The 72089-nt window shown below is 39.3% G+C and overlaps 1 protein-coding gene and 1 long non-coding RNA gene across 2 annotated transcripts; one reads left to right on the plus strand and one right to left on the minus strand.

Annotated features, from left to right (window-relative positions):
- The first annotated feature begins 22746 nt into the window (after positions 1 to 22746).
- Positions 22747 to 39795, plus strand: LOC109179608. Its single transcript, XR_002053941.1, has 3 exons — positions 22747 to 22758; positions 27931 to 27938; positions 39728 to 39795. It is a non-coding gene; the product is annotated as an uncharacterized LOC109179608 (long non-coding RNA).
- A 5881-nt stretch (positions 39796 to 45676) lies between these two features.
- On the minus strand, positions 45677 to 48226 carry LOC109179213 (protein FAR1-RELATED SEQUENCE 5-like). The gene is made up of 7 exons (XM_019328774.1): positions 47989 to 48226; positions 47231 to 47471; positions 47054 to 47121; positions 46763 to 46954; positions 46532 to 46620; positions 46204 to 46444; positions 45677 to 46065 (listed from the first exon to the last, which is right to left on the minus strand). Exons 1-7 carry the CDS (start codon positions 48224 to 48226, stop codon positions 45677 to 45679), a joined length of 1458 nt encoding a protein of 485 aa, XP_019184319.1.
- Between the last annotated feature and the right edge of the window lie 23863 nt (positions 48227 to 72089).

Here is a 72089-nt window from a genome sequence, read left to right on the forward strand (position 1 = left end):
ATCCCGCCACGTGCGATTCGATGAGGTTGTGTTTCCTTTTGTTTCTCCTATTGCCTCACAGGTTTCTAAGTCACGTTCCGAACCGTGGGCCACTGCACCGATTGTGATGAGCCGAGGTAATGATGTCTCGGCCACCTTTGTTGATGGCGCTCGGCAGATTGACAAGCCAGTGTTGGCTTCTGGCCATGGTAACGGTAATGGTCACGAGCAGTCCGCATCGAGTGAGCGGACTGTCTCGGACCAGCAAGTTGAGCAGCGCGGCAGACCGCGCGAACATCCTTGGCGAGTCACTCCGCCTCCTCGGTCGCATGGCATGAGCACTCGTAGCTCGGGTCCGCATCAACATGTTTCCTTAACCACTATATCCACCGTGGTGCCTGAGCCTACCTGTTACTCTCAGGCGGTCAAGTTTCCTGAGTGGCGTGATGCAATGGACGCGGAGTTCAATGCCTTGGTCCATAATCATACATGGCGTCTTGTTCCATCTCAACCAAGTATGAATGTTGTTGGTTGCAAGTGGGTTTTCAAAACCAAACGGAAGGCCGATGGTTCAATAGAACATCATAAAGCTCGGTTGGTGGCCAAGGGTTTTAATCAGGTTGCTGGAGAGGACTTTTTTGAAACATTTAGTCCTGTGGTTAAGCCTACTATGGTACGTCTTCTCTTATCTTTAGCCGTATCACGTGGGTGGTCTATTCTCCAGTTGGATATTCACAACATCTTTTTAAATGGCGAGCTAGCTGAGACTGTTTACATGCGTCAGCCACCTGGTTATGAGGATCAATCATTACCTGATCATGTGTGTTTGCTTAAGAAATCTCTCTACGGTCTCAAACAAGCTCCACGTGCATGGTTCACAAGGTTACATGATTTTATAGTCTCTGTGGGCTTTGCGCCTTCAAAAACAGATGTGTCTCTTTTTATCTATTCTCGTGACAATGTTCGTATTTATTTCTTGGTGTATGTTGATGACATTTTGATCATGGGGTCTGACTCAGACCTTGTTACTGCTCTTATTGACAAATTGGCACTTGAGTTTAAAGTTCGTGATATGGGTGTGCCTTCTTTCTTTTTGGGAATTGAAACTGTCCCGTTATCTGGTGGTATGCTTTTATCTCAACAACGGTACATGAAAGATATTCTCAAATGTGCTGGCATGGTGGACTGTAAGCCAGTGGTCACGCCTGTCTCTACTGCGAAGCCCACCGACGACGTTGCCATTCCCTATGTCGATCCAACATAATACAGAAGTCTTGCTGGTGCTCTCCAATATCTTACGGTAACTCGTCTTGATCTGTCTTATGTTGTTAATCTCTTGTGTCAACATATGCATGCTCCCACTACTACGGACTGGGCCTCTCTAAAACGAGTCCTGCGATATGTCAAAGGCACCCTACATCTTGGTCTGCGTATTTCTCGGTCTGCATCGATGGATATTCACGCCTATTCTGACTCAGATTAGGCTGGCGATCCGAATGATCGCAAGTCTACTAGTGGTTTTGCTGTGTTCTTGGGCAGTAATCTTATATTTTGGGTTTGTCGGAAGCAACGGACAGTAGCACGTTCTTATACAAGGGCCTGGCTGATGTATCTGCTGAGGTTACATGGCTTGTTTCTCTGTTACACGAGATCGGCATCTCACCTGCGTCTCCTCCTCGACTATGGTGTGATAATTTGGGAGCTACTTATTTATGTGCCAATTCAGTGTTTCATGCCCGCACGAAGCACATTGAGATCGACTATCATTTTGTTCGCGATAAAGTAACCAAAAAGGAGTTAGAGGTGCACTTTATTTCAACCAAGGATTAACTAGCGGATATCTTCATAAAGTCTCTTTCGTCTATTCGTTTTAATTCTCTCCGTGACAAGCTCAATGTTTTGGCTAGTCAACCTTGTGCTTGAGGGGGAGTATTAGGACTATATTATTCATATTAGACTAGGACTATATTATTCGTGTTAGACTAGGATTCTATCTAGTATCTATATATTCGCTCTCTGTACTCTCAGACATTATTATTGAATACAACACAATTATATTCTCATCATTTCTATTGACCTTTCTCTTAATAATTTCACTATTTCTTTTTCTCATTAAACATTTATTCAATCTTACAATGTGCTATATATGAATCTAGTATATATATACTAATAAGAGTCAAAGAGAGTTGGACCTATAATGGGTGAAAAAATGACGGTCAATTTTTTTAATCAAATGAATGGCTCAGATTGATCAGATTTTAATTTTTCATTGAGATTTCCTAATTCATCCTTAATTATATGATTATATGATTATCCGTTAACATTTCTGTTAAATATTATCTTCTATGTTAATTTATGTTAGTTCACCGTTAACTTACTCATTGATTTCAATAAGAAAGGTCTTAGGTTCGAACCCCATTTCAATCAAAGTTGGCATAATTAGTACTTTGTTTTACTCTTATTAAATTAAATAATAATTTAATTAGTAGCTACAAAAAAAATACATATGCATTTCTTTAATTTAGAATTATGTGTCTACTACAATGCCTTTATTCAAAAAAAATAATTCATTATCAATAAATTAAATAAGAGAAATAATTTCATTAGTTATATTGTCTTTATTTTTCTCCAATATAAAAATTCTTTACATTCAAATTCATCAATTGATTATAATCGCTACATTGTCCCTACAATGTCTTTATTCAAAAAAATTATTCATTATCAATAAATTAATTAAGAAAAATAATTTCATTAGTTATATTCTCTTTATTTTTCTCAAAATGTAAAAAATATTCTTTACATTCAAATTCATCAATTGATTATATTCACTACTTTGTCTATTATCTTTTTTGTGCACTATTTTTTAATTAAATATCAAAGTGTTATAATACAAAATAATGTTATATATTTATTTACCAAATATTTTATTAATACCATGAAAAAATTTAAAAAATATAATTAAGCCAATCATATTAACTACTTGAGGAATTTGTTGACAAAGAGAGTATTCAAATCACACAACAAATTGAAGTGCGAAACTACCTCTCAATGTCCTTATTTCACAATCAGTAGGTAGCGGTTAGCGTTAGCGGATTATATTAGACAATTTGACCAACGAATTATATCAACAATTGGTAAAAAGATATTAAAAAAAAAATTAACTGTTTAGATTAACATGTAAAATGACCTAAGGGTATACATATATTTCATAATAATAATAAAAAAATAATAATAATAGTAATAATAATTGTTGTTAGTGTTTTTAAATGTTCAAAAACCCCATATTATAATTGGCAATATTATTATGGCATACTAAGATAGGTTTAGAGTCTGTCCGTTTATCTCTCTGGATAACTGATCAATCAGAAGCAACAACAGAATGACTGACACTGAAGATCTGATTTAGGAAGCTGGTTTCTTAAAAGGCTTACGCGGTATTATCAGACTCATATGGAAAGATGATCAGCGTATATTCTTAAGAAAGGTATGGACCCAATCTTCTGAGATTACATTCCTCTTTTATAGTCCTACCTTCTACAATCAAAGACATCTATGGAGAGTGGTTTTTGAAGGATCTATAAGTACCCTTATTCGAGGAGAATTAGGGTTACGCCGAAAGTAAGAAGAAACACTCCATATCTGCTACATGAGATTAGATATTTGATTGTCATGTATCTTCTCAATACAATATGTTCACGGTGATTAAGATGATGAACTTGAGAAGAGTTACTGCTGCTTAAACGAAAGGACACTGTGATCACACTGTTGTGGGAACAACTTTATAGAGCGTCATTGAAGTAGACTGCATCAGAGTGGGCTCTCCAAGTGAAGGGATTTCATTGGACTTCTGTATGCATGGCTCTCCATCTTCAACAATCCACTAGACCTGTGTAGACTGGGTTTGAACCTTGTGTGGGGCACTTGGGTAAGATTATTGTATATCTACCTTTGTACATTGGTTTATGATTTAGTGGATTGGACGCCTATGTGATCGTCCCCCAGACGTAGATACACACCGTATTGAACTGGGTAAACATTCTGTGTCTTTGGCTTTTGTGCGGTTATCTTTCTCGTATACTCTCTTCATGATTTATCATTACTGACTGGTCTCTTATCTGAATCAATCAGTAATCTACATCAGTCATCTAATTCTGTTAAGTTACTTAAAATGAGGAATTGCAAAATTACATGTGGTATCAGAGCTTTTAAGTCTACATAGTGACTTGATCCGAAGGGCTGTTTTAGTTTTGCATTCTCTCTGTTTTTGTGCAAGTTTCTCTGTGTGTTCGTTGTCTGGTTGTTGTAATCAGGATGGACGCAAGTATGAAACCGCCAAAACTAGATGGTCACAACTACTCTTTCTGGAAGGCTCGAATGGAGATATATCTTCAAGCAGAAGGTACCAGGGTTTATCGCACCAACCTAACTGGGTGGAGTCGGCCTACTACTCAGAATGCGCAAGGATTTGCTGAAGAAAAGCCCATAGAGACTTGGACAGACGATGAAATGAATGCCTCTGATCTGAACAACAAAGCATTGAACTCAATTGTAGGATCACTGCATGAATCTGCTTTTACGCTTGTTACAGGAGTAAAAGAGGCTAAAAGGGTATGGGAAATTCTTGAAACCAGATTTGAAGGAACCAGTGATGTCAAACAGTCAAAGCTACAAATGGTTCTGTCAGAATTTGAAGCGCTCAGAATGATTGAAGACGAAACCATTTCAACTTTCCACAGTAGGGTTCAGAACTTGATGAACCGAGCCTCAATTCTTGGGGAACCGTTCACTGATGAGAGGGTGGTCAAAAAGATCCTTAGATCTTTACCTAAACGTTTTTGAATGAAAGTAACTGCTATTCAGGAGCACACAGGTTGGGAAAAGAAGACTGTAGGAGAACTCATGGGAAACTTACACACATACGAACTGGAAGTTCTTGCTGATGATGATATTGGAAGCAACAGGAAAGGAAAGTCGGTAGCCTTTGTCGCTGAAGCTGATCGAGAATCTGACACAGACGACATAGATGATGAAACCTTAGCTCTTCTAACCAAAAACTTCAAGAAAATTTTAAAAGGTTTCAACAGAAAGGGTCAAGGTCAGCCTACCAGGACACAATACAAAGGCAACAACTCCTCATATCAAAAGGTAGAAACATCACCTTTCTCACAAAACAATCAATCTCAGACTGGGCGATCAAGACAAAACAGAAACAGTTCCACAGACACAGGAAAACCCCTCAATCGGTCAGTGCAATGTAGGGAATGTGAAGGATACGGTCACATACAGGCTGAATGTGCAACATATCTTAAAAGGAAAAAGGCTATGTCTGTAGCTACTCTTAGTGATGATGAGGAGGAAACCTCAAATGATCAATAAGATGATAATGTAGGAAACTTTGTAGCTTTCTTTACTGCTACAGACCTTCAGTCAGACGGAGATCAATCTGATGAAGAATCATATATATCAACTGATGATTTTGAAGAGAGACATACTCAACTTGAGACAGAATTTGCAAAACTTGTTACTAGCTGGGAACAACTTGTGAAAGTGAATAAGAATCTGAATGACGAGCTGAAGCAAAGAAATGATCTTCTAAAGAAATTGAATGCAGAACTGGTCATAAAAGAAGATCTCATCACTCAGATACGGTCCAGAGAAGGAAAACTAATCAAGGAATTGGAGAGCTTGAAGAAAAATATCCAGATGATGGACACCACATCTACCTTAGATAAGATTCTAGAGTCTGGCAAAAATCCTAATGATAAAAAGGGTCTGGGATTTGAACAAGGAGAATCTTCGAATAACGCACCAAAGTTCATCAAAGAGGGAATGTCTAAGACCACTGCTGATCACAGGTATGAACAAGGACAGTCATCTCAGTCAGTACAAAACAAGGGAAGGAGGTATGATCAGAATACTGATACTGACCTGGCCAGATCAACTGATCAATCTCATTATTCGAGGTTCAAAAATAAGATTGTCAAAGTTAAATATTACACTCCCATTTGTCACTACTGTCAAACAAAAGGTCATACTCGACCTGAGTGTTATTTTTTTTTTTACAGAGATCAAAGGAAGGAAAAATATTAGAATAAGACTATTACACCATTCACTAGACAGGTTTGGGTCAGAAAGTCAGAAGTTATCTGCTACCCTACCATTGTTCTGACTGCATCTACAACTGATGCTTGATGGTATTTTGACAGTGGATGTTCCAGACATATGACTGGAAATATTAAGTGTCTGATGGCTGTTCAACCTAGCAGTGGAGCTGTAACATATGGAGATGGACAAAAAGGTAAGATCGTGAGGAAAGGTATCCTAAATGTACCAGGCTTACCTAAATTAGAAGAAGTCCTGCTAGTCAGTGGGTTGAAAGCAAATCTAATTAGCATCAGTCAGTTGTGTGATCAAAATTGGAATGTGTGCTTCGATCGTAACTGCTGCAGAGTTAGTGACAAAGCAAATCAACTTGTCATGGAAGGAACTCGGTCCTCAGACAATTGTTATGTTTTGACAAATGAAACTGCCTGTCATCTATCCAAATATGATGAATCAAAACTCTGGCATAGACGACTGGGTCACATAAACTTCAGAGATATGGATAAGCTGATAAAACTAGAAGCAGTAAAAGGTGTACCTAAGATCAGAATTGATCCAGAAAAAATATGTGGCGCATGTGCAATTGGGAAACAAATCAGAACTCCACACAAAGCAGTAAGAGGTATCACCACTGAGAAATGCCTAGATCTTGTCCATATAGACCTCATGGGTCCAACACAGACTGAAAGTATTGGGGGAAAGAAGTACATATTTGTGTGTGTAGACGACTTCTCTCGATATAGCTGGGTATACTTTCTGAGAGAAAAGACAGAAGCTTTCAAGGCCTTTAAGACTCTGTGCATAAGAGTTCAGAAGGAAAAGGATGAGTCCATTATAAAAGTTCAGAGATTGAGAAGTGATCATAGAAAGGAATTTGAGAACTCACTATATTCAGACTTATGCTCCGAGCATGGTATATCACATGAGTTCTCAGCTCCTAGAACTGCTCAACATAATGGAGTAATGGAAAGAAAGAATCGAACTTTACAGGAAATGGCTAGAGTTATGCTACATGCCTTACATCTGCCACAACGCTTTTGGGCTGAATCAGTTCACACAGCGTGTCATACTATAAATAGGGTCTACCTTAGACCAAGAACAACGAAAACTCCTTATGAGATCTGGAAGGGAAAGAAGCCAAATCTGAAATATTTTCATGTGTTTGGGACAAAGTGTTATGTGCTGGCCGATAGAGAACAAAGAGGGAAGTTCGAACCCAAGAGTGATGAGAGCATCTTCCTTGGCTACTCTCCGAACAGTCGTGCCTACAGAGTCTACAACAAGAGGACTCAGTCTGTGATGGAGTCAGTAAATGTGGTTATCGATGACAACCCAGAAGAATCAGTAGACTCAACAGTGATAGAGTCTTCTCTAAGTGATCCAGATGCGAGTAATAACAACAGTCAACACAAACCACAAGAATCGTCAGATGAAGATCAAGAAAGTTCGGAACAGGAGATAGATCTCATGAATGATGCTGGTAAAGACAAACCCATCAGAACTCAGAAAAACCATCCATCAGATAACATTATTGGAGATCCATCAGATGGGATGAAGACCAGAAGTAGAATAAGAAATAATCTGACAGAAATATTTGGGTCTGCTTGCTATACCTCAAAGATAGAACCCAGAAATGTCAAAGAAGCCTTACAGGATGATCTGTGGATCAAGGCAATGCAGGAGGAACTACATCAGTTTGAGTGGAATCATGTCTGGAATCTTGTACCAAGACCTGATGATGTCAACGTAATTGGAACGAAGTGGATCTTTAAAAATAAAACTGACGAAGCCGGGAATATAGCCAGAAACAAAGCTCGGTTAGTTGCTCAAGGTTACACTCAGATTGAAGGGATTGACTATGACGAGACTTTTGCTCCTGTAGCTAGACTCGAGTCAATTAGAATCTTGCTGGTTGTCGCATGCATTTTGGGATTTACATTATAACAGATGGATGTCAAGACAGCATTTCTGAATGGGTATCTCCATGAAGATATCTATGTGGCTCAACCTAAGGGTTTTGAAAATCCAGAATATCCTTCTTATGTCTATAAGCTTCGAAAAGCTCTTTATGGTCTTAAACAAGCCCCACGGGCATGGTATGAACGACTGACACAGTATTTGCTCCAGCATGGGTATAAACGCAGAAGTGTTGACAAAACTCTGTTTGTAAAAACTACTGGAAGTCATGTAACCATAGCTCAAATCTATGTTGATGACATTGTGTTTGGATCAACCCTGCAGAAATACACTGATGAGTTGGTAAAAGTGATGAAGGAAGAGTTTGAAATGTCCATGGTTGGTCAACTGACATACTTCCTAGGTCTACAGGTCAAGCAAAGTTCTGAAGGATACTTTATTTCACAAGAGAAGTACGCTAAGAATCTTGTCAAAAAGTTTGATCTGGAATCATGTAAATCATCCAGAACACCTATCTCCACCTCTACAAAAGTATCGAAAGATGAAACTGGTGTGTCAGTGGATAACACAGTCTATTGTAGCTTGATAGGCAGTCTGCTGTATCTAACAGCCAGTCGACCAGACATAATATTCAGTGTAGGAATCTGTGCAAGGTATCAATCTGATCCAAAGGAATCTCATCTGATAGCTGCAAAACGCATTATGAAGTACATTAAAGGAACGATACAATATAGACTATGGTATTCCAAGGACAGTGAACTGAATCTGGTTGCATACTGTGATGCTGATTAGGCAGGGAATATTGATGATCGGAAAAGTACTTCTGGAGGATGTTTCTTCGTTGGTAAAAACTTAGTATCATGGCTAAGCAAAAAACAGAATCCAATCTCTCTAAGCACTGCAGAGGCAGAATACATAGCTGTAGGTGGTTGCTGTACTCAGTTGGTATGGATGAAACAGATGTTTCTGGATTATGGTCTTACTCAAGGAACAATGACACTCCTCTGTGATAATGTCAGTGCTATTAACATCTCCAAGAATCCTGTTCAACATTCCAGAACGAAGCATATTGACATCAGGCATCATTACATCAGAGACCTGGTTGAATCCAAGGAAATTGAATTGGAATACATTCAGACTGACAAACAACTGGCAGACATTCTGACTAAGCCATTGGATGCTAATCGTTTTGAAATTCTCAGATCTGCTCTGGGAATTTCCAGAATTGACTGATTAAAGCAGTTGGTCCGTCAGAGAGGAGTTGGTGTATATGGGTTAGTGTTATGATTTGACTTTCCTTAAAGACTCCTCTCTATTTATGTTAAGAAGATTATTTAACATTATGCTTCTCAGAGATATCTTAAAAGATCTTAATTTCTTTTCGAATTTCAAATTTCCTTGGGTTCCGTTTCCTTCCTAAAAAGGAGCTGTACCGTTGTGTCAATCAATCGTGTATGCATGATATTTGGCAAGCCGCATTAATTAGGGTTCATCACCCTTAAGCCTATTTGATACATGGTCAAGAAGAAAAACACATCTTCGATCACCACAGCTCTCAGCTTTCTATCTCTCTTGCATATCTGCCTTCAGTGATCTGCTCGTCTCTTCGCACATAACCTTCAATGGCAGACCCTGTAAGAAACATCATTATCAAACTTGGAAGCAAGACACACTCTCCGGAGGTGGCCCTTAAGCATATTCAGACGCTACTGCAGTTTGCTATGAAGAAGAAGCTCAAACTTGATCCTCTGCTTCGCGACGAGATTTTAGTAACTGTGATGACCTATTACCCAGAGTTTTATGCAGAATGGTCTGAAGATGATGCGACTGAACTGCTTATGATGGTTTCTGAAGCCAGTGATGAAGTTTCTCTTGTATATATTCCAGAACCCTTGGATGGAAATCGGGCCGGGGCATTCCTTCAATACTTTGCACATCGAGCCCTAGAATTGGTTGAGGCCTCTCGACAGCAAGCGGAGGCGCAACCTATGTATCTCGCAGCTGCTCAAAAAGAGGCAACACACAGACAGGAGATCATCCGAAACAGGTCAAACTTTTCTGTAAAGGTTTTTGTTGAGACCGGTGATGATAATGCTGATGTGGATCAACCTGAGAAGAAGAGAAAGTCGAATGAGAATGTTCAACCTGAAGGAAACCCGCCTGTTCAACAAGTGTTTAAGACTCTGCGATCGTCTGTTAAGCAAAAAGGATCTACTGTTGTTCAAGCTACCTCTGTACTAGCCCCTTCTGTCAGAAAAGGGAAGCCACCCACTCGATCGAGAGGTCGAAGTATCACCCCTGAGGTCCCACATGTTGAAGAAACTGACCCATCTGTTTACCGGCCTCAGTTTGTATCTCCTGCTGCACAGACCAAATGGGCCACTATGGTTAGAAGGGATCTTATTGTTCAAAGATCGGTGGATGAGAACCAGCTGAACTCCGTTTGTGACATTCTGCCCTTGCTGAATGAAGTAGGATTGTTGAAAACTGTCACAGACATCTGCCCTTACTCTAAGCTGCTCACATATGAATTCTATTGCAATCTCAATGATGAGATTGACGTTCTCACAGGGCCACGACCGATGCAGATCTTTATCAGAGGAAGGTGGTATGTTTTTGGGCCGGATATGATTAATGAATACTATGGCTTGCCAGCAGTTCAAGAAGAAGTTGTTACTGACTGGGACTTAGTTGCCAAAACTCTGACCGGTGGGCATACAGAATCATGGCCTACGGGTGACAAGGACTATCTGCAAAGCTCCCATCTCACGTCCAGATATGTGATTTTACACCGCCTAGCTCTTCACAACTGGCTCCCATCAGCCCATTTTCACACAGTTGGCAAGCTTCTGGCTGGGTTCTTATTTCGAATTGGAACAAAGATGCAACTTAATCTGGGCAAATGGATTTACTATCATATCCTCACCCTGATTCACCCACGCAAACAGAAGGTAAGACTACCCTTCCCAAATCTGATTTTTGGCATCCTTACCACTCAGGGCCTTGAGCCTATGCCCAGTGAAGTGATCAGCCCAACGCTGCTTTATACTGTTGATAAACGTCTTTTGTCTGGAGATCACATTCGAGATGTTGTTCCTGTGACTGTCCCATCCAATCCTGAACCAGATGCTGTGCCTGATGAATCTCTTCATGCTAAGGATGTTCAGCTTTCCATACAGCTGAAGGCAAGAGTTGCTGATCTTGAGACGGTGCACAGCATTATTGCAAAGCAACTGACATGTGCCCGTACTGAGCTAGCTACTGTTCTTCTTCCTTTGAGCCTGACTGAAGCTGCTGCTGCTGCTGATCCTGTGAAGTCTGACAGTGACTCTCCCTCCAATGCTTGATCTTTGGCTACAATTGGCAAAAAGGGGGAGTAGTATGAACTCAGGGAGAGTTTATTTTTTGGTTTTTGTTTGAGTCCCTTCTGGCCCTGGCTGGGCGTTTATGTTTTTTTATCCTAAACTGTTTTGGATCCTATGTTTCTGTTTTCATTCTATGTAATCTGTTTGGACATATGGGTTGCTTCTTTATAATAACATATCTTAGTTCCTTGAGTTTCTAGTCGAGTTGTTTTGCCAAATAATAGCCAAAGGGGGAGTTTGTTAGTGTTTTTAAATGTTCAAAAACCCCATATTATAATTGGCAATATTATTATGGCATACTAAGATAGTTTTAGAGTCTGTCCATTTATCTCTCTGGATAACTGATCAATCAGAAGCAACAACAGAAGGACTGACACTGAAGATCTGATTTAGGAAGCTGGTTTCTTAAAAGGCTTACGCGGTATTATCAGACTCATATGGAAAGATGATCAGCGTATATTCTTAAGAAAGGTATGGACCCAATCTTCTGAGATTACATTCCTCTTTTATAGTCCTACCTTCTACAATCAAAGACATCTATGGAGAGTGGTTTTTGAAGGATCTATAAGTACCCTTATTCGAGGAGAATTAGGGTTACACCGAAAGTAAGAAGAAACACTTCATATCTGCTACATGAGATTAGATCTTTGATTGTCATGTATCTTCTCAATACAATATGTTCACGGTGATTAAGATGATGAACTTGAGAAGAGTTACTGTTGCTTAAACGAAAGGACAATGTGATCACACTGTTGTGGGAACAACTTCATAGAGCGTCATTGAAGTGGACTGCATCAGAGTGGGCTCTCCAAGTGAAGGGATTTCATTGGACTTCTGTATGCATGGCTCTCCATCTTCAACAATCCACTAGACCTATGTAGACTGGGTTTGAACCTTGTGTGGGGCACTTGGGTAAGATTATTGTATATCTACCTTTGTACATTGGTTTATGATTTAGTGGATTGGACGCCTATGTGATCGTCCCCCAGATTTAGATACACACCGTATCGAACTGGGTAAACATTCTGTGTCTTTGGCTTTTGTGCGGTTATCTTTCTCGTATACTCTCTTCCTGATTTATCATTACTGACTGGTCTCTTATCTGAATCAATCAGTAATCTACATCAGTCATCTAATTCTGTTAAGTTACTTAAAATGAGGAATTGCAAAATTACAATTGTTTTAAAATAATAATAATAATAATAATAATAATAATAATAATAATAATAATAATAATAATAATAATAATAATAATAATATTAATAATTTAATAAAAGAAATAAAATTAAAAAATAAAAAATAAAAATAAATAAAACATATGGGGAGCCGAACGTTTGGCTCCCCTTAGTTTTGCCACTTTTTTCACATCAGTGGAAAAAGTGGCATGGCAGCCTTTAGGCTCCTATAAAAGGGAGCTTTAAGGCTCCATATTTAAAATTAAGCTTGCCTATCTGTTGATGAGCAAGCAGTGAGCCAACGAAACTAGCTCTTTTTGTTCAAGAAGTCGAAATGGATCTACAGTAATTTTTTTTTTTATTTTTTTTTAAATATAGAGGTGTTTTGGGAAAATTATTCTAAAAAACGCTAAGTGAAGATATTGTAAATTGCAATGTTTGTATTTTCAATGGTTTGTAACAAATTGTTGCCTCAAACTGTTGAATAACCAAACACTTTCTTTAGCATTTTGATCTTTGGATTACATCATATTTACCAATAGTCCAATTCTTTGGGTTGCATTATAACTAAACTTTTTAAATTTTTACTACATCTAAATTCCTTAAATTAGAAATTTCTTTATCCATAATAATTTATTCAACAATAATGGTTGAACTAAATGAATAACTGAGCAAAACACCGAAAGGATTGGTACCGTTAATTCATTCATTAATCTTGTATATATGTGCATTCATTAAATATATTAGAAGCCTTTGCAACAAAAACACTTGGTTGCTATTTAAAAAAAAATTAGTAACAATTATAATGAATCTCCTATATTACATTGTATTCATATACTATGAGTTACATATTTAAATAAACAAATTCGACATTAAATTACTTATGTACGAACTTCTCACATATAATCTTGCATTGATATACTTTCAAATATTTATTTAATTATAAATATTGGGCATTAACTCATTCGTGCAATGCGCGTGTAAAACTAGTAGTTATATAAATGGTTTATTTTGTATATATCCCTAGCTCAAAGATGTCCATTATTTTCGGCTTTGTTCTATTGATTTCGCTATGAGGAAGAAGTGATCGAGATGTTAATGAAGAGAAGGAATTGTAAGAGACAAAATATGGTGCACTTTCTAATAAATAATTAAAATTTAAATTTTGGTTTAAGTGGGAATAAGTTAAGATTAAATTATAAGGTGTTGAGAAGCAAACAAGAAAAGGGACATACTATGTTGTCTTGTTCCTTGTTTCAATTCCTTTACCTTCTTCCAACGGTATGGGATATACTCATTTTGTGATACACTAAGCTACATATATGTATAGTGTTAGGAATAACATTTTGTGTTTGGAAGGTAGTAAGATATTAAGGCTTGATAGTTTTAGACATAATCATATAGTCAATATATCGATTTATGGTTCTGGAAGGAAGGTTGAATTGGTAGAGCATGATTTTCATACCAGAAGGTTAAGAGTTATTACATAGGAGAAGTGGTTATTCTTAAATTAATTGTAACTTGTTCTGTGATATTTGAATTGCACTATACAAATTTCGGTTAGGTGCACCTATCGTTTATGAGTATAAAGGTGGGAGTAACGAGTGTCATATAGACATGGATTACAAGTACTAGTACTACATGTTGTTCTATTATGTAGCCTTTAGTAAATTGTGTAATAGAGTTGAGAAAAAGGAAAATAAATAAATAAATAAATAAAGCAATTAATGAATGCAATAAAAATGATGAAATTATTCAATGTAAAAAACGTACTTGGATCTATGAGTCCACTAGGATATCATTGACTATAGAATATGCATGCTAATAATAGTTGTTTATGTCTGACACCACGAGATCTTCTAATTTATGCAAATATTTTCTCAAAATTACTAACAATTAATCTCAGGTTGATTAATTAGAATCCCTTCTAAATCAAAATCTTTCTAAGAATTGCATTAACTTGTGAGTTCTACTTGTAAGTTGTTACCCAGGACCCAATGCACATTCTTGAATAATAACTGTAAATTTTTCTCGTCATCTAAATATGTCGATTTATGTGGTTAATTTGATGCTCAAATTGTTATCTTAAATATACACTTGTAAACGTGTAAATATTGAATTGTTTTAAATTATATAAAAGTCAATCATGGATAAGTTTTAACATGGATAGAAAATATGTCAGTATAATTAGTTGTTGCGTTAGCTTACACATCCTCTATGTTATTAATGCCATCAAATTTTGTGGGAGATTAGAGAGGGTTTTGAATTGTTTATTGGAATGCAATCCTCAACTGGTGGTGAATTGAATGACTAGAGGGGAGATTCCTCATGAATTGATGCTCAATTTGATATAGGAGTGTAAGTGTGTTTTGAGGTTTCATAGGATATTCAAGGGTGGCATGTCTTTTGAAAGAAAAAATTAGAGTTGTAGCTAGATTATCTTGTAAGAGAGGTTGTTCGGCAAGTCCATGGATTTTGAGTGCTTAATCATGATCCAATGAGATTTAGAGCTTTCTTATAGATGACTATGTAGGTGTCAACTAACCAAGGAGGGTGTGCTTGTAGGGTAGTTGGTTATGTTTGTCTAGGTATTCCCATCCTTTATGACCCCATCAGAAATTCTTTATCTTTGGTAGCGATTCTAAATTTAGTCCCAAATTATAGTTTTTGTCATTTAATATTCATACTATTAATTTTTTTGGACACTTTTAGTCCTTTTCATGACTTTTCCTATTTTTAGCAGGGTTGTAAAAATCGGTCTGGACGCCCGCTTAGACGCTAGGCGCCTCTAGACTGTGGCGATTTCCCCCCAGGGCGTCCGCCTCTAGTCTATTTTTTTTATTATATATATGTGTGTGTGTGTGCGCGCGCGCATACATATATATAATATGACATATATACACTCGTAGACTAGTTTGAAACTTTGAATCTTTGGATGATTGAAGTATTTGAGTATTTTTAATTTTTAATATTTTTTTAATGTTTTTTTTTTTTGAAAACCATTGTTTTGATGTTATGACTTATAAATTATCATTAATTCATTTATTTGGATGTGTTATTTGATTAAATGTTGAAAACAACCTCATTAAAATTGTCAAACTGCAAGTCTACCACTGTTTTTTTGGCGCCCGCCTAGCGCCGCCTAGGCGCTAGGCGCTGTCCGGGCGCCCGACTAGCGCCGCCTAGCGCCTACTGCAACCATGATTTTTAGTAAAGACATTTTTGTCTTTTCGTATTTCTCTTTTGTTATTTTTTCGGTTTCAACCGGTTTAATTGCTTGAAGACTTTATTAAAATTCAGATGAAAAATATGGTTACTAAAAATAAGAGGTTATCTAAAGTTCTAAACCAATTAAATCGATTGAAACATAAAAAATAACAAAAGATAACTATGAAAAGACAAAAATGCCCTTATTAAAAATAGAAAAAGTCATTAGAAGGACTAAAAGTGTCCAAAAAATAATAGTCTAGGATGTTAAATGACAAAAACGATAGTTTGAGACTAAATTTGAAATTGTCACAAAAAACAATGGACATCTGGTAGAATTAACTCTAAATATAACTTGTACATTGTGTTTATTTTAGGGAAAATGTACAAATAGGCCATTGAACTATTTGGGAGATAGCAATTAAGCCATCAAACTCGAATAAGCTCCGAATTGATTCATGAACTTGAAAAAAAAAAAAGTGCAATTAACATTTTTAGCAGGTTACCAACAAGTTTTTGCTGATTAGAATTTTAATTTTAACTTTTTATTATTATAATCCTACTTAAGCATTTGACCGTTAATAAAAAAACTAAGCAGAATGAACTATTTAAAATTTAAAAAAAAAAACTAAGAATATATATATATATATATATATATATATATATATATATATATATAATCGCACTCAGGTGCGAATGCTTCACCCAGGCGCGAAATAGGAATGGATTCTGTCCGTCCACGTGTCCAGATCTAATGGATGAGAAACACTGATTTTTTTTAAAATGCGGTGGCATTTTCGTAAATAATTGAACATCGAAGTACAAGTAAATGTATTACAAGCGCATGTAAAATGTATTATCGGTGCAAGTAAAAATTTACACTGAGCATCAATACTTAGTTGCACCTATAGTTATAAGTAGTTGCACCTATAGTTCTAAGTAGTTGCACAAATAGTTATAAGTAGTTGCACCTAGGCGTATGAATGTTTGCGAGTGAATTTCAGGGGTATTACTACCCGCTGAACTCAGATCATTGATTGTTAACAAGGCAAAATTACATGCACTTATAGGTGAAAGTATGTGCACCTATAGTTATAAGTAGTTGCACCTATAGTTATAAATAGTTGCACATATAGTTATAAGCACACCCAGGTGCATGAATGTTTGCGGAAAGTGAATGCTAACAAGGCAAAATTACATGCACTTATAGGTGAAAGTAGGTGCACCTATAGTTATAAGTAGTTGCACAGATAGTTATAAATAGTTGCACATATAGTTATAAGCACACCCAGGTGCATGAATGTTTGCGGAAAGTGAATGCTAACAAGGCAAAATTACATGCACTTATAGGTGAAAGTAGGTGCACTTGTAAGCGATTTTACTTGCACTTCGATGTTCAATTATTTACGAAAATGTCAGTGCATTTTTTTTTAAGTTATTAGATCTGGACACATGTCGCGCGCTGATTCGTTCGCGTTTCCGTCATGAGCATTTATTCGCACCTGAGTGCATCCCTATATATATATATATATATATATATATATATATATATATATATATATATATGGTCCATTTTCTTTGGTGCGATCGTACGGTCAATTCCCATTAGTTTTTTTTTTTTTTTTTTTTTTTTTTTTTAAGGATCAAATTCTTAGTAGGATAATAATAATAAAAAAATTAAAATGAAAATATACTCATGGCATCTGTATTAGCAAAAACTTGTTAGTAACCTGTTAAAATGTTAATTACACTTTTTTTTCAAGTTCAAAGATCAATTTGGAATTTATTCGAATCCAATAGCTTAATTGCTATTCCCAAAATTATTCAATGACATATTTGTACATTTTCTTTTTATTTTATTATATATTCACAATTTTTTTATGATTTCATTTTTTTTTTTGATTATTTCTATAAACTTTTCTATTAATAATTTAACTATTTTTTTTCTCATTAAACATTTATTCAATCTTGCAATGTGTTATATTTAAATACTTATATTGTGTGTCTGTGTCTGTGTGTGTGTGTATATATATATATATATATATATATATATATATATATATATATATATATATATATATCCCTAGCTCAAAGATATTTATTTTCAGCTTTGTTCTATTGATTTTCCTATGAGGAAAAAGTGAGATGTTAATGAAGAGAAGGAATTGTAAGAGACAAAATAGGGTGCACTTTCTAATAAATAAGTAAAATTTTAAATTTGGTTTATGTGGAATGAGATTGATTAAATTATAAGGTATTGAGATGCCAACAAGAAAAGGAACATACTATGTTGTCTTGTTCCTCGTTTCCATTTCTTTACCATCTTCCAACCGTATGGGATATATTCATTGTGTGATACACTAAACTACATATCTGTATAGTGTTAGGAATAATCATTTTGTGCTTGGAAGGTAGTAAGATACTACGGATTGATAGTTTTAGACATAATCGTATAGTCAATATCTCGATTTATGGTCCTGAAAGGGAGGTTGAATTGGGGGAGAAAGAAGGAGAAAGAAATATATGTGAAAAGACAACTTTGTCCTCAGACTTAACGCCCCTTTTAACAACAAAACTCACTGAGGACTACGGGTGGCAATTTTTTTAAACTAGTAGGACGTCTAGTGGTCATTTTAAAGTCGGAGGACCACACCTGGTAATACCCTAATACTCAGAGGACCATTGGAGGTATTAACTCATACGAGAAATGACTGGGTTGCCCTCACACTTAACGCTCATTTGACACCAATCCTAACGGAAGACCACATGTGGTTATTTTTAAAAACTAGGAGGACGTCTCGTAGTCATTTTAAACTCGGAGGACCACACCTGGTAATACCTTAATACTCGGAGAACCATTGGAGGTATTAACTCGAGTTATTAAATAGGAGAGATGGTTATTCTTAAATTAATTGTGACTTGTGCACTGATACTCGAATTGCACTATACAAATTTCGATTAAGAAAGTTCGGGCACCTATGGTCTATGAGTATAGAGGTGAGATTAACGAGTGTCATATCCACATAAGTACTAGTAGTATATGTCGTTCTATTATGTAGCCTTTAGCAAATTGTGTAATAGAGTTGAGAAAAAGGATATTAAATAAATAAAGCAATTAATGAATGCAAAATAAATGATGACAATAATTAATGTAAAATTTGTACTTGGATCTAGAGTCTCTTATGATATCATTGACTATAAATAAGCATGCAAATAATAACTTGAGGCCCTGAGATCTCCTAATTTATGCTAATATTTTTCTTAAGATTATTAACAACTAAGCCTATGTTGATTAGTTAGAATCCCTTCTAAATTAAAATCTTTCTAAGAATTACATTATATGAGTTCTACTGAACTATTTAACTCAAACACAGATGATTGATGTCATCATATTTCTAGGGTTGCATTCCGCGTACTCCTTCCAATTGTGTGAGATCTACATTAACTAAGGATATCTCTATCTCAAAGTTCATGCATCAATCAAGAATCTAATAAGCATGCAATTATTGATTCAAGAACAATCAAGAAACACAATTGGATCTAAGGATAAACAATCATAAATTAACAATAGACAACTAATAACATTGTCTCAATCTAGGGCTCCCAATAAATCCAAGTAGCACAACGTTTAGCCTCTAATCATGGAGGCAAACACGAAAGAAAATAAATCAACGATCAGATCAAACAAAGACATAGGAAAACCCATTTAATCGGTGAAAAAAATCTTGATTCAAGACTTCCCAAGATGTAAAAGTGTCTTCCCCAAGAGTGGTTGAAGCTCCCAAGAGTGTCTTGGAGTTTTTCTTGAAGTATCGGGTCGAAAAGTATAAAAAAATTCTATAAATAGGTTTAAATACACATTCTTGTGTCTGAAATGGACGCCGTCATGGCCGTGTCACGACCATGTTGAATTTCAACACAAAAATGGCGCCTAAGCGATATGGGTGTGTCACCGCCGTGTCACCTAGTGTGTCAAACTTTGGGCTTGATTTTGAACTTGTTTCACTCACAATTTGAGAAAATTTTGAGCATAAAAGTTGTAGGTGATTCTCTTATAATACCTACCATTTGAATCACCTTAATAAGATATTTTATGAGGCATATATGATAAAAACACTATCAACATGTTACAGAACGGATTCTTTAGGATGCGTCTGAATTAATGTTCTAATTTTTTGATATCAATGCGTCCAGAATCTCACAGTTTTCAAACACAAAAGTTGTATAGTACTTTCTTAGCTTTTTATTGACACTAGAATCACCCCTTTTGGAAATTTTATGGAGGGGTTATGGCCAAAACACTCTAGCATGTCACATTTTTGTCCTGTTTTCCTATTCTTGATCAGAAAGTCCTCAAAACCAAATGATAACGGATTATGTACCAAATTCAATTAATCTAAAAAATAAGTAGACCAAATTGAAATGAAATATCTAATGGAAATAAGTGTCTTTGGGAACTTATCATGCAATTGATTTGACCGCCATCTAGCACGACTAAATAGAGAGTAAAAAAATTGTTAAGAAAAATAGAATAACTGTGAAAAAAGTATTTACTGCTTTCGTATAAACAATTTTTAACCCTTTACGAGTCCTTTTTTGAGGTATGTATACAACTCATACTTAATTATGATACTCAACCATAATTAGAAAAGTAAATTCTTATACCACCACAAAGAGGATGGAGGAAATTAAATACGGACGGAGCAAAGAAAATCAACACCGACATGGCTAGCGCAGGGGGCCTAATCCGAGACGAGGGAGGCATTTGAGTTAAGGGTTTTGCTATCAAGATTGGTACTACAGATAGCTTCTCGGCTGAGCTGTGGGGCCTAAGGGAGGGTTTACGGATCAGCCTGAGAATGGGGATCGACAAACTTTGGGTGGAGATGGACTCAACAGCCATTATAGCAATCAAGAACAATAACGAGAAGTCCGAGACTATGATAACGTTAGTCAAGGACTGCATCGACCTTGCGTCGAGATTTCACACTATCCGGTTCACTCACATTGAAAGGGAAGGGAACAAATGTGCTGACTGGCTAGCTAATCTGGGCCAAACGACCGACTGGGGTACTACTCTCCTGGAACAAGCGCCTATGGGTCTAACCGATCTTCTTTCAGCTGATTTATGTAACACACCCTATTTAAGGGTTAGATAAAGCTCTCTTTGAGGGCTTCTACTTCACCAAAAAAAAAAAAAGAGTAAATTCTTCAGATCGTGCACTTTAATTACAAATTGATTGCTTGTAAAAGATAAGAAAGTAATCTCCTAAACTTGGGAATAAATTGTCTTGACTGTGGCTTCCATAAATAGGCCAGCATATCTTGGAACTACATACCGAAATGGGCCAAGGACAACCATTTGGGCGGAGGGCGAACACTAGACTATCGGTATCCAACTCATCATCTAGTCTCCACTTTTTTGTGCCTCGAGGAGTCAACAACACCAGAAAGTATAAAAGAAGGACATATCAGACCAAGATTCGACCACTTTCGCCCAAGCAAATCCGTCTCTATGATGGAAGTCCGAGAGCCAATTTTCGCCCTATAATTATTTTGAATTTACCAAAAAGCTTGAGAGTTTACCATTTTCCAAACTTATTTCATTACTAGTCTTTTCTATTCGCGATGCACAAAAATAGGTGTCCAATATTAGTATTCAATGTTAAAATCATAGTTATAATTTATTATTTTTTAAATAAAATTTTATAATTTTTTTTAAATATCATTAAATTTATAATTGTAGAATTCATATTATATATTTAAAAGTATAATTGATAATTTGGTTAATAATTATGGTATGATTAATAATTGTTAAAGTACGAATTTAAATATGGTAAATGATTAAATATAATTATGTTATAATTTAATGTATATTAAACAAAGTTTAATAGTATAATAGTATAAGATAATTTTGTCCGTTAAAAATGATAGTATAATATTTGCAGCGTATATGTATGTTGGTTTTAGGGTTTTTAGGTCCAGGGAGGTCCAACACAACCGTAGTTGATGGATTCACCATAAAGATTGATGTTATCACATATGTGCTTGTTTTTATAGTTATTTTGAATCATCTCTGTAATTAAGTTCATTAATTTTGCTTATTTAATACATGTTTTCCTTGCTATTATCATTTAATTATGGTTCACACTTATTTTGAATGTTTTACGGTGTTTGTTAGTGTTTTTGAACCATTGTAGGTCAAAGTTATGAGCAAGGGAAGTCCTAGGACAAAGTTGGAGTCAAAAGTGAATCAAAAGACCGAAGAGTTGTAATTCCCGTTGAATTCGGCGACAGCTTAGTATTTTGATCATATCTCATGCTAGGAATGTCTGATTCAGGTGATTCTTGCGCCATTGGAAAGAAGACTCGAAGGGCTACAACCTATGACTCAGCAGAAAACTCGACGCGTCGAAAATTTCCAGTGATATTTCATCTCGCACAGATTGGCGACAGTTTAGTATTTTGATCTTATCTCATGCTAGGAATGTCCGATTGAGGTGATTCTTACGTCATTGGAAAGAAGACTCGAAGGGCTACAACTCTTATGCAGACATCAAAATCTAGATAATAATATAAAATGGTCAAACTAAGCTTGCAAACCATACTTATTGCACTGGGCGCGATTTTAGAAACTTCCTAATTTAAAGTGGCATTCTCCAAAGCTAAAGAAAGGATAGTAATTTCCTAATCATATGATGGCAGAAATATCAAATGATTAAAGACGGCAATTTCTTATTTATTAAATAGGAATATTCCTAATTTCCCAAGGGTTGATCCCAACTTTGTACCTATTATAAAATCCCACCTTCCTCAACCCTAAGAAGAATGAGTTTTAGTTTAGAGTAAATAATTAGAATAGACAATTGTATAGTCCAGAATTCAGAATTCAGAGATTCTTGGAGACAAGAAGGAGAGAAATCAAGAGCCATAAGTTGTCTTGGAAAGCAAGAAGAAGACTAGGGAGATTTGGGAAAATCGTCTGGTTAATTCTTGTACTCTTTTGATGATTTGTAATTCTTTATTTATATTTGCTATGTATAATTTAGTCATGCTTGGCTAAATTCTTTAGAGATTCTTGGGTAAAAGTGTTTATGAACCTATGTGCCTGAGCTCTCAGTTTCTTTAATATATTATTATTTGGGTTTAATACTTGTGTTGCAATCGTGATAATATTGTTTGATGCTTGTAATTAATGGCCATAGTTACTAGCTTCATAGCCATGTTTGTGTCACCAATGGGAGTTGGGGCATAAATTAGGGTACACACAATTGCACCTAATGGTTGGACCTTGGGAAAGGGGAACTTATTAGGGGAAGTTTATTCTAGATTGTTGCCAATCGGGAGATGGTAGTAATTAGGAATAATTGAATGCTGATCTTCGATCTTATTGGGTGTTTAAGCCACGGGAGTGGAAATTCACTAGGAATAGAGATTACGGGAGTAATTCGATTCCACTTTGCATTCCCACACAAATCTTAATTCCAAACTAAATATTGCAAACGATAATTGGCACTAGGTGATTAAATACTTGAATCCCATGAATCTCAACTTCTCTCTAATTGTTTTCAAAATCCTGAACCTCTGTTTTATTTTATTTATTTTATGCCAATCAATCATCTAAGTAATTGTTAGGATTAGCTCTAATGAATAAGTTAGTAACTAGTGCTTGATACAACCACTTCCCTGTGGATCGATAACTCGTACTCCGAGAATTATTTGTTTGCAAATATACTACGCATCAAAGATAAAGCTACTAAAAGAGATATAATTACTATGAATCTGGTACTTTTATTTGCACTTTCTGGCGACTCTCGGTCGGAAGAAGCTTCTCGTTACATTCTAAAAGGGGCCCTATTTATAGGTAGCCTCCCTTACTAGTTTAAGTAGGGATAATAAAGTGGCTTAATGGTGCCTATTAAGGCTAAGGAACGTTGGACTGCCGTTACTAGGCATAACCAACGGCTTGGTTGACCAAGCATTAAAGGCGGCCCTTTAATGATAACGGTCACCTACTGGGCCGACCCCTGTCCATGCTGACTCCTTGGACTCGGCCCCTCGCTCGGCAGCATCCTTCTCTGGGCCTGCTCATGGCCCATGACGCTTATTCCCCTCATTCCTTCTTCGGGGCCAATCTCTGTAGGCCCAATCTTCGACCCATCTTCTCATTTCCCTCTTAGGCCCTAAGCCCATTGGGTCCACACCCCATCAACTAGTCCCTCACTTTCCAGCACTGAGTCCGCTTGCTCGAGTGCTGGAATGTATCCATCTTCTCCATGCATGATTATCTCCACTGTTTCCCTCTTTTTCGTTCACATTTAATGGCCGAATTTGAATGAGATTGGTGGTTTTGTTACTCGAGCTTTGCTCATGAGATCGGTGGTATGTTACTATGAATTTAATGGTACCCTCGTGTACTGAGAGATCGGTGGTATAATGATTGGTGGTGCGATTGGTGGGGGGACGACGGTCCCAGACTGGGAAAAAGGTTGGACTCAGAAGTACAGGGTGGCACTGGGAGGTACAGGTTGGAACTGTGATAAGGCCGAGGGTAGCCATAAAGGTGGTACTAAGGCATAAGGTTGGAACGTGAAACTTGTCATTATGTGATTGTTGTATTTCCTGCTTATAAGTATGTCTATGATGAACTCTACCTTGTTAATGGTAGGTTGCATCTAGAGTTGTGGTTGTCGCTTGTTGTTTGTGGTCTCTATTGCTTTGATTGAAGTTGTTGGTCTTGATCTTTATTGAGAGCGTGATATGTTGATTGTTGTCTCATCTCTTGGTTTTCAAATGCTATGTACTGTATTCCTCAGTCTCAAACAGTTTTCTAATATATATATATATATATATATATATATATATATATATATATATATATATATATATATATATATATACATATATATTGATACTTAACGTGTATTGGTGGGTTACCAGCTTTATTCGTTGACCGGGTGTTATCCCTTGTCTTTACAGGTTTTGATTAGATCGGAGAGCGCACTAGTGGATCTAGTTAGCGTAGCCTTGCCTTCCTTTTGCTTAGTTTGATGGCCTGTGTGCCTTAGATTACGACCTGTGTGCCTTAGACAGTTGTTATGTTATGTTGAATTTGTAGACTTAGCCTGTGCACCCGTAGTCTTATGGGTGTGGCATAACACCTTCCCGATAAAGAGTTTTGCTTCCGCTGGTTTAATGGTTTATGATTAGATTGTCTATCTCTATTATAAGTTTTTAATTTATGCTGAAAATCGGGGGGTGTTACATGACCACCCGCCAGTACATGTCCGCCGTACCAGCGGGTGGCCGACGGGTGGTCTACCACTCGCCGTGTACCCGCTGGTACATAGCCGCCCACCGACGGGTGATTGACCACCCGGCGTGCACCCGCTGGAACGGGGCGGCGCGTTGTGATGTTTTCCCCCGTTTGTTGTTACTTCGTGCCCTGTTGTGCCCCGTTTGATGTTTATGAGTCTCGTTTGATGTTTCGGGTGCCGTTTTAGGAGTTGTGAGTCTTGGTGATTGCATGTGGTTAAGTTGGTATCCCGTTGGCCTAGGATGAGATTTGTATGCTCCCGTGTGTGTCTTGTGGTTGACTCGTTACCTTGGGAAGTAGAATTTAGGCTGTATCTTGTGGGTTGCGTGTTTATGTTGATGTCATTTGTTGATGAAAGTCTATTGTTGTACTTTCCCCTTGACCACCCCTTGCTATGTGTTGATGTGTATTGATTGTTGTTGTTATTGAGCGGTGGCCATTGTTGTTGTTGTTGTGTGTTGATTGTTGTGGATGATTGTACATGATGAGGAAGAGATGTGATTGGTGGAAAAGATTGTTGGAGGTTGGCACAACAAGTGCCCGATTATTGTGCTAAAGGCACAGACCATTCGGTTATCGTGCTAAAAGCACAGACCACCTTGATTAGTTTGCTAAAGGCATAGATCAAGTTATAAGCGCTGCGGTGCTATGTCTTCGTGCTATAGGCAAGACCCCTTGATTATAGTGCTATAGGCACGGATCATGTGTTAATGGTACTGCGGTGCTATTAGATCGGTGGTTATGTTGGAGATATGTTGGAGGGGAGCCATGAAGGGCTCCGGAGGGATAAGGGGGGCCTGGAGGTACAGGTTGGAACTGATATAAGGATAGAGAGGAGTAAAGGTTGGAATTTGGTATAAGGCTGGACTGTGATACGATTGTTGTTACTGACCTTGCTTTTTATTGTGCCTTATCGTTGTTATTGTTTGTTATTGCTGAACTTTGTGATTATCTTATCTTGCGAGTTAGGACGCATGCTAGTACTTTCATGATGATTCATAATATTAGACCTGTCGTTGCATCTTGAGTCTTGATTTTGGTTTTAAAGTTAGAGTTTGATTAGGATTATATATGTATTCTGGTCTCAAAATGGTTTTCTTATATCTACCTATATTGTACTTAACGCGTGCAAGTGGGTTACCAGCATTTTTGCTGACGGTTGTTACACCGTATGCTTTTCAGGTACAGATCAGTAGCTTCGGAGTGCGCTAGATGGACACGAGGACCTAGCTTAGATAGTTTAGTATTCGTTAGTTCGCCTGCGTGCCTTGGTTTGTACTCGATTATGGATGTATGGATTTATGCTTTGTTTAATTAATTTAGCCTGTGCATCTAAGTTCTCCAGCTTAGATGTGGCATAGCACCCCGACTCTTATGCTTAACTTATGCTCTGTTTGGGAATTAATGTTAGATTCGCTTTTATTTCGGAAGCTTTAAATGTTTTAAAAATTTGGGGTGTTACAGTTGGTATCAGAGCCTATGTTCGACCCTAGGGTAAAGCCTTTAAGACCAGACTCTAGGACATTAAGCTGAAACTCTAGGTGCTTAAGTACTTAGGAATTAAGAATTCTAGGACGCGCGGTGAGGTTGTGAGTTTATTTATCGCTTTCCGTAAAGTTTCTATGCTTGCCCTTTGTATGTAGACTCTCTTTGGCAACAAGGTAAGGGTGAAAACCCTTGACTTACATCTGCGACCGATGTTGACCCTGTAGAACCCGGAATGGCACCATCAAGAAACCAGGCAAGGACCCCTAAACCCCCTACCCCTTATGCCCTGTCCCAACCTTATGACTACCCCCGGCCTTATCACAGTTCCAACCGTTACCTCCTAGTGCCACCTTATACTTCTGAGTCCAACCACTTACCTCTGGGGACCGTTGCCCCCCCCCCCCCCCCCCCCCCCCCCCCGCCTACACCGCCAAACATCACCACCGATCTCTTAGTACACGAGGATACCATTAAATATCATAATCACAAAACCGCCAATCTCGTGAGCAAAGCTCAATTAACAAAACCACCAATCTCAATCATGGTCACACATAGTCATCATCATTACCAAGAAGACTAAGGCTCAACAATAGCCCCAATCAAGTATCAATCAAAGGGTACAATGATTTGCATACGATCACACCATAGGAATCAATCAAGAGATCACAATAAAGACATGAGACCATATTCAACAACAAAGGATTACAATCCGACCTCAAATGATTGTCAACACATACCAATCCCAATAAGAAGGAACATACCACACATACTGGCATATCAACATCAAACTAGCATGCTTATCAAACGGGTAAACCAAATTATTTCCAAAGAACATTCAAGACTCACATTAGCCCAACGAATCACAAAGTTGGACCCTTAGCGCGATTCAAGACACCAAATCCTACATGGATTCCTAACACACCGTTCTAGACATACGAAACATCAAGAAGACTCACAAATAGCCCAATAAATCAATATCGGGAGGTCAAAACATCAATACCAAGAAGAAAGAATCACGGGGAACAAATCCCCGCCCACGCCAACCATGTACCTCGCGGGTGGGGCCACGGGTGGGCCTCCACCCATGGTTCCGCTCGCGGGTACACACCCGAGGAAACCACGTTCCCCGCGGGTGGGGCGGCGGGTAGGCCTCTGCTCGCCGTTCCGCCTGCGGGATACAACCTGTACACCAAAATTTCCCTTCAGGGAAAATCAACAACAAGGCCAATTTCAATTCCAAAACACCCAAAATCTCACACACAACAAAGATATGACTTGAAGCCAAGAAATATCCAAGCAATGGCATTCAAGAAACCTAAAAACAAGCTCTAAACATGCATCATCACAAGATCATGCATCAAATCTCACAAATCACATGAAGAACAACAAGTAGAAGCCAAGAATCATCATTTAAGTAAGAAAATAGGCTTTGTATAGCATCGGTTACCTTTGTAGCCTAACAACTTCTTATTTTCACCCTTTTAAGCTTTTTTCCTAGAGCTCTTCTTCCACACCAACTTCATACACAAACTAAAACACAAGAAAGATCCTAACTTTAGATAAAGACACCCAAAAGATGGTTAAAAACACCAAAATGCTAAGAACCTTACACTTTCCTATGCTCAAGAAGAAGAAAGTAGGAATCTTGGTGAAAGATTTTGCAAGACTTGGAGGTTCACCTTCTTGCTTGAAGAATAAGCTAGGTTACTTTAGAGAGAGTCTAGAGTGTTTGAGTCTTAGGTTGAAATGATGAATGAAATGAGAATGTCTTGTTAGGGTAGCTTGAACCACAATTCATAGGTGGAAAGTCATTTTTACCCTTACTAAGGTTGGAAAGACAAGGGGACAAGGACACAACTCAAGAAGCAGAAGGTACACCCATTTGACTTAAGTGACTAGTCAAAATCTAGTCCCTCGACTATCAAATTTTAGGATTTTTAGAAATGGATTAGCAAAGGAACTTGGATTAATTCTTCAATTAATCCTCGATTAGTATTTAGATTTACGGGGTGTCACGGGCGTAAAGGTTGGAAATTGGTATAAGGTTAGAACGTGGGCGTGTCTTGTTATGTGATCGTATTGTTGTCTGTTATTGTTGTCTTGCCTTGTGGTCAGAGTCTGCTATGTGCTCCTTATCGCTGTCTTGTCTTATAGTCATAGTTTGCACGCTTATATCTTAATGTGGTCTTACGTGTCAGTATCTATGATATTCCATGAGTCATGGTCTAGACTTTAAAGCTAGAGTTGCTTAGGACTATATCTATGTATACCCAAGTCTCAAAATGGTTTTCTTATAGCTATATATTATACTCAACATGTGGGAGTGGGTTACTTAACATTATTTGCTAACGGTTGCTACACCATATGTTTTTCAGGTACAGATCAGTAGTACGAGAGCGCGCTAGACAAGATCATGGTCCCTAGTACTAGATAGTCCTAGTTTAGTTAGACAGCCTGTGAGCCACGTTTGTATCTGGATAATGTTTACAGTTTATGCGTTGTTTATTTAGTTTAGCCTGTTCATCTAGGCTCTCAAGCTTAGATGTGGCATAGCACCCCGACACTTGTGTTTAGTTCTGCTCTTTAATGATAGATTCGCCTTTATCTTATAAGCTTTAAATGTTTTAAAATAGAACTGAAAATTAGGGGTGTTACAGGCGCTTTGCTCGGTGACGGTGCTCATGGACCGAGGATACGGGGAGGTGGCGTTCCTGAAAACTCCTGAAAAATCAGATAGTATTGATTGCTGAAAGAGGCACCGCCATCGCACAGAGGGTTTGCGTTATTTTCATTGGCGGCGCCAACGACAGGGAGGCGTTGGTGTTGGGTGGTGGAATGGCGGAGGAGCCGACGGTAAGAGTCAAGGTCATACAATTTGTTGAAAAACAAGAGGTAGAGAAGAGGAGTGATCTTAATAAGTGCAGGAGTGTCGATCCTAAAAAGGAAAAAGGTAAAGTAGTATTACACTTATACGCATATATATCGCCAATGCTATATCTTGCTGGTGCACAATTAACTACCTCTTATAGTCTATGCCCAAAAGTTGAAGAAGAGAAGAAACCCCCCACCTTCTACTACCAATAACATTAGTTCTTCTCTTCTGGTCACCATCCAAAACAGTTAGTAGAATAATCCTCATGTGATACCCCGGTTATTTGAGTATTTTGTTATAAATATTATTATTCTAAATAAAATTTTATAAAATAGATATTATGTTAAATAAAATATTTTTACTATACGGTCTGTAATTATATTATTTTATGTGACCCAAAATTATTTAAACTAGTCTACTACTGCTACTCATTTATTTCTAAACGGTGTATTATGGGTAATAGTTATTTATTTATATATGTGTTACGTATGTATATATGTTAAGTGCTAGTAGGCTAATAAGTATATTAATATTATATTAAGTTTTTAGGTATTGTAGTCTCCTACAACTAGAATTATTATTTATAATACAATTTATTAGTTAAGTGTTTAAGTAGTAGTCATATTGTTCCAGATAACCTAATTCAATATATTTTTCTATCTCTCTCAGTCGACAATCCCTCCTTTCTCCCAAACAAAAATAAAACCCTAGCAGTTTCTTCTTATCAATTAATTTCAAGAATTAGTTGTCAAGATCATCAAGCTTAGGTGATTGCTTTTGAGCATTATTAGAGGTAAGATTTATGTTCACTAAAATTTCTTTTGCCCCAAATCAAAAATCACTTTTCCTATGTGTTTATGTGATTCATGATTTTAATGAATATGTGATATTTAACGTGAAAAGTTATTTGATTATATTATGAGAATAGATATATGTGTTTAGATGTTTTGAAAACCCTGCCTATGTGATATGGTGATTTTGTGGTGATTAAGAAGGATAAATTTTACACAATTTGATCATTGCCTGAGAAAATTCTGATTGGCGCATATGGAAAGGAAAATTCGTGAAAATTGCTTCCTAAACTTATTTTTGCTTGAAATCTTTTATGTAGAACCTAGACTTGTTATAATTGATGTTTGTAAAAAGTTTTGGTTAAAAATATGTTTCGATATTTCCAGAAAAATTCGTAAAGTGGAGGCAGTGTGCTGCCAGTTCAATTTCTGTCCGGCGCAGTGTTGGGAAATAATTCGGGAAAAATACTTTTAGAACTTGGATTGATTTGAAATTTTTTGTGTATAATCTAGACTCACCGTACCTTGTATCTGGAAAATTTCACCTGAAAATGTGTTACCAATATATTTCTATAAATTTTGCAATTCAGGTCATGCCTTCTGAAAATTTCTGTCAATTCCTTATTTGAGGTGTTGAGAATTTGTTTTCTTGAGAAATATCAGTAATGTTGTCACTTTTATAAAGATTGAGGATAAAGGAAATTGATTCTTAAGACTTGCGTAGTATCCTTTTGTGAAATTCTGGATACTTGGGTTATGACCCAGTTTGTTGTGGAGTGAGCGGTTGAATATACCGACTCACTTGGGAGCTTAAAAACTCTCTGTTGTTTTGTGGAGTGAGCAGTAGAAACATATCCTGTCTCACTAGGACATTTAGTCCTGTTGTTTTGAGGAGTGGTTAGCGGAGTCTACCACTAGGGTATTTACCCTGTTGAGTAGTAGTCAGTAGAAACGTATCCTGGCTACTAGGACTAGTTACTACCCATTGGGCTTGGAAACCCATTGGGGGTGTGCACAGTTAAGGTATTAGTTCTGTTCCACTTTAAATGGGAATTTTGCGTAGTGTTCAGTAGAGTGAGTACTGTTCACTAGGGCTTAATGAATAAGACCCTGCCCATTATTTGGTTGGTTTAAATGGGATTTTTGAGTAGTGTTCAGTAAAGAGAATTACTGTTCACTAGGGCTTAAATAATTAAGACCCTGCCCATTACTTGAGATTGAATGGGATTTTGTGTAGTGTTCAGTATGGTGATTACTGTTCACTAGGGCTTGATGAAACAAGACCCTGCCCATTGTGTTGAAATTGGTGTTCCTCCATATTGCAAAAAAATATATTACTTTTGAAAGGTACCTAAAATTCCTATTGTGAGAAATACTGATTTGGTATTATTAATGAGAATAAAAATGTTCAAGGGGTCATTCTAGATGTAAACTATCTTCTCCTATATGTTACATGCTATGTGCAAAATGTTTTACGGGGTGAAGTAGATCTTACAAGCTTTATGCTGAATTTGTGTGTTTCTTTGTTTTCTATTCTTTAATTGTTTTTGCAGGAACTCTTGCATAAGCATTGGGCATGAGAATGAGTGAACCAGCTAGAGATATCATTTATTAGTTAGACAATTGAATTGTTAGTTGTTTTTGTACTAGTACCTATCTTGAGTTGTTTATTGCAAGTTGTAAATTTAGCCTTAGCACTTAGGTTGTTGATTGCCTAAGTGTGGCGGTAACACCCATTTTCTTTTTTATTAGTTAATGCTTCCGCTATGAGTTTAGTAAATTGTAAATTAAAAAAAAAATATTAAGTAAAATTTGGCTATGAAAATTAGGGTGTTACACCTCACCCCCCAAAAATAGGTGCCCACTTTTTGCTAGTAGTGCTCCAACAGCAGACTGTCCAACATGACAGTAAAAAAGAATGCGGATCTGAGTGAAGAAATGTCTTGCTTGATTTCACTGGACTGACGGCTCCATCTCCGTTTACTCGAAACCGTACAAAATACATCAAGGCCTAGACTTTAGATACACTGAGTTGTATATATGCGTATCAGACTATCAGTGTATGAATAATATCAAAAGGACATTTTTACCCCTCGAAATAACGGCGGATAGATGGCAATTGTAACGGAGGACCAATTTGGGTACCGTTTTAAAAGTTAGAGGACTAAATTAGGTATTTTGATAGTCTGGGACTAAAATCAAATATTACGTAATAGTTAGAGGACCAAAATAGGTATATATATATATATATATATATATATATATATATATATATATATATATATATATATATATATATATATATATATAGGGATGCACTCAGGTGCGAATAAGTGCCCAGGAAGGAATATGCGAACGAATCAGCGCGCGACACGTGTCCAGATCTAATTACTTAAAAAAAAACGCAGTGGCATTTTCGTAAATAATTGAACATCGAAGTGCAAGTAAAATCACTTACAAGTGCACCTATTTTCACCTATAAGTGCAAGTAATTTTGCCTTGTTAGCATTCACTTCCCACAAACATTCATGCACTTAGATGTGCTTATAACTATAGGTGCAACTACTTATAACTATAGGTGCACCTACTTTCACCTATAAGTGCATGTAATTTTGCGTTGTTAACATTCATTGATCTAAGTTCAGCGGGTAGTAATATCCCTGAAAACTACCCGCAAACATTCATGCACCTAGGTGCAACTACTTATAACTATGTGTGCAACTACTTAGAACTATGTGTGCAACTACTTATACCTATGAGTGCACTTAGTATTGATGCTTAGTGTAAATTTTTACTTGCACCTATAATACATTTTACATGCACTTGTAATACATTTTACTTGCACTTCGATGTTCAATTATTTACGTAAATGCCACCACACTTTTTAAAAAAAATCAGTGTTTCTCATCCATTAGATCTGGACACGTGGACGGACAAAATTCATTCCTATTTCGCGCCTGGGCGAAGCATTCGCACCTGAGTGCGATTATATATATATATATATATATATATATATATATATATATATATATATATATATATATATATATATATATATATATATATATATATATATATATATATATATATAGAAGAGCGCTCATATGCGGCGGGGTCTTATGGTGCGGCGGTGCGGTCAAATTCCAGAATACACCAACAGTGTTAACAATCTGCACCAACAGTGTAATAAAAACACACCCCAATGAAATGTAATAAAACATCACAAAATACACCACAGACTCAAAAAAACACACCATATAACTCACCACCCCCAATGGTGTATTTCCGAACAGTGTATGGTGTTTTTACTCACACCTAATGGTGTGTGTTTGGTGATGCAGGGCTCTGTTTACTCTGTTTTGTGTGGTGTATTTCCTAACGTTGATGGTGCATATTTGGTGAACTATTGGTGTTGCCGCACCGTAAGAAATAACCGCACCGTAAGACACTGCCGCACCTGAACCCGCCTCTATATATATATATATATATATATATATATATATATATATATATATCCAATTTTCATAACTCCATCATATTCACTTCATCATCATAAATAATAAAATTCAACAACAACAACACTAAATTTCATCATTATCAATACCTCCTCATTACTTAACCATCCAATAATCATTTTTAGCCATAATCAACCCATCATTGTCATCATTAAATCACTATCATAACAACCAACCATAGCATCATTATAACAATCATAGCATCATTCTTAACCTTAATCATCATTATATTATAATTCAATCTTCCCTATAATATATAACAACTCCTCTTAGTGGGTCAATCCATTTGTCAACTTAGTGGGTTCAGCTCAATCCTAATTCTCTTTTTACTAGAGGTTCATTATAGTATCCCCCTTTTTAATCTGAACTGACGTATTCTTATAAAATTCCATTACTAACTCCGGGAGCATAATTTCTCCAATTAATAAGTACTTATCCAAAAATTCTTGATAACGCAAACTATTATTTGCTTCATCTGACAAATGATTCAGGATAAAATGTTATACCTCCAATAACAGAATATCTTAAACCATCCTCACCACTTTTACCAATTTATTGCTTTCCTCTTAATAGTCTTGTCCTTGAAAATACTTGACTTGAGTAGGCTTCTTGATGTAGAACTTGGATGAATTCCTTGCGATGCTCGGGGAAAAAGAATGGAATTCGGTAAAGAAGTATGGGTAGGGTACAAATGGAATAGGGAAATTGTATTAGCTAAGGAGAAATAGGGAAGTTCATGGGTTACTGGTTTCTATCGGAATGAAAAGAGAGACTAAGTTTGGTCATTAAATTAGGGAGAGAAAGAGTCGAAGTCTCAAAAATACCCCGGCAACGGGGCTAGGTCGCAAGCTGGAGAGATCTGCGATGCCAATGCTGAAGCTGTGCTGAACAACAGAATTCTCAATCTCGTATAAAGTGTCATTCCAAACAAGTCCAGACTCTAATCATCACTAGTTGCACTAGTGCAAGGGTTAACTAAACCTCCTTCTTAATCTAATGGGTCAAGTCTCACTTCCTCAAGTTAGCGTACGTGTTCAAGTCCTTTTGCAAACCAAAATTCTCTTTTTACTCATTCTCCTCCTTATAAATTTCCCGACCTTAAAAGATTTACTTTCGCAAAACTTTAACTTTGCTTAAACTAAACAATCCGTCTTGAATACCAACAATCTTTCCCCGATGCTAAGTTGAACTTAAAAGGGGATCTAAGTCCTTCTAAGAGAGTTCACTCTAACCACAACTCACGAGTTAAGTCTCAGCGCTTACCCTTTTCTTAGAGGTTGACTCTAACTCCCGATTATCCAAAACATAAGAGTCACAAAGAGTTGTAGTACCAAAATTAAATAATACTTAAGTATGTATGACATTCATTAGAAATGTACGTGTCTCCATGCCATCAGTTCTCACTTGATCTCCACTCATAAGCTGGTTACCACCTTTGCTACTTTGGTCTCGGCCACCCTTCCTACTTCCCTTACTCTTGTTACTGTCAATGTTGTCCTTTTTCCCACCTTTGTCTTGATTATTCCCAAACTTGTTTCCAAATGATCTTCTCTTTTGATGTCCTCCACTCTCACTAGGTCTTTGACTTAAGGGATTTCCATTCTGACTGGCGTAGCACTCAAAGGCTCGGTGTCCCACCTTTTTACACTTAAAGCACCTGATCGGGTTCCCTCGACAGTTGGCCATTGGGTGGTCCTTCCCGCATCTCTTGCAGTAGTAGTGTCTTCCTCCAGTTTGATTCTTCCTTACCACGCTCGGGTCTTGACTTGGGCGATTACTCCCGTTCGTCGTACCATGGTTGTAACACCCCGAAATCCAAATTCTGTTAAGGGATTAATTAAGTAATTAATCCTATTTCAATTTGTAATTTAATTCCTTAAATTCCTGAAATTTAATAGTCGGGGACTAGTAATTGACTAGTCAACCCCATAGTGAAAGTTGTACCTTGAGCTTTGTAAGGAGTTCCCTTGTTCCTTACACCTTTCCATGTTAGTAAGGGTATTCTTGACCTTTCACCTTGTGTTAGTATTGTAACCTAACCTAGTGAGAACACCTCATTTCTATCCTTACACTTTCCAAAATCCTAGCTCCATCTTCTCTCTAAAAAGGTGGATAGCTTTTCTTCCAAGCCAAGTTGAAGTTTAGTCAAGACTTCAAGAGTTGTCTCCAAGATTCTACCTTTCATACATTTGGGCATCTAGGAGGGTAAGATCCATGGTCATCTTGTGTTTTTAGTGTTCTCTTAGGTGTCTTTTCTTAATGATAGGATCTTTATGATCTTTTGGTATGTTCTTGAAGTGGGTTTGGAAGGTGAGCTTTGATAGGAGCTTGGTGAGGTGTTAAGTGAAGGTTTTGGGTCTACAAGAGGTAACCCATGCTCTACAAAATCTATTTTGCTTACCTATGTGAATATTTCTTGGATTCTACATGTGTTTTCCTATGAAATGTGAGTGTTTATGCATTGTCTTGTGAAAATGCATATCTAGAGCTTGTGTTTAGGGTTCTTGTATGCCATTGCTTGGCTATTCCTTTGATTCAAGTCATTTTGTTGTATTTGGTGAGATTTGGCATGTTTTGGACTTGAATTTGAGCTTGGAGTTGGAAATTCCCAAAGGGATTATTTTGGACACAAGTATGTACCCGCGGGCGGAACGACGGGTAGAGCTCCACCCGCCGCCCACCCGCGGGGAACATATGGCCGGTGGGTAGTGTACCCGCGGGCGGAACCACGGGTGGGAGCTACCCGTGGGTCCACCCGCGGGGAACACTTTGGTGTTTGATCGGGATTTGTTCCCCGTGATTCTTTTGACTCGGTATTTGGTATTTTGACTTCCCGATGTTCTTTTGTGGAACTATTTGAGTGTCTTCTTGATGTTTCGTATGTCTAGAACTATATGGTAGGAATCCATGTAGGTTTTGGTGTCTTGAATCGTGCTAAGTGTTCAACATTGTGTTTCGTTGAACCGTGATGGGTCTTGTGTGTTCTTCGGAACTACGTTTGGTTTACCCGTTTGTTAAGCATGCTAGTTCGATATTTAAATGCTAGCATGTGTGTTGTTTGTACCTTCCTACTGGTTGATGATAACTTGTGTTATTCATCGTTGTTGTTCTTGGACTGTGATCCATTCCTTGATTGAGTATGGTTTCATATCTTCGTTGTGATCCGTTGATTGATTCCTGTTGAGGTGTGATGTGTGTGTGGCTTTACTTGGATTGCACGATTAGTGGTATGGGACACTAGTCACCAAGGTATTGCAGTGGTCCTCGTGGTGGCCATGACGTGATTAAGGATCTATGGCCTTTGTGTAAGGTTCATGTGTTTATTTCTGGGATAACATGTGTTATCCAGGGCATATGTTGCCGTGTGTGATCGGTACCCTCGTGTACTATGAAATTGTTGGTCTCGTTGGTGGGGGACGACGGTCCCAGGAGGGAAAAGGTTGGACTAAGAAGTACAGGGGTCCTGGAGGTAATGGTTGGAAGAAGATACAAGGTTGGGGGTAGCCATAAGGTTGGAACCGGGCATAAGGAAGGCATATCAACTCGTGATGGGTGATGTCAGGAGGGCTTGTGTAGCCGTTGTTGAGAGTTCTCTTCTTGTGACGTGTGTAGTCACAAAGGCATGTGTTGCCTTGGCATGTGTTGTCGTTTGTTGTGTCTTATTCCTTTGAGTTATGCATGTCGGGTATTAATCTATTGTGTGATGATAGATTATACCTTGAGACTTCTTCTGAGTCGTTGTTGTTCTTTGTAGTCTTGGGATGTGTTCCCGTGTTCTTGTTGAGAGTGTTTGAGTCTTGTGTTGACTATTACTCTTGTTTTTGGACTTATATATATGTATTCCGTTTCGAAAATGGCTTTACAAACTTATATCTTATCTATGTATGATATTTCACATGTATTGGTGGGTTACCAGCATTATTCGCTGACCGGGCGTCGTCTCATGTTTTATATGCTTCTTTCAGGTGATGCTTAGATGAGTGCGCGGTCTAGTGCCCGCTAGCATAGTTTCCCCTTTGTGTTTAGTGGCCTGTGAGCCAGTATAGACATAGAACTCTGTTGGATGGTTGTAGATTTAAACATTGCAGATTTAGCCTGTGCGTTCACCCTTGGGTGAGCGTGGCATAGCACCCCGTTCCCTCGTTTTATATATCTTATCTTTCAGTCTTCCGCTGTGTTTGGTGTTTTGGTTTAAGTTATCTGCATGTTTTAAGGCTTTAAATAGCTTGGTTTTTAGAGGGTGTTACAATGGTTCATTCGAATACCATTGACTCGATCATGATGGCCAAGTATTGATTTCTTTCCTACCTGTTTCACATCTTCCTCAAATTTTCTCTTGTTTTGGCCTCACATGTTCCTTTAAATCTATGGTTCCCCATTGATAGGAATATTCGTTCCCTGAATGCTCGGAGTCCCAACACTTCTTCTCGGCACCATCGCGATACTACAGGAACCACTTGTAATTACTAGCGATTGCTTACCGCAATCCTATTCTACAACCTTATACTCATAAAAGGCATACAAGCACATAGCAATATATAATCCTCTAGTTCACATATATTCCTATCCAAATTGCATACAAAGCATGGAAAACCACAACTTGCCTAGGAGGAAATGACTCATCAATTAGATGCACACCTTTCCGGTGCAAAAGCCACAGTTAAAAGGGAATAAATAGGTAAGAAAAGACAAGTCACATAATATCAATAAACATGCGCAAAAATCTCACAATCTCAAGGAATTCATAAGACTTAAAGTCTCAAACGTTAAGCACATTTCTTATAGATCAATTCCTAGGCTCTTACAGTCAATCCTTAACAATTCCCTAGAACTTCAACCTAGGGCTCTGATACCAACTTGTAACACCCCCAAAATTTCCTAATTTAAACTATGCATTAAAGATAAGGATTGGGAACTTAATAATAGATATTCACATTAAAGAGTTAACATCCTATGCATACCAGGGGATGCTACCGCCGAAGCCACCCTCAATAGAATGATTACTGGGTTACTACTACAATCCAAAGTCTAAAACATCGAACATCATGGGCTCGCAGGCCCGTGTGTCCATACACCGAATAACCCCCCCCCCCCCCCCCCCCCCGCCCCCCCTCCCAAAAAAAAAATAACCACCTCTACATCAATCTAAAACATGAGTCTCAATGTTTCTCATCACAAAACTGGGCATAAAGGAGGGAAATAGGATTCTAGGAGCTTGAGCAAAAATAACTAATCTAACTAACTCATCAAGTGCTCTCGGCATTCACACAATCGATACCTGAAAGAAGTTATCAAGAAAATAAGGAAAAGTAACTCGTTAGCATAAATGCTATGTATAAACGACTCTACCCCGTAAAATAGATATAGATATATAAGTTTGGAAAATAGTTTGTTTACCCACCATCAAACAACATATATCATATAGGGGCATAGAAGTGCAAACGATATAGGTACATAGAGACTAGATTTGCACACACACACACACACACACACACACACACACACACATATATATAGGGGGCGTGTTAATTTTGCTCCATGACTTTTAAAACTAACAATTTAGTCCTTTAACTATATTTTTTTTAGCATATTTGGTCCTTCCGGCCAAATCATCGGTAGAAATTGGCCGAAAAAACTTAAACCTTTTTAAAATATTTATTCATGAGGGCAAAATATTCCTTTTACGTAAGCTACTTCTTCTTCTTCGCGTTCATCAGCTACGGCTAACAGTTGCCTCTGTTTCCAAGAAAGTACAGCTCCAAGAATCGAAGCCCTAGTTTCAAAAGCAAGGTATGATTTTTATCCTCAGCTTTTTCTTCATGTCACACATTTCTTGATTCATCTTCCCCAGATCGCACGGTATAAAGCTCTATAAGAAATCTAAACTCCCAGAAATATTCTTCTCCCTATTTTAGCCACAACCATCCTCCCAATTCCAGCCACGACCAAAACATAATTGTAGTATTGGTTGTAGTCTTCTGGATGATGGTTTATTTATAGTTTTGAAGTAGGTGTAGATGTTCATGTAAATATTGATTCTGAATTTTAAATTTATCTCCAATCAATTAATGTTAGAAACATAACATAATTATTGCAATGTTAATTCTCAATTATGGATCAACAATTATTACTCAAATTAATTTTGTGAATTACTCTCCTATCCACTAAAATCTTTTTGCTTATTATTCACTTTGATTTTCTTTTCATCTTTATTTAATTATTTATGATGATTATGATTAGGGGAAATTTTTTCCTAATCATTTTGCTTTAATATATACTAATAATTATATATATATATATATATATATATATATATATATATATATATATATATATATATATATATATAAAGAGAGAGAGAGAGAGAGAGAGAGAGAGAGAGAAGAGAAGAGATAGAGATATAAAATATAATATATGCAATATTTTATAAATTAATGATATAGACATGTTATGTTGACTAATTTAATAATTATGTTGATGTTCATTAGATTTGTAATTAAAATTACATGAATTTATAAAGTAATGTGAATAAAATAAATGCTTTCACACTTTGGAGGGAAAATTTTTTTCCTAATCATTTTGCTTTAATATATATATATATATATATATATATATATATATATATATATATATATATATATATACATTTATAAAGGCAAGATCAGATGCGGCTATGCGCTTAGGTGAGGCGGTGAGGTTATATCCCAGCCGTTGATCAATTCTAATCTAACGCACCATACTTCTTCCTGATTGAGCGTTACACTTAGACATCACCGCGGCATAGGAGGGCAAACTTATCCATTAATTCAATTCAAAATCATCTCTTTCCCACTTCTGCAAGTAACACCTGTCCCATCTACATATTCACAATCCCAAAGTGCGAAACCTCTCCAACTTACTCCAGCTCTGGCGACGAAGGCTAGACGAACGACTGCAACGACGAACAGAGAAAAGGCTAGAGTCGTACGCACCACAGCGTTCTGAGAGGAATACGAAGCCTATACTACAACACCGCTCCACTACAAAACAAAAAAACGGCGAACAAAGGCAAACAACGAGCATGCCAGGGTATATTTCGTTTATTATTAGTGTATTCTGGAATATTTCACTTGAATGTGTCAAATAACATATTTACCCTACCATCTGTGTATTTTTTTTGAGCATTTCAGACTAGGGCACCTCATTGCATGTTCTTTGTGCATGATGAACATTAATGCAGTGTATATTTCGTTTATTATTGCTATTTTCTGGAATTTGTAACTTCAATATGGGAAAAAAAGTTGTTGTGTGTTTTATTTTTGTAAACAGGGCATGTTTATCCCACCGTCGGTGTATTTTTGAGCATTTCATGCCAGGGCATCTCATTGCGTGTTGTTTGTGTATGATGAATTTCAATGTAGTGTATATTTCGTTTATTATTGGTGTTTTCTGGAATTTGTAACATGAATATTGGGGAAAAAGTTGTTGTGTGTTTAATTTTTGTACACAGTGCATGTTTATCCTACCGTCGGTGTATTTCTGAGCATTTCAGGCTAGGGCATCTTATTGCGTGTTGTTTGTTTATGATGAACATGAATGTAGTGTATATTTCGTTTATTATTGGTGTTTTCTGGAATTTGGAACATGAATATTGGGAAAAAACTTGTTGTGAGTTTAATTTTTGTACACTGTGCATGTTTATCCTACAGTTGGTGTATTTTTTAGCATTACAGGCTAGGGCATCTCATTGCGTGTTGTTTGTTTATGATTAACATCAATGTAGTGTATATATCGTTTATTCTTGGTGTTTTCTGGAATTTGGAACTTGAATATTGGTAAAAAAGGTTGTTGTGTGTTTAATTTTTGCGCATAGTGTATGTTTATCCCACCATCTGTGTATTTTTGAGCATTTCAGACTAGTGCACCTCATTGCATGTTGTTTTTGTACAGGATCCACATGAATGTAGTCTATAATTTTTTTGTTGTTGGTGCTTTCTGGAATTTGTAAGCAGTGCATATTTAGAATAATTTCAATTATTTCATGCAGACAACAAAAGAAAGACATTAGAACAAGGAGACTCGTCAAGGCCAAAACAGCAGAGAAAACAGGAAGCAATGTCATTCCTTGACAGAATGGAAGATGACACAGAACCGGATGAAGAAGCGCATGAACAAGAATTTGATGATCGCTCAGATGATGAGATAGACACATTAGAGCAAGAGAATGAAGAGACTGAATTAAATATAAGGCCCCTTCCAACATAGCTAACAAAACCCATTAACATTGTAACCAATCAACAACGCCAGAGTATAAAAGACATTGGGCTGTGAAGGATTCTTGACCTCAAAATCACAAACCTTCCAAGGAAATTGGGGATGTGGCTGGTTGAAAACTATGACGCAAAGAGCAACACATTGAATCTGCAAAATGGCCAAAAACTACAAATCACAGAAGAAGATGTTGCTGTGACATTGGGACTGCCGCTTGGAGACATAGAAATCACTAAGAGGGAAAGTAAAGCAGTATCTGATCTCCTGACAGACTGGAGAAAAATCGTTGGGAGGGCTGACGGCCACCTCACCCCACGCAAAATGCCTAAAAAAATGCTGACATTGAGAACTGCTGACCCTTGGTTCAAACGGCATTTTGCACTACTTGTTATGACTGTGTTGGTAGAGCCACAGGTAAATGGTTATGTGAACCAAAACTACATTGACAACTTGCGTCAAGTTGACAACATCAAGAGGCTCAATTGGTGTAGAATGCTCATCAATTCACTCATCACAAGCAAGAAGACATGGCTCGAAAGCAGTGATGGAAGGTTTGGAGGACCAATTGTTTTCCTAACGGTAAATAGACACTCAAAAAGCTTGTAATTAATTACACATCAACCTATTAATAATCTAAACTACCAAATGCAGGTATTCTATGTTGACCGTGTGGTGCTCTACCGGAGGGCTGTCCCAAGAAGCTCCCCTGCCATGAATAACTGGACATTTAAGCTGCTCCGTCAACGACAACAGGATGAGCTCAAGTCTGGAGGATTTGGATATGGACGTGTTGATACTGCCTTACCACTAGAGATCACAACATATTGTGAGGCCCCACCCCCACCACACCACAAGAAGAGACCCCACCACTGCCACAAGGATTACAGGTAAACCAAACACTGCAATGGTAATTGGTGCATTTTGTGTGTAATATGGTGCATAATCTGACTGTGGTGTACTTTTTAGAAATATTTGGTGCATACTACAATATATATTGGTGTGTTTATAATATAGTGTTTCATATACAGGAGTTTGTTGATGAGATTACCACCCACACTAGGTCAAATGCACAGAGTCTACTGAGAATATCAAGGCTAATTGAAAATGCACCTGCAGCAGTATTGGAGCATGATACATTCAAGCAGATGTTTGAATCTGCTAGGCAAATGCTTGGATTCAGAGCACAAGAGGATGGAGAACTGGCATTTACTCAGAGAGAATATGCCTACTGGAGTCACCCTGAGTTCTTGAGAGCGGTAGATGAGATCGTCCGTGCAATAAACAAGATAAATTTTCTAAATGATATGCCATCTTTCAGCCTGGGATTGACACCAGAGGAACAAAATAGACGTTGGACGGAAGTGAATGATATTGCACAAGACTACCAAAACATTGATCAGGCTATGGAAAATGAAGAACTTGAGCTGAATATGAATGAGGGTCAAGAAACAAATGAAGGTCAACAAGATGGGCAGGAGGCTCAACCAGATGCACCTGGTAACAACAATGATGAGGTAATGCACTGTATTAAATTGACAACAGAAAAAAAAAAGAAAAAAAAAATTAAAATTTGAATGTTACAGGTCACACCAGCAGACCAATGTCAAGAGGGACCTGATTCAGATCCACCACCCCCACCCCAACCATTAGACAAAGGAAAGAGACCAGCTAGAGGGAACAACCCAATCAGGCCTAAAGCCCGCATATATGCAACTGATCTGGAAACCCCAATAACTTCAACAGAGGAATCAATCAGGCAATAAGTATTAGAAAACCCTAACCTAGAACTGTAAGCACAACACATTCTAAACTTGGTGTATTTCTAAAATATATTTGGTGCATTGTATTATAATATTTGTGTATAGATATCATATATTAACAAGTGCATTATTCGATAACTATTGGTGTGTTTATATGATTGTTTGTGCTTCCACATCGGGTGGGTCACATTAGTTGCCTAGGTGTTGTGTGTTACTCAAGAATTATTAGTGTATATCTGTATATATGTAGGTGTATTCTCATTAAATAAAAATATTAACTTCTAATGGTGTGTTACTAATATAACTTTGGTGTATGTTTTAATAATGTTGATGTATTAATATTTTTGTTGCTTATACAATACGTTATTACCAGTGAGCAAGAACTATTAAGGTATGAAGGAAGAGTAATCTACTGGAGAGATATGTTGTTAATGGCGCCAGATACAGAGATTCCAGTCTCTACAATTGATGCTTGGGCAGCCATACTAAACATTCGTGAAGGAGAAAGAGGTTCTACAAAATTCATTGCTTCAACCTGGACAAGTGTAAGCAAAAAATATAAAACTAACTACACCTTTAAAACCCCTAAAGTTCTAACAAACATATCATTGAAATTTGCAGCTGTACACAATGGTGAACACGCAGGGAGATTAAGATTTGAGATTTACGAGATTCAAAGAAAAGTACCTTCAAGACAAGGCGATTACTAAAGACATCATGTGGCACAAAATTGTATACGTAAGATGTTAATATATATATATATATATATATATATATATATATATATATATATATATATATATATATATATATATATATATATAATAGTTGCCTATTTGTTATACATTAATTTGTACATTCTAGCAGTTGCCTATTTGCGTTGCATTACTAATCATATTATGGTGTATATTATGACACATATGGCGTGTTTTTGTTATGACAGTTTCTGTTTCCTATAGTGGCATCCAACCACTACTACCTGTTGTCTGTTAGCCTAATAATGGAAGGTTTGACATCATTGACAACTCTTCGGCATCTGTGAAGAAACAGAACAAATACAGATATGTGCATGACAATTTGGTAACCCACTGAGCACTACATGACTATATATATTTAATACACAAAGACACACAAAAAACTAAGATTATTGTACAATTCCTTGATGCAGCAAAAATTCTTTTCAAAGATGTTGATCGAACAGAAATCCACGTACAAAGGTGAAAAGGTAAAGAAGCTGAAGTCTAAGATAATGAAGATGCCTTGGAGAGATGCACATAACAAAAAGGATTGTGGCATCTTTTTAATGCGCCATTTGGAAACCTTCCGTGGACACACAGCTGAAGAATGGGATTGTGGATTGTAGAGAAACAACAAAGAACAATTGAACAAGCTAAGAGTGAGATACTTTGGCTGCCTTGATCACCTCAGATGTGAACGAACTGAGAGAAATACACATACAGAAGGCAACAGAGTTTGGGGTTTAAGGAGACTTTCAAACATGTAAACATTTTTGTGATGGCATGGCATAGACCATATGACTTCTAGACAATCGATATTTTGTGATGGCTACTTGTGAAGGCCAAAACCATTTGCAGCGCTATAAATGCAGTATTATCATGCGTAAACTTCATTTTTAAAAGACCCCACCAAAAACACCATTATAAAAAATAACATGCACCATTCCACTTGTTACATGCAAAATTCACCATAAAAAGCACCACACAATAATTAACAGCCAACAAAATTCCACATATAAAAATGCACCACAATACGGAATAAAACACATCATTCCAAACATAAAAGCATTCGACGTACTTAAATGCACCACATTATGTATTAAAACGCACCAAGTACTGTAATAAAATGCACAACTGTATGTTATAAGAAGTGTGCGCAACTGTGAAAACATATAGGTCCAAAATCAACTGCACAACTGTATCTAACCATTTAAAGGGCATGTCCTACTATTATGACCATATTCATCACAAGTATGGCATTTCCTTGATTGCTTTACACACTTACTAGCAGCTTTCTCCCTTGTACTCTTCAACCGCTTACCCCTACCCTTGTTATTAGCTTGAATAGGATCACGCACCTCCACTGTTGACCCCTGAGACACAGATCCACAAAATGAGTTGGTCACACTTTGTTTGCTGCCACTAGCCACCACCCCACTGCCATTCTCACTCCCATCTTGGAGAAATAATTGTCTTTTCTCACAAATAACACATCGTAGCTGTGCCAAACGTTCTATATTACCATCAGCCAAGCCCACACAAGCATATATGTCAGACCACAATAGATTAGTAAAAATCCTAACGTTCTCCACTTTAGAAGATTGATCAACAATTATATCATCAATATGAAATATTGGCTTCAAACAAGCACTCTATGTCCACCGAGACACCAAATACCTAGAAGGAATACTCTCAAGCCCACGATCTTTAAAAAAAAAAAAATGCCTACACAACAACCCCATCCGCTCAAACATCTTGCAATAACAAGTAGCAGTGTAATCAGACAAGACTAGCTCCACATACCATGCCCGTTGGGCACCATCTTTTATCCCATAGGACACATGACCATCACAATCGCACAAAGATGCCACTTGACACGAATAACAAGCTGCACAAATCTCTACTTGAACATCATAAAATACAGAAATGGTGTAAACATCCATTGCATGCTTCTCCAAAGCCAATGGTGTCTTCAAAATAGGAAAACTTTATTCACAATCAACATTCAATTTTGCTTGTGCATGATGCTGCGCACTAATAACACTTCCAAAATGCACCAAGAACTCAACCAAACTAGAATGACCATTAGAGAACGTACCAAAAAATCTATTTTGAGACTCTGATCGAGACGTTGTCCTAACCAATCCTGACATAAACTCGTCATGAAAATATGGGGATGCCCAAAATGTACGAGACTCAAAAATATGGGGATGCCCAAAATGTACGAGACTCAAACAAGTAACGAAACCAACCATTGTCACCCTAACAATATTCCTCCATAATACAACTCCATGCATCCTCAAAAGACTTGGAGTCCAGAGATTTGTTCCAAACGATGCCATTCAACTTCCTCCTAAACACTTCATCTTTAGACAAAACCGGTCCAACCATCTCACCAACCATGCACATTATATGCCATATGAAAAATCTATGTTTTGATGTACCAAACACACGAGCAACAACAACCTTGAGAGCTGGATCTTGATCAGTAACAACACAAATAGGGGCATGAAACATAGTATTCTTAAATTTCTCCAAAAGTCACACATATGAGTCTACGTCTTCCCTTGTAAGCAAACCAGCACCAAAGGTGATGGCTCTCTTATGGTTATCAATTCCAGTAAACGGAACAAAAACCAACTTATACCTACAACACAACGATCAGTTAACACCATACTTCTAACAAGACACACCATAAGGCATGGAATCATGCACCACATAAATATACAACATGCATAATAAAAATAAATACTAACCTGTTAGTACGGTATGTAGCATCGAATGAAACAACATCACCAAAAAAAAAAGCAAAATTCTTCCTAGATACTGCATCCGCCCAAAAAACCCTTGAAAGCTGATCAATTTCGTCAACATCATATTCTAAATCAAAAGCCTCACACAATTCACGTCTCTTGAAAAGCGTATCTATGAATAATTGAGCATCACCATTTAGAATGTACGCCATCAGGTCACGCTTGAAATTCTTAAAATCCACACCTGTAGCCCCAACATTGGAATACTCACCAACAATCTCTTTAAACAACCTATATAACCGAACAGAGCCAATATTTGCCCGAGCGCAACTCGCAATAAACATTTGGTGCCCAGCATCAAGGCTACGATTCACCTTTAAAAATTGCCTAGCAATAATTGAACACATCGAATGGGTGTGACGTTCCTCAAAAGAATGCACAAAATACAAACCATTAGACTTAAGCTTTATCACAACCTTAGCCTTACAACCAACCCTATTTGTCACCCTCCGTCTCCTCGCCTAAGTAGTTTTAGCAACACTAGAAACCCTCTGCTTAAAACCCTGACGATTACATACTACATACTTCCCCACAACAACACCATCCCTACTTTTCTGAATTGAGTGCTGCCTACAATCAAACCCAACAGTCCCAGCATATTGTTTATAAAAAACAATAGCATTGCCCAACGAGAGGCTTCAAACTGTCACCACAAACTGGGCGCCAATACTTAGTCAACCCAGGAGAAATTTCCAACTCACATGAGCTTCCTTGTACACCCACATCGGTCAAATAATCTTCATCACAACCCACACCACTGCCTCCTACACCAACATCAGTCGCATTACCTTCATCGCAACCATCACCACTGCATTCTACACCAACATCAGTGGGATTACCTTCATCACAAACACCACCACTGCCTTCTCCACAAACATCAGTTGAATTATCTTTATCGCAAATGCCAAAAGATTCCAAATCAATAGCTGCACACCACATGTTAACTAATAAAGCACCACTCCTTATCCAATAACACATTAATAACCCTACCTACATGCAGATGACACATGTGACACCCCGTATTTTCCTAACGTAAATTATAGTCCCGATATTAAATATTTTTAATAAAAATATTTATATAGTTATTTATTTTAAAATGGGATCGGGTATACCTATGATTGTGAACCAATATTTTTTTACCCAAATGCCTTAAGCCCCAAAGATATAATTATTTATTGTAAGAGCCTTGAACCCAAATAGCTAAGCCCATGAGTATATATGTGTTATTATTTTGTATGCCCAATTTATATATGTATGTATGGTCCTTGACCCAAAAAGATTTAACCAACCCAACTTCCTAACCCAACCCATTTAGTAAACCCACCAATTGTGTTATGTGCATATGTGTATACCTAAGTATTCATCTTCTTGGCATTCCTTCATGAGGCAGTAGGAACTCCAGCCGCAACCTTCTTCTTCCTTTCGAACTTCCCGTCGGCACGGAGTGTAGCGTTGAACCCGGAGGTCATCTTCTTCAACCATGCAAGCTTAGAACCATCATCTTCATCCTTCCTTTTCCTTTATTCCATCCCTCACCGCCCCTTCATCTAACATCATCGAGAGAGTAGTGAGCAGAGGGCACGGTGAAAAGAAGCATCGTCCAGCGTGAGGCATCTGTGTCTTGGGGTTCTCCTCCGGCGTGAGTAAAGGAGCAAGCTTTCCCCTTCGGCAGCAAGTGGCTTGGACGAGATGTAGAGCTCTCCGGCGTCCCCTCCTTCCCCGACTAAGCAGAGCAACGATTTTGGCAGTGGTCCCTCCCCTCTTCGGCGATCCTTGTTCTTCTTGCGAAGTAAGTAGATCGACGGCGTGGGGGGTTTTCCGGCATGGTTTGTCTCCGGGAAGCAGAGCAGTGGCACGGGCAGTGGTATCGCCGTGGTTCCACTCGCGGCAAGGCATCATGAAGAAGACGAAGAAGAAGATGGCAGTTGGTGAGCTTCGGTTACCTTGCTGTTGTTGTTGTTGTTTAGATTAGTGTTTATTAGATTTAAGGATGGTTTGGGTAGTAAAAGGTTAATGAGTGTAGTGGTTATATGCATGCTTAGCTTTTTAGTTGGCCTTGGTTCGAATCCCTCTTAGCTCGTAATAGTTTTATTAAGAAAACATAGTTATTAGCTTATTAATTAGTGTTTAATGTTGTGATTTGGTTACCAATAGAAAACCTAGCCTAGATGGTTTGACTTGTGGGTAATTTAGGGTGGAACTAGAGTTTAAATCCCCTTATAAGCCTAATTAGTTTTAATTAGTTCTTTTGTTAATAGTTGAGATTTGGTTTAATCCACAGGTTCCCGGTAACTTGGTTTTTGTGTTAAGCCTAGCCTATGTTGGCGTTGGTTTTGGTTGGATAAGCGAATGAGGTAACCCATGCTCTACAAAATCTACTTTTCTTACCTATATGATGATTTATTAGATTCTACATGTGATTTTGCTATGAAATGTGAGTGTTGATGCATTGTCTTGTGAAAGTGCATATCAAGAGCTTGTTATTAGGGTTCGTGTATGCCATTGCTTGGCTATTCCTTTGACTCAAGTCATTTTGTTGTATTTGGTGAGATTTGGCATGTTTTGGACTTGAATTTGAGCTTGGTGTTGAAAATCCCCAAAGGGATAATTTGTGGTACAAAGGTGTACCCGCGGGCGGAACGGCGAGTAGGCGTCCACCCGTCGCCCCACCCGCGGGGTACGTGGTGTGTGGGAGTGTGTTCCCACGGGCGGAACCACGGGTGGGGGTCCACCCGTGGCCCCACCCGCGGGGTACATATGAGGCTTGGGTGGGGATTTGTTCCCCGTGATTCTTTTGACTCGTTATTTGGTCTTTTGACTTCCCGATGTTCTTTTGTGGAACTATTTGAGTGTCTTCTTGATGTTTGTATGTCTAGAACTATATGGTAGGAATCGATGTAGGTTTGGTGTCTTGAATCGTGCTAAGTGTTCAACATTGTGATTCGTTCAACTGTGAGGAGTCTTGTGTGTTCTTCGGAACTACGTTTGGTTTACCCGTTTGATAAGCATGCTAGTTCGGTGTTTAAATGCTAGCGTGTGTGTTGTTTGTCCTTTCCTAATATTGATGATGACTTGTGTTAATCATCGTTGTTGTTGGATTGTGATCCATTCCTTGATTGAGTATGGTTTCATATCTTCGTTGTGATCGGTTGATTGATTCCTGTGATAGTGTTGTGTGTGTGGTTGTACCTAGATTGCACGATTATTGGTATGGGACATTAGTCACCAAGGTACGGCAATGGTTCTCATGGTGGCCATGATGTGATTATGGAGTTTGTGACCCGTGTGTCGGGTTCACGTATTCCTTGGGAGGCATGTGTTGCCATGTGTGTGATCGGTACCCTCGTGTACTATGAATTGGTAGCTTTGTTGGCGGTTTGTCGGCGGATGGGGACGACGGTCCTCGGACGGAAAAGGTTGGACTTGTATGTACAGGGATCCTGGAGGTAATGGTTGGAACTAGCTATAAGGTTGGGGGTAGCCATAAGGTTGGAACCCGGCATAAGGAAGGCATATCAATTCGTGATGGGTGATGTCACGAAGGCATGTGTTGCCATTGTTGTGTACTTCTCTATTTGTGACATGTGTTGTCACAAAGGCATGTGTTGCCAAGGCATATGTTGCCAATGGTTGTGTCCTTATTCTCTTGTGTTATGCATGTCGGGTGATAATCTACTGTGTGATGGTAGATTACTCCTTGAGCAGTTCTTGTGTGTCGTTGTACTTCTTGTGGTCTTGGGATGTGTTCCCTTATCTTTATTGTGAGTTCAAAGAGTCTTGTGTTTGACTTCTACTCTTGGATTTGAACTTATATATACTATATCCCATTTCGTAAATGATTTTATATATATATCATATCTATGTATGATATTTCACATGTATTGGTGGGTTACCAACATCATTCGCTGATCGGGCGTCGTCGCATATATTTATGTGTTTCTTTCAGGTGCCGAGTAGAGACGAGTGCGGTCTAGAGATGGATAAAGTAGATCCCTTGAACCATGTAGTTGTTTTGGCCTGTGTGCCTTTGATAGACTTTAGACTTGTTGTCGTTGAATTTGTTCTTGGATAGATAGATTATGTTGATGTTGTTTACGCCTGTGCGTTCACCATATTGTGGGCGTGGCATAACACTCTACGTTTTCCATCTATTTCATATCTAGTCTTCCGCTGTGTATGCTTTTATGGTTAGATTATCTGCTTGATTAAGTTTTAAATCCGTATGGAAATCGGGGGTGTTACAGTTGGTATCAGAGCCTAGGTTTGAGCCTAGGATGTTGAGAGTTGGACTTTTAGAACCTAAGTTGAGCTTAGGTTAGTGTTTGTAAGTTGTGACCTTAAGTTGCCTAGTGAAGCCTCTAAGTGTTTAAGTACCTAAGTATAGGATTCTTAGGACGCGCGTGAGGTTGTGATTTAGCTTTTGTTATCTGTGTAGTTCTTTTATCTTGTTCTGTTGTTAGCGTTAGTAGTTGTAGATGTTGTTCTCGGTTGGTGTGAACCTTCCCGGTACGCCGCCTCGTTTTGGGTTCGTTGAAGTCTTGACGGAGACCGTGTCTAAGAGTAAGAAGACCGAAGATCTGCTGACACAAGGTAGTCAAGTCGTGGTGGTTGCAGCTGGGCACGTGGTCAACGTAAAAAAGATGGACTGCTTTCACCGCAACTGGGAGTTAGGTACAGCAATCTCCGTTCAAGCAAGTGACACCGTCTCTCGTTCGACATCGTCATCTGTTTTACGCTATCTCCAGAGTCAAAGTCTAAGTTTCGCGCAGTTGAAGCCCGTCAAGAAGCAAGACGTCCGTGAGAGTTTGAAGATCAAGTCTTGAAGACCCTCACTCGCGAGGGGGAGTCAAGAGCGACCCCAGACGCTCTAAGAAGCTGTCAACTCACGCCAAGGGGTCGTTCGTGGATCAACGTGATAGAAGCCTCCCAGAGCTAGAGGGCTACGAGTCCGCAAAGAGTTGAAGGGTAAAATCGAAGTGTCAACATGGAAGTAGTCCTACCTACCCTTGTAGAAACCAAGTTTGGACAAGTTCGAAGCAATGAACTTGAAAGTAATAAAGATCAAGATGGCAACAGGAAAAGCTCGGACCTTTAAGGTACATAGAAGAGAAGAACATCGTTGTTGACAAGTCATCTTATCCCGTGCAACGTGAAGAGGTTGAGTGGTAGTTGGTAAATGAGGGTAGCGTTTATCCTAGTCGACACACCTGGAAAGTTAACGGTAATGTGAAGACTTCCAGTAATGAGGTTCGGCAACAAGAAGAAAAGAAGACGTAATTGTGTTGCAATCAAATGTTGGGGCAGCCAGAAGACTCAAACCGACAAGAGTGAAGCAAAGACGGATCTGATCACCGAGTGTTCCTATGTTGCAAGTGAGATTCTGCACCGATGATTCCTGGTAAGAGATCTACCTAAAACCAGGAAGGAATGAGAAGTTGTTAATCTTGTATGGGAAGTTTGAACAGTAAAAGAGAGGGCAGTCAGAGATCAACTTAAGAACCAGTTTTACCGTTGGACCTTCATAAGTAGGACATGCTTGTGCGGCAACAAAGTTTTCAGGGAAGACCTACCGTTAATCAGGACAAGAAAAGACCAAGTGGTTGTAAACAACTACCTTATGAAGATTGCAAAGTTATCATCTGTGAACAAGACTCGACCTACTAAGCTTCTAGTAAGGACAGGAGCAATTCTTTGGGCAAAGAACCATGTAAGGCTTCCCGATGTTGACTTTGGAAAAGACCTCAGTTTACGAAAAAGTTATACCGTTTGCGTTTGGCTTAAGGTTGCAGTTGAGTTCTACGATCCAACCAGCTTTAGATGGTTAACGGGAAAGAATCATACGGATCAAGAAGGCAAGTTGGGAACTTGCACTATGGTTTTATGAAGGCCGTGGATTGTGCTCTAACGATGAACCAAGTTTCCCTTGCAGTGGTGGTTATCGTTGTGCATACAAAGAACCCTTTACAAGATTTTGTGAGATTTGGAGTGCCAACGGTCTCGATGCTAAGGAAGGTATAAGGAATACGCGGGTGCTTAGGCCTCGACGATCTTTAGGTGCATTAAAGAAGAAAGATGGTCTGTAAATCACCGAAGTCCTAAGATGACAAGAACAGACAACCGGGTGCACTTAAAGAAAGAGGAAAGAGTTGATCAGTGCTCTAATCGATAATGGGTTAGCAAGGACGGACCACAAGTCGAATCTCTAAGAAGATCAAGGAAGTTTGCTAAGAGTTTCGCTTCTAACGCAATGATGAAGACCGAAAAGGGAAGCAAGTCAACTCGCAGTTGCCTGGTCCATGTAAGTTTCGCTCGGCTGTAGCAAAGTTGGAGAAGAAACCCGTGTTTGAAGAAGAGTTTGGGGTGAAGATGTTTGTGATCTCAGCTTACAAGGAGGGTCCGATAACGATCTTAGCGTTAGAACGTGTCAGAATCAAGGTGAGGAACCTTCAGTTCGTCAAGAGAGTAGTAATCGAAGCGTCAAGCCGAAGTTTTCGCCCGAAGTCGAGAATCTTTAATCCCCTTTGAGTCATCTTTCTCTCCTTCCCTTGTCAAACCAATTGTCTCTTTCCGAGAAATCTTTCCTATCTCTTCGAGCCTCTCTCTTGTTTCTTTCTTAATTTGATTCTGTACAGGGTGACAATCTCGTTTTCCTAAGTTGTAACCCTGAAAATCTTGATTTCCTTCCTAATCTACGTTATCCTTGAGCCTAAATCTAGTACCTTTCCGTTAGAAAATCGTTTCAATCCTTTCAAACCGCGTTCTTGATTCCCTACTTCAAACGATTCTGTGCAAGGTGGCAACCTTATTTCCTAAGTTGCAACTTTGATGACTTTGATCCTAATCCTAATTAACTTCGTCCTCAAGTTTGGAACCTAAACTCTCATCCTCTTTTCCATTCCAACCACCGTGTCCTTGAGTTTAGTATCTAAACCTCTCATCCTTTCCAACCTTTCGAACAAACTCTTTTCCAAAACCTAGTGTATATATATGTATATATATTCCCAAAAAATATTTTCTCTACCTACTACCGTATTTTTGTGACACTCTCTTCCCCAAAATGATTTTCTAGCTTCGGGGACGAAGCTTCTTTAGAGGGCGTGAGGATGTGACACCTCGTATTTTCCTAAAATAAATTATAGTCCCGATATTAAATATTTTTAATAAAAATATTTATATAGTTATTTATTTTAAAACGGGCTCGGGTCTACCTATGATTGTGAACCAATATTATTTTACCCAAATGCCTTAAGCCCCAAAGATATAATTATTTACTCTAAGAGCCTTGAACCCAAAATAACTAAGCCCATGAATATATATGTGTTATTATTTTGTATGCCCAATTTATATATATATGTATGGTCCTTAACCCAAAAAGATTTAACCAACCCAACTTCCTAACCCAGCCCATTTAGTAAACCCACCAATTGTGTTGTGCACATATGTGTATACATAAGTATTCATCTTTTTGGCATTCCTTCATGAGGCAGTAGGAACTCCAGCCGCAACCTTCTTCTTCCTTTCGAACTTCCCGTCGGCACAGAGTGTAGCGTTGAAACCAGAGGTCATCTTCTTCAACCATGCAAGCTTAGAACCATCATCTTCATCCTTCCTTTTCCCTGATTTCATCCCTCACCGCCCCTTCATCTAACATCATCGAGATAGTAGTGGGCAGAGGGCACAGTGAAGAGAAGCACCATCCAGCGTGAGACATCGGTGTCTTGGGGTTCTCCTCCGGTGTGAGTAAAGGAGCAAGCTTTCCCGTTCGGTAGCAAGTGGCTTGGACGAGGTGTAGAGCTCTCCGGCGTCCCCTCCTTCCCCGACTAAGTAGAGCAACAATTTTGGCGGTGGTCCCTCCCCTCTCCGGCGATCCGTGTTCTTCCGGCGAAGCAAGTAGATTGGTGGCGTAGGGGGTTTTCCGGCATGGTGTTGTCTCCGAGAAGCAGAGCAGTGGCACGGGCAGTGGTATCGCCGTGGTTCCACTCGTGGCAAGGCATCATGAAGAAGACGAAGAAAAAGATGGCAGTTGGTGAGCTTCGGTTACCTTGTTGTTGTTGTTGTTTAGATTAGTGTTTATTAGATATAAGGATGGTTTTGTTAACAAAAGGTTAATGAGTGTAGTGGTTAAATGCATGCTTAGCTTTCTAGTTGGCTTTAGTTTGAATCCCTCTTAGCTCTTAATAATTTTATTAAGAAAACATAGTTATTAGCTTATTAATTAGTGTTTAATGTTGTGATTAGGTTACCAATAGAACACCTAGCCTAGATGGTTTGACTTGTGGGTAATTTAGGGTGGAACTAGAGTTCAAATTCCTTTATAAGCTTAATTAGTTTTAATTAGTACTTTTGTTAATAGTTGAGATCCGGTTTAATCCACAGGTTCCCGGTAGCTTGGTTTTTGTGTTGAGCCTAGCCTATGTTGGCGTTGGTTTTGGTTGGATAAGCGAATGAGGTTACCCATGCTCTACAAAATCTATTTTGCTTGCCTATATGATGATTTATTGGATTCTACATGTGATTTTGCTATGAAATGTGAGTGTTGATGCACTGTCTTGTGAAAATGCATATCTAGAGCTTGTTATTAGGGCTCATGTATGCCATTGCTTGGCTATTCCTTTGATTCAAGTCATTTTGTTGTATTTGGTGAGATTTGGCATGTTTTGGACTTGAATTTGAGCTTGGTGTTGAAAATCCCCGAAGGGATAATTTGTGGTATAAAGATGTATCCGCGGGCGGAACGGCGGGTAGGCGTCCACCCGCCGCCCCACCCGCGGGGTATGTGGTGTGTGGGAGTGTGTTCTCGCGGGCGAAACCACGGGTGAGGGTCCACCCATGGCCCCACCTGCGAGGTACATATGAGGCTTGGGTGGGGATTTGTTCCCCGTGATTCTTTTGACTCGGTATTTGGTCTTTTGACTTCCCGCTGCTCTTTTGTGGAACTATTTGAGTGTCTTCTTGATGTTTCGTATGTCTAGAACTATATGGAAGGAATCCATGTAGGTTTGGTGTCTTGAACCGTGCTAAGTGTTCAACATTGTGATTCGTTGAACTGTGATGAGTCTTGTGTGTTCTTCGGAACTACGTTTGATTTACCCGTTTGATAAGCATGCTAGTTTGGTGTTTAAATGCTAGCGTGTGTGTTGATTGTCCTTTCCTAATGTTTATGATGACATGTGTTAATCATCGTTGTTGTTGGATTGTGATCCATTCCTTGATTGAGTATGGTTTCATATCTTCGTTGTGATCCGTTGATTGATTCATGTGATGGTGTTGTGTGTGTGACTGTACCTGGATTGCACGATTTTTGGTATGGGACATTAGGCACCAAGGTACGGCACTAGTCCTCGTGGTGGCCATGACGTGATTATGGAGTTTGTGACCTGTGTGTCAGTGTAACACCCCGAAATTTTTAAACTTTTGAAACTTATATAATAAAGGTAAATTCTTATTAAATCCCAAAACATAATATAAAGAGTACGGGGTGCTATGCCACACCTGAGCTAGAAAACTCAAGTGCACAGGCTAACTAACTAATATCCTCAATAATGTAAGTGTACAAGCATGGCACGCAAGCCGAAAGGGAAACCATCTACTTCTACGCTCCAAGACTCTAACGCGTTCCAGTGTCTACTCCTATGTGCCTGAAAGCCAAATATATCTGTTTAGCGAGAGATGCTGGTAACCCACTCCAACGCGTTGAAATACAATACATATAGATATATACATAGATATATGAAAAACCATTTCGAAGCATGAAGATATATCCTAAGAGACTCTAGCTTTTAAAACAGGGAATAGACTCGGCAGATAGGGATAAGCACAACCAACAGTCATAATCAAACATGCACAATTCACAAGTGTAGGGAACAAATTCGACAGATAGAGATAAGCACAGCCAATAGTCATAATCAAGCATATACAATTTACTAGCATGTATCCTATGGTCACGCTTTCATAACAATCATAACATCAAACCACCCATATCTCATCACATAGCACACTTTGTTTGCGCCAGAGGACCAATCGCATACCCATACATGAGGGTCAGCGCATATAGCTCTGATAAGGCCCCGCAGCACCCTGCCCCGTATCGCAACACGGAAGGGTCGATCGCAACCGACCGATGAATCGCAGCTCATCATAATGTTTGATCGCAACCAAACAGTGGACCGCAGCCCAAGAGTAGTCATCTGACTGCAGCCAGGAATATGAACCGCAGCTCATGTAAAACGTTTGATCGCAACCAAACGGTGGACCGCAGCCCGAGAGTGTAAATCAGACCGCAGCCAGCTTCTGAACCGCAGCTCAGGAATAACCAATTTGATCGCAACCAAATTGGGGTTTCATGCACACATAACACATAGCAAACACATGCAACCCACATTGACACATTGGGAAGGGGGGGAAATCGTATAACGAAACCTATGCGTGATCATTCACATACTAAGAATAATCCTAAGGGGTTCATACTTCTTACACCTAGGCCAATGGGATACCAATTCAACTAGCATGCAATAAATAAGACTTATTCAACCTACGAATGGTACCCGAACATCAAACTAGACATAGGCACGATAGACGGAGTCCGTTGGGACACCACGGGGGTCGGGGGAACATCAAACGGGGAAGCCGGGATCCCGAGGTGGGGTAATTTCCAGCGGGTAGCCGGTGGGTGAAGGGTCACCCGACGGTGGCAAATTTCCGGGCACAAGAAAGTAACCTATCGTTTAATATCAAGAAATATCAAGGTTCATCAAGAACATCACACAATCATCAAGAAACCCTTATCATCATCAAGATTATCAAGATAAAACCATATCACCAATCATTAAGATCACATCATCAATATCATAACAATTCATCAAGACACAAGAATATAGGAGGATGCCTAAGAGAGAGATCATAGCTAGGAAAATAGGTTTTGTTGAGACATGGGTTACCTCTTAGCCTTAATTAATTTCCTTGGCTATGAAGGATCTTTCTTTAAGTCTTTCTTCTTTCTTGATTTCTCCTAGTGGAATTCTTGGAGCTCCTTGTGTGGTGAGAGATTATTGTGGTGGGGGTTCTAGGTGCCTCCTATGTCCCCTATTTATATATCTAAGAGTCCTAATTAGGGCCCAAATACTATAGGCTTGCTAACTCTATTCCTTTTAGGACTAGGGGTTGGGTTTAGAAATGAGGGCCCACGGACTATGGTGGGCTTTTTCTTAATTAATTATTGTAGTTTAATTCTTTCTTTGAATAATTGGTTAAATGATTAATTGGTTTTAGGTGTCGTAACACGGGGTGTTATACTCTCCCCCCCTTAACGGGAAGCTTCGTCCTCGAAGCTTGGTCCTTGCCGAGTGACTTCCTCTTGGTTACCTGGCGTGAAGAGTTTGGGGTAGCGTTCCCTCATCGCGTCCTTGAGTTCCCATGTTGCTTCCTCGGTCCCATGATTGGTCCAGAGGACTTTTACCATTTCTATGGCTCGACGACGGGTGGTTCTTGTCTTGGTGTCCAGGATTCTTATGGGTTTTTCTTCGTATGCTAGTGACTCTTCGAGGTCCACGACCTCGGGTTGTAGCACATGGCTTGGGTCGTGCACGTATTTCTTTAGCTGGGATATGTGGAATACGTTGTGTACCCGTTCTAGTTCGATGGGTAGAGCGAGGCGGTAGGCTAGGTTCCCGACTCTTTCTACGATTTCATAGGGGCCGATAAATCGAGGGCTGAGCTTTCCTTTTCTTCGGAATCTCATTACCCCTCGTGTGGGTGAGATTCTCAACCAGACCTTGTCCCCGGGGTTGAATTCGGCTTGTTTTCTCTTTAGGTTGGCGTAGGATTTCTGGCAGTCCTGGGCAGCCTTCATTCTTTCTTGGATGTGCTTGACTTTGGTTATGGTGTCTTGTAGGTATTGGGGTCCTAGTGTTACTGGGTCGACCATGTCTTCCCAACATAAGGGGGTTCTACACTTTTGTCCGTATAGAGCTTCGTAGGGTGCCATATGAATGCTTGTGTGGTAGCTGTTGTTGTACGAGAATTCAATGAGGTCCAGATGTTCTTCCCATATCCCTTGAAAGTCTAACACGCAGGCTCTTAGCATGTCTTCGAGAGTCTGAATGGTTCTCTCGGTTTGGCCGTCAGTGGTGGGGTGGAAGGCAGTGCTTAGTTTTAGTTGCGTCCCCGAGGCTGATTGCAGTGATTTCCAAAACTGTGAGAGGAACCTGGAGTCTCTATCGGACATGATGTTTCAGGGGATTCCGTGGTATTTCACCACCTGGTTCAGGTAGGCTTGGGCCAGTTGTGTCATTGTCCATGTTTCCTTCATGGCAATGAATCTCGCCGTTTTGGTTAGCCGGTCCACTATGACCCAAATTTTATCCTTGCCGGTTTTTGTTGGGGGTAGCCCCCCGACGAAGTCCATGGATATGGAGTCCCACTTCCCTTGTGGTATCTCAAGGGGTTGTACGAGTCCCTTGGGCTTGCATCGTTCGGCCTTCACCCTTTGGCAGTTTAGGCATTTGACCACGAAATCCGCGATTTCCTTTTTCATATTGGGCCACCAAAATGACTTTTTCACATCTTGGTATAGTTTGTCACCCCCTGGGTGAACTGAGTACGGGGAGTTGTGTCCTTCCTCCAAGATTTGTTGTTTTAAGTGGGGATGCATTGTGGGTACGCACCACCTACCTTAGTAGCGGAGTCTGCCATCTTCGTGTATTTTGATGGGTCCTTCCTTTCCCTGGGTTAGGTCGAGACGAATTTTATCTAGTTCTGGATCCTGCTGTTATCCCGTTTTGATTTCTTCGAAGAGTGTGGGTACGATTTGGGTGTTGAATTGTGGATCTCGGGTGGGTTTGATCTTGCTCTATTATTTCCAAGTTTAGCTTCTGGAAGTCTCTGTACAGCTGGTCTGATAGGACCCAGGTGGCGTTGAGGGAGTGGTTAGTCTTTCTGCTTAGGGCGTCTGCCACGATGTTAGCTTTTCCCTCGTGGTACTGGATGTCTAGTTCGTAGTCTTTTATGAGCTCTAGCCACCTTCATTGCCTCATGTTTAGGTCTTTCTGGGTGAAGATGTACTTCAGGCTTTTATGGTCTGTGTAAATCTTGCATTGTACTCCGTATAGGTAATGCCTCCAAATTTTTAGTGCGAATACGATAGCGGCTAGCTCGAGGTCGTGGGTGAGGTAATTTTCTTCGTGGGCTTTGAGTTGCCTAGATGCGTATGCTATCACCTTGCCTTTTTGCATTAGTACGCACCCCAACCCCTTTTTCGACGCGTCACTGAAGACCTCGAACCCTTCCACCCCGGAGGGGATGGCTAGTACTGGTGCCGTGGTTAGCTTATCCTTCAATTCCTGAAAGACTGTGGCGCAGTTGTCGTCCCATCGGAGGGGGTCTCCTTTTTCATGAGTCTGATGAGAGGTTGAGCTATTTTGGTAAAGTCGGTACAAACCTCCTGTAGTAGCCGGCCAAGCCCAGGAAGCTTCGTACCTTTGAAAGTGAACTCGGTGTGGTCCATTCCTTAACGGCATGGACTTTGGCGGGGTCCACCTTAATTCCTTCGTTGGTTATTACGTGGCCCAGGAAGGCTACGCTGTCTTTCCAGAATTCGCATTTGGAGAACTTGGCGTATAGCTGGTGTTCTCTTAGAGTTTGTAAGGTTATGCGAAGGTGCCTTTCATGTTCTTCCTTGTTTTGGGAGTAGACTAGGATGTCGTCAATGAATACAATGACGAAATCGTCCAGGTGGGGTCGGAATACTCGGTTCATGAGGTCCATGAATATGGCGGGTGCGTTGGTGAGTCCAAAGGGCATTACGGTAAATTCGAAGTGGCCGTAACGTGTTCGGAAGGCCGTTTTCTGAATGTCCGTTTTGGCCACTTGTATTTGGTGATATCCGGACCTTAGGTGAATTTTCGAGAACACCCCTGCCCCTTTAAGCTGATCGAACAAGTCATCGATTCGGGGAAGGGGGTACCTATTCTTTATGGTGACTTGATTAAGTTCCCTGTAGTCAATGCATAGGCGCATGCTCCCATCTTTCTTTTTAACAAATAGTACTGGTGCTCCCCATGGGGAGGTGCTGGGGCGGATGTAACCTTTATCTAGTAGTTCCTGAAGTTGTGTTTTCAGTTCCTTCATTTCTTTTAGTGCTAGCCTGTATGGTGGTTTAGAGATCGGGGCAGCGCCAGGTACGAGGTCTATTGTGAACTCGACTTCCCTGGCCGGGGGTGCCCCGAGAATCTCGTTTGGGAAGACGTCGGCGAATTCGTTTACTACTGGAATGGTTTGCGGTTCGGGTGTTTTGGTGCTGAGGTCCTCGACCGAGCATTGGAAGGCCTCGCTTCCTCGGTTTAGGTATTTCTTTATTTTCACCATGTTTACAAGTTTGATCTCTGGACCCTGGCGAGTCCCATGGTACAACACCCTTTTACCGTTTGGTCCCCGTAGGACCACTTTTTGTTCTCCGCATAGGATTTGTGCTTGGAATTTCCCTAACCAGTCCATACCCAGGATTACTTGTACCCATCCAGTCTGAATTGTATTAAGTTGCTGGGAAATTCCACTCCTTGGATGGTGATCATTATGTTTTCGTACATGCGGTCGCACCTTATTATTTCGCCGGAGGCCACCTTGACCTGGAGTCGGACTTTAGTGCTGGTGTTAAGGCCGAGTTGAGTGGCGAATTCGGTTGCTATAAATGAGTTGGTAGCCCCCGAATCAAATAGTATGGTGGCGGGGGTGGCGTGTACTAGGAAGGTTCCGGAGACTATGTTGTTGTCTTCGATCCTGGCTTTGCTTAGGGTAAGCATTCTTCCTTGAATGGTTGGCGTTGCGATCTTGTGGGGTGAGACGGTCCTGGGGTTTTTAGGCCCTCGCGGGGGAATTGTGTGACTCCCCTCAGGTTTCCTTTTGTATCCCAGGTGTGTCCCCCGGGGTTGGTTTGATACTTGTTGTAGTTGGAATGCCTTGGCATAGGCTTCCCCGAGGGTCCTCGGTTCTTGTGTGGCCAAGGCTTTCCGGTATTCGGGATCGAGACCTGTTGTGAACTTCTTGACCTTGATCATCTCGGTGGGTACCAGCTCGGGGGTGAGGCGAGCCAGTCTGCGGAATTGCTGGTAGTATTCCGCGATCGGGGCTGCCCCTTGTTTTCGGTGGAGGAATTCTTCGTATATGGCGGCTTTTAGATGGTTGGGGTAGAATTGTTCTCGTAGTCGCATTTTTAGGGTTTCCCAGCCGAATTCGGGGCCTTGTTCGTATGTGGGTCTCTCGCGAGCCCACCAGGTGTCGGCCTCGTATCTGAAGTAGAAGGAGGCTATTCTTACTTGGTGATTTTTCGGGCATCTGGTTGCCCTGAATATCTTGTCAAAAATTCTGATCCGTTCCTCGAGGGTCGTGGGGTCTTCGTTCCCCGAGAAGATGGGTGGTTGGTGTGCCGAGACTTGGTGGTGGATTTCCAAGTTCTCGTTTGTTGGTGATGGCTGGGGAACGGTAGCACTTAGTGCCTGGGAAATATGGGCCAGGCGTTGCAGATTCTGAGTCAAGAATTCCTGAGTGGGGAGTTTCGGTGTCCCTACCTGTTCCCTTTTTGGCGCCATCCTGGTGTTCATAGGTCGATGTTATTTTGCATTCTTACCTTGATGCGATAAGCGGAGGGGGAGTTTTCTTTAAATAAGTGAGGAAGGGTTATGTGTAGGTTTCACAGTCTCACCGCGCGTCCTAAGGTTCCTGAGTCCTATGTTCCTAAATACTTAAAGTTCAAGCCAATTGTCTCAAAGTCTAGTCTTAAGAGTCTTATCCTAGGGTCAAACTTAGGCTCTGATACCAACTGTAACACCCCGAAATTTTTAAACTTTTGAAGCTTATATAATAAAGGTAAATTCTTATTAAATCCCAAAACATAATATAAAGAGTACGGGGTGCTATGCCACACCTGAGCTAGAGAACTCAAGTACACAGGCTAACTAACTAATATCCTCAATAATGTAAGAGTACAAGCATGGCACGCAGGCCGAAAGGGAAACCATCTACTTCTACGCTCCAAGACTCTAACGCGCTCCACTGTCTACTCCTCTGTGCCTGAAAGCCAAATATATCTGTTCAGCGAGAGATGCTGGTAACCCACTCCAACGCGTTGAAATACAATACATATAGATATATACATAGATATATGAAAAACCATTTTGAAGCATGAAGATATATCCTAAGAGACTCTAGCTTTCAAAACAGGGAATAGACTCGGCAGATAGGGATAAGCACAACCAACAGTCATAATCAAGCATGCACAATTCACAAGCGTAGGGAACAAATTCGACAGATAGAGATAAGCACAGCCAATAGTCATAATCAAGCATATACAGTTTACTAGCATGTATCCTATGGTCACGCTTTCATAACAATCATAACATCAAACCAACCATATCTCATCACATAGCACACTTTGTTAACGCCACAGGACCAATCGCATGCCCATACATGAGGGTCAGCGCATATAGCTCTGACACGGCCCCGCAGCACCCTGCCCCATATCGCAACACGGAGGGGTCGATCGCAACCGACCGATGAACCGCAGCTCATCATAATGTTTGATCGCAACCAAACAGTGGACCGCAGCCCAAGAGTAGTCATCTGACCGCAGCCAGGAATATGAACCGCAGCTCATGTAAAACGTTTGATCGCAACCAAACGGTGGACCGCAGCCCGAGAGTGTAAATCTGACCGCAGCCAGCTTCTGAACCGCAGCTCAAGAATAACCAATTTGATCGCAACCAAATTGGGGTTTCATGCAAACATAACACATAGCAAACACATGCAACCCACATTGACACATTGGGAAGGGGGGAAAATCATATGACGAAACCTATGCGTGATCATTCACATACTAAGAATAATCCTAAGGGGTTCATACTTCTTACACCTAGGCCAATGGGATACCAATTCAACTAGCATGCAATAAATAAGACTTATTCAACCTACGAATGGTACCCGAACATCAAACTAGACATAGGCACGATAGACGGAGTCCGTTGGGACACCACGGGGGTCGGGGGAACATCAAATGGGGATGTCGGGATCCCGAGGTGGGGTAATTTCCAGCGGGTAGCCGGTGGGTGAAGGGTCACCCGCCGGTGGCAAATTTCCGGGCAGCGGGTGCCCGGCGGATAGTCGCCTGCCCGCCGGCTGCCCGCTGCCGGAGACGTCCATCCTGGCCGCGGGTAGGTGGCGGGTCCCCTACCCCCCACTGACTCTTTTTCACCAATAACGCCCCGGGAACCTTTGTGGAACCCGAAACCATGCTTAGACACTTTTAAACGCATTTGATAACAACACGTAGATAATTAACGGATCAAAAGCGAGAAACATATGGCACATATCCTATCATGCTTTCTAGACATAATTAACACCCCAAAAATGCGAATTCCCACCCAAAATCTTAAGAATAACATCATACGAGTTTCACGTTACATCCAAGGGCTCTAATCACAATTAAATCATCAAGAACGTAACCTATCGTTTAATATCAAGAAATATCAAAGTTCATCAAGAACATCACACAATCATCAAGAAACCCTTATCATCATCAAGATTATCAAGATAAAACCATATCACCAATCATTAAGATCACATCATCAATATCATAACAATTCATCAAGACACAAGAATATAGGAGGATGCCTAAGAGAGAGATCATAGCTAGGAAAATAGGTTTTGTTGAGACATGGGTTACCTCTTAGCCTTAATTAATTTCCTTGGCTATGAAGGATCTTTCTTTAAGTCTTTCTTCTTTCTTGATTTCTCCTAAGGGAATTCTTGGAGCTCCTTGTGTGGTGAGAGAGTATTGTGGTGGGGGTTCTAGGTGCTTCCTATGTCCCCTATTTATATATCAAAGAGTCCTAATTAGGGCCCAAATACTACAGGCTTGCTAACTCTATTCCTTTTAGGACTAGGGGTCGGGTTTAGAGATGAGGGCCCACGGACTATGGTGGGCTTTTTCCTAATTAATTATTGTAGTTTAATTCTTTCTTTGAATAATTGGTTAAATGATTAATTAGTTTTAGGGGTCGTAACACGGGGTGTTACAGTCAGGTTCACGTATTTCTTGGGAGGCATGTGTTTCCAAGGCATGTGTTGTCATGTGTGTGATCGGTACCCTCGTGTACTATGAATTGGTGGCTTTTTGGCGGTTTGTCGGCGGATGGGGACGATGGTCCTCGGAGTGAAAATGTTGGACTTGTATGTACAGGGGTCCTGGAGGTAATGGTTGGAACTAGCTATAAGGTTGGGGGTAGCCATAAGGTTGGCACCGGCCATAAGGAAGGCATATCAATTCGTGATGGGTGATGTCACGAAGGCATGTGTTGCCATTGTTGTGTATTTCTCTATTTGTGACATGTGTTGTCACAAAGGCATGTGTTGTCAAGGCATGTGTTGCCAATGGTTGTGTCCTTATTCTCTTGTGTTATGCATGTCGGGTGATAATCTACTGTTTGATGGTAGATTACGCCTTGAGCCGTTCTTGTATGTCGTTGTACTTCTTGTGGTCTTGGGATGTGTTCCCTTATATTTATTGTGTGTGCAAAGAGTCTTGTGTTTGACATCTACTCTTGGATTTGAACTTATATATACTATATTCCGTTTCGCAAATGATTTTGTATATATATCTTATCTATGTATGATATTTTACACGTATTAGTGGGTTACCAGCATCATTCGCTGACCGGGCGTCGTCCCATATATTTATGTGTTTCTTTCAGGTGCCGAGTAGAGACGAGTGCGGTCTAGAGTTGGATAGAGTAGATCCCTTGAACCGTGTAGTTGTTTCGGCCTATGTGCGTTTGATAGACTTTAGACTTGTTGTCGTTGACTTTGTTCTTGGATAGACAGATTATGTTGATGTTGTTTACGCATGTGTGTTCACCATAGTGTGGGCATGGCATAACACTCTACGTTTTCCATCTATTTCACATCTAGTGTTCCATTGTGTATGCTTTTATGGTTAGATTATCTGCTTGATTAAGTTTTAAATCGGTATGGAAATCGGGGGTGTTACAACACATGCATAAAATCTAATACTGCCAGTCACACCAACAAACAATATATGCACCACGAGCAGACAAAAAGTACACCGTAATCACAAGACAACACACAACAACATAGTCAACACCGAGACCCCGCAAAACCAGATAAAAACAGGAGATAAACTTCCAAATCATAACAAACACATAATAATAAAAGACAAATTAAAACTACAAACATAAGCAAGTCAAACATACCAGGCTCCATCGCTCAATTCTAATATTCTCCAAACTGCGATATTCTCTAATTGCAATCGCAACTGATATCTCATCTAACTTCCGATTGTGATCTCCAGTGATATTCTCCCAATTGCAACGCGATCACAATCCGGATCGCGATCTTGATCTTCTCCCAATTACGACGCGATCACGATCGCGGTCTTGATCTCTCTCTCTCTCTCTTAGCGCTTAAAATTAGACCAAATAAAATAGCTTATATACATGCACGTCCCCATCCAATGAAATTACTGAAACGCCCCCACTTACCAAAAGCGCGATAAAATTTACTTAATTCAAATAATGTGCCGCTGCAGTTAGATTAGAATTGATCAACGACTGGGATATAACCTCACTGCCTCACCTAAAAGCACAGCCGCATATGAGCATTTACCTACACACACACACACACACACACACGCGCGCGCGCACACACACACACACACACACACACACACACACACACACACACACACACACACACACACATATATATATATATATATATATATATATATATATATATATAGGTCAATCAAATAGATATCATAAATAAGTTCTAAAACTTCCTTTGGGATCAATAATAACTATCATAGAGAAAACAGAACACCCACCATATATATGATATATGCTCTTAGTGTCGTCTCACCCTCTCTTTAGTTTATCGAAGAGAGGTGAGTAAAGTGCCTCTTAGACCTCATGCTATTAACAAACTATATGATGAAGCGATTGGTCAGTGTCTCAAAATTGTCAATACACCACATGAGCAAGGACAAGAACTACCACATTGAGAATGCATCTAATGTAGGGAAGAAAGCCTTGTAGTGCATAGGGTCTTTGGCCCTGGCTACTAAAATCTTCACCTGGAAGCTTATTAAATGATCCCTCGAATCAATCATAGGGGTGAGTATGATGGCGCCTTGAATTCCCATGGAGCCTTGTATGCCAATATTTCAAGCATGAAGGGTAATGATGCAAACAGATTGTGAGTGAAATTGCACCGTGAGTCTTGAATGCAAGATGTAACGTATATTTTTACTTGTTTTTTAAGTTATGCACCAGTTACGTTCATTAATTAAATTTGTTTAAACAAATTTAAATAATGAAGGCAGAAAGCATAAAATAAAGTAAAAACACAAAAGAATTGTTACGGAGTTCGGAGCGCTTCTCCTACGTCTGCGGGGCAACCCACATCTGCCCAATCCACTATAGATGTTCACCAAAGGAGTATTACAAGAGGTAAGTACAAATGGCCTCCATCCTTTACCACTACAACTCTTTCTAACACCTATTCAGGACTGAAACGTGCATGCCAGAACAATTTTCACAATAAGCTTTAGTAGTACCAAGTACAAATCACATAGCTCATATTAAATCTTCTTAACAAATAAATAATATAGGCAGTTTAAATTAGGTAGCTTTGTAGGGAAAGTATGCACTTACATTAGCTGTTCAAAATCGGCAACTTTCCTCTTTGGTGTGGCTTCCTTTTATAACAAAGATTAAACAATCTCCTTGATCCTTAATAATAGCCTTCCTTCTTTTTCGATAAAGAACAGCCACACCCTCTTTGTTTGAAGCCTTCACTGTAATGCGCTGTTGATTCCCCTTGTAATTGTCAAAGCTTTAATAACCACTTAATTTAGCTTTGGATGATAACAAATGGTCCAAATAAAATTTAATCTAATTTAATTCCTATTTAAATCTAATAAAAACAACACTAAATAAATTAGCCAAACATAGGTTAATGTGTACTAGAATTGTACACCTACAATCTCCCACTTTGGCAATTTATTTGGTAAAACTCTAGTATCGAATACTTTGGGCAAAAATTGAAACAAAGTCAGATCAGTTTTATTTGAAGCCCTTAGTATAAGTACTAAACAAAAAATAAAATTAAAGAAAAGTAAACTTAATTCTTTTGGACCATATATTATCAATATACCTGTTTAAATTCCATCAACCAAGTTCAATATCCAATTATTTTCGAAAGTTGACTATCCTTTGAAGACAAACCAGAATACCACAACCACGAGTAGAACATGCAAAATAGAGGCTAACCATACAGAATATCATAACTTAATTAAAAAAAAAAAAAGATTTACCATAAAACTTGTTCATGCGAGTATTAGGCCAAAAACATACCATATATATGCCATCATCCAAATGTACCATAAATACTACTACTACTTCCCCTAACATAGTGAGCCTTTTATTTCCAAAGTACCAACGAAACATACCAAAAAAATACCATACCTTAAACTTTAACGCTTTCTTACTCCAAACCTTAACACTTTCTTACTCCAAAAATACTCCCCCTTACTCCAAAGTCCCCCTTTTTGCCAAATAAATGACAAACCAAGTAAGGTGAACATCATTATAGTGGATTAGATTTAACGTGCAGACGAGGTGCCGATACCGAATCATCATCGTCTTCAGACCCTGAACCAGAAGAACCAGCGCCAACGTCGGCTAGAATCCGGGCATGAATTTCTTCCACACGAGAAATTTCCTGAAGTTGAGCAACACGTAATTTTTCTAGGCCCGAAATAGTGACTTGTTGAGAAGCTACGGAGTGCTGAATCTGTGCAATTGAGGCTTCAAGAGTAACCACAATCTGCCTACGATCAACTAAAGTCTGAGGCTCTTTTGGAACCGGCCTGGAACCTGGTATAGAGGCAGAAACAGTGTAAGCAGATGAAGCCGGAGCAGAAACCAGTGGAGCAGATGTAGTTATGTCAGGAAGCATAGCTCGATCATCATAGTGGTCCCTTTGGGTCAGACGCTCAACATATTGATAAACATTGTCATGAGGGGTAACAACTTCATCCATATACGGCTTGAACCCATGCTATTGAAGAACACCAAAAATCAAACTGGGATATGGGAGATGAACCTTGGCTTCTCTCTTCTTTAAAAGGACTTAAGGCGAGAAAAAATAAGAACTCCAATATTGAAAGGGAACCTGTTTCTGATTTTGTAAAGAAAGGCTGCCAGCTGATCCGAGACAAGATGTTGCCGGTCTGCCGGTATCCAGTTGGCTGATGCAAGGCGAAGAAGCACCAAGTAACCGGTTGTTTGCTTCAAACTTTTGAGACCATTTGGCGGCCAAGAAACTTCTTTGTTGTGTGTCAAGGCCGCAGCTAATAAGTGGGGATTGGGATCAGGCACGGCTTGATGATTAGGAGTTCCCAAGTAGGCATTAATTTCTGCCGGTCCAAACGGATACCACTTATCCCGAATAAACACATGTTGGAAGTGCACTGAATCGTCGGTAAAAGTATCCATCATAAGATTGGTGTAAAACTCGTCAGTTAACCAGACAGAGTAGGGTCCAACTTGAGTTAGAGAGGCAAAAAGATGTTGGTCTCTTAGGATGGGAATAATGTTGCACTTTGCAGTTAACTCCTCCACATTGATCTATTTCTCTAAAATAAAATCCTGGTTGGCATGGATTTTCCATTCGGATGACAGCTCACGAGACAGAAGAATGGGCCTATAAGACTTTTTGGTCCCTTTAGATTTCGACCCTGATGCAATAGGGACAGCGGGAGTTTCAACAGCAGATCGGGACCTAGTTATCCGAGGAGGCAATGTGGACCCCCTCCGTTGGTGTTTGCTTTTAGACACAATCTCAACATCATCTAGAGTAGACATTTTTCTCTTTTCAGCTGTACCTGAAATAGACAATTTCTCTTTCCCTTTTCGGGAAGGCTTCGACAAAGGAACAGTTATTTCACGGGAATAGAGTCATGGGTAGGTGAGATAGATAATGGGGCATGCTCTGACCGGGATAGAGGGGCAGGAATAGATATAGGAATAGAGAAAGCAGAACAAGTCATGGGTAACACAGAGGTAGATATATGCTGGGCAATATTTCGGATAGTAAAATGAGAAGGCAAAGCATGCACACAATCAGATAGGGGTACTAAATTTTCAGTATTCTTAGGCAAGTTGTGAGTAGCTGGGTCATATGGATCTCCGGGTAAAGGCAAAGACATAGCATTGAATTCAGTTTGAGGCAAAGTAGGCACAAATTGCTCGGGCATAGAAACATTAAAATCAATCTTTCGAGAGGCAGATATAGAGTGAGCATGCTCTAAAGGAGAAAGAGACAAGGGAGATACCACAGTTGTGGATGGCGAACGAGAGACTGACTCGGGTTGAGGCAGAACAGGTACAGCGGCTGTCTCGGTCGTGATGGGCCATGGTGCAGCGGTGATATGGCGGGCAAGAGCATGAAGCTGGCATTTTTCCTTGTCTGTGAGTCCTTCAAGAATAAAAGGATGTTGCTTGATGGTGGCAAGGACCCGATCCGTAGCCTCAGGAGAGATTGGAGAATCAGCATCAATGATTTGACGAAGGAGATGTGCCCTTTCAGAATAAGAGACGAAGGTGATGAATGGATTCTCCATGAATGGAGCTTATGTGAGTAACAATGGTGAGAAGATGAGAGGTTGAAGATGATGATGGAGTGTGGCCTCGGCGTAGTAGAGGCAAGGGGGGAGAAAAAGAAATTAAATGTTGATGTGATGTGTCTCTCAAAAGGCGTGTGAGGATGAGATAGCTATAAGTCATAGATGTAGATTTTAATCGTTAGGGGATTGAGAGTGAGTAGGAGAAGATTAAGGAGTTTGTTTTGAATTAAAAGTCTAGGGAAAGGTAGGAGATTGATTTTAATTAAGGCAAGAGAACCAAGGGTAAGATTTGATGATTAAATTTCGAAGAAGCATACGGTCAAAAGGATAATACTGGTCGAATTCTGCAACAAATAAAACAAAAAGGAATAAAACTGTTAGATAAAAAAAATTAAATTTATACCTGATCGAGATTAAACTGTGGGATTGCAAACTCCAAGAGCTACACTGAGTAGTTCAAATCTGGATTTGTCTAAAGGTTTTGTGAATAAGTCTGCAAGATTTTTGTCAGTACAAATGTAATCTAAAGTTATTTCTTTCTCTTCGACTAGTTCACGAATGAAGTGATGGCGAATATCTATGTGCTTCGTTCTGGAATGTTGAACCGGGTTTTAGATATGTTTATTGCGTTTCTGTTGTCGCAAAAGAGTGTCATATGTTTCTGATCTAAGCCGTACTCGGAAAGCATTTGACGCATCCAGAGTAGCTGTGTACAGCAACTACCCGCAGCTATATACTCAACTTCTGCAGTGCTGAGTGAGATTGAATTCTGCTTTTTACTCAGCTAGGCAACTAGATTTTTTCCGGTAAAGAAACACCCACTGGATGTGCTTAATTTTTCTGTTATCGGCGTTTCCGGCCCAATCAGCATCACTAAACCCTATAAGACTAAGATTAGTGTCAATGGAATAGCAAATACCATAATTAAGTGTACCTTTAACGTATTTTATAATACGTTTTACCGCCTTCAAGTGTAACTCTTTTGGATCTGCTTGATAACGTGCACACATCCCAACACTTACCATGATGTCTAGTCGACTAGCAGTTAAGTATAGTAGATTGCCAATCATACTTCTGTACAAGGTGGAGTCAACAGAAGTTCCGTTGCTG

Source organism: Ipomoea nil, unplaced genomic scaffold (genome assembly GCF_001879475.1).
Source record: "Ipomoea nil cultivar Tokyo-kokei standard unplaced genomic scaffold, Asagao_1.1 scaffold0179, whole genome shotgun sequence".
In the NCBI taxonomy this organism is placed as follows: domain Eukaryota; kingdom Viridiplantae; phylum Streptophyta; class Magnoliopsida; order Solanales; family Convolvulaceae; genus Ipomoea; species Ipomoea nil.

Coding starts and splice junctions, on each gene's coding strand:
- LOC109179213 (XM_019328774.1), bottom strand. CDS start 48,226: ATGTGGTGTGCAGCTATTGATTTGGAATCTTTTGGCATTTGCGATAAA. Junction 46,955..47,053: donor AGCCATCACCTTTGGTGCTG/GTTTGCTTACAA, acceptor TTACTGATCAAG/ATCCAGCTCTCAAGGTTGTT. Junction 46,621..46,762: donor GTCTTTTGAGGATGCATGGA/GTTGTATTATGG, acceptor AGTTTATGTCAG/GATTGGTTAGGACAACGTCT.